At 36.0% G+C, this 60000-nt stretch overlaps 2 protein-coding genes and 2 long non-coding RNA genes across 4 annotated transcripts; all 4 read right to left on the bottom strand.

Annotated features, from left to right (window-relative positions):
• Nucleotides 1–9503: 9503 nt before the first annotated feature.
• Nucleotides 9504–12833, bottom strand: LOC144452916 (uncharacterized). The gene is made up of 3 exons (XR_013482378.1): nt 12690–12833; nt 12090–12198; nt 9504–9717 (listed from the first exon to the last, which is right to left on the bottom strand). It is a non-coding gene; the product is annotated as an uncharacterized LOC144452916 (long non-coding RNA).
• Nucleotides 12834–17820: 4987 nt separating this feature from the next.
• LOC144453199 (uncharacterized) lies at nt 17821–23457 on the bottom strand. Its single transcript, XM_078144475.1, has 4 exons — nt 23343–23457; nt 22862–22972; nt 19100–19819; nt 17821–17882 (listed from the first exon to the last, which is right to left on the bottom strand). The coding sequence occupies exons 2-4, from the start codon at nt 22962–22964 to the stop codon at nt 17821–17823; spliced, it is 885 nt and encodes a 294-aa protein (XP_078000601.1). The 5' UTR covers nt 22965–22972; nt 23343–23457.
• A 2461-nt stretch (nt 23458–25918) lies between these two features.
• Nucleotides 25919–27667, bottom strand: LOC144453081 (uncharacterized). The gene is made up of 3 exons (XR_013482389.1): nt 27482–27667; nt 26491–26590; nt 25919–26147 (listed from the first exon to the last, which is right to left on the bottom strand). It is a non-coding gene; the product is annotated as an uncharacterized LOC144453081 (long non-coding RNA).
• Nucleotides 27668–34399: 6732 nt separating this feature from the next.
• Nucleotides 34400–56017, bottom strand: LOC144452911 (ras-related and estrogen-regulated growth inhibitor-like). Its single transcript, XM_078144120.1, has 4 exons — nt 55520–56017; nt 49642–49698; nt 45978–46054; nt 34400–36240 (listed from the first exon to the last, which is right to left on the bottom strand). Exons 1-4 carry the CDS (start codon nt 55578–55580, stop codon nt 35758–35760), a joined length of 678 nt encoding a protein of 225 aa, XP_078000246.1. The 5' UTR covers nt 55581–56017; the 3' UTR covers nt 34400–35757.
• Nucleotides 56018–60000: the final 3983 nt, after the last annotated feature.

The following is a 60000-nucleotide window of genomic DNA, read 5'->3' on the forward strand; positions in this document are numbered from 1 at the left end:
CAACACACACAATAAGAATATTTTGCAAATAAAAAAAATGCACACTACACTTAAACCTTTTTCAGAAGAGATTTTGTGAGTCGACACGACAGAGGTATTTAGGTTGGAAGAAGTTTACAAACCGAAACTTAATTTTGTGTGACTTTATTTATCGATACTTCGAAACTATGTTATAATATCATTGTATATCCTATCAGTAGTAATTGGTTCCAAAAAAACCAGCTTGAATGATTGACTAATTCTGTACCCTAGTGGTCGTTTTCAAGAACTGTTATGTTCTTACTGAAGTGAAAATACATAAAACCGCGATTAAGATATAATAATAACATCGATGCATGTTGATGTTAATGTCTTCTGGCGTTTTTAGCACAGTTGATGGCATAAAAGGGTTTGCTTGACCTTTCACCATACTTATACTAAATCATACCATGCAAGTGTTTATCATATAATGCCAGATGACAGCTTGTCCAGATGTTTAATAGCCTCGATTTAACAGATCTTAGCAGCTGGATAAATATTCCCTATGAAGTGAATGTAAACCAGGAAGAGTCAAAAACTACAGTAGACTGTACCATGAAAAAAAGTGTAATTTATATAATACAGCCCGTTGCAGATTACTGTGTATACGTACTGGCTGTTTGATACTGCCAAGCAGAAACCGATAAGAAACTCATTCGACACTTCGATATAGCAAGACAACAATTCCATGCTATATTTAGTCAACCTTTTAAAACATACTGCAACAAAACTCAGACACATGGGCGCCATTGGTTTGATTACTACATTTGATGTCTGCATGGGGACACATTAGTTCATTCCGTTTTTGATAAAGTGTCGCAAGAAACTATTCATTCAATCTTGCTATCTTAAAAAAGTATCTTTTGCAGTTTCTTATTTGTTTCTGCATGAATGTATCAAACAGAGCCAGTGAATACTAACCTGCAAGATGCTGTATATTGATAATAAGTGTACGTATAGATATGTTATTATGACTGAAATGTAAATGCTGATAATAAAGCAGGTAACAAAGACCATAGCATTTACTGTAATTACTGTAACTGACCGTACCATACCCGAGTGAGTAGACTAATGTTTCTAAATATTAATAATTATTGAATTTATATGGTCGTCTATGAATAGACATAAATATCGTTAATAAAATAACATGCTCCATAATTTATAGATTTATAATGCTATCTATCAACTTAATGTTCTCTGCTACTATTAGTACTAAATAGTAAATGTCATGGTATGTATGAGGCATGAATAATTCCTGTCATATTTTCATATTATTTCTCAACATTTTTCCATTCTGCCAAGAAAAACTCCGATGTACCCAAGGGACTTTGTAAAATGCGAGTTGCAGATAGACGATTAGTGACTAACCCTTTTGGTCACGAGTATTCACATTGAACGTATAATACGAATAATATAATGATACCTCCCCTAGCACAATTTATGAAAAATTGGGAAAGGTAACAATGGCGATTTGAAACCTTTTAACCATATTTCCAGTACCACAGAACTAATGACGTAGACACGATTTGTGGTGAGGTAGAACGACAGGATATAAACACCCATGGTATTCTAACTTAACGTCATAACTCAAACCTGATATGTAGAGTTTGGACTCCTAGTGTTTGAATCTTTGTACCGTAGCATTTGTGATTGTAATTTGAATCCACTAGAAAGGGTACACATTTACCCATTACCCAGCCAAGTAACCCTTCCCCTTCAAGTTCCCTGGGAGAGGTACCAAATCCAGTCAAATGGGCTAGAAATGGCTGCTTTCCTGTCAAAATTATAGACGGTCTAGAAAAAAGTGTACATGATATGCACAAACGTTAAAAAGGACTTGAATTTACTGTAAGGTACCCCTTTTTGAGCAGGACTTCCATATAAAGATTAATAGATAGTAAATGAGTACTAAAATGGTTTGAATGTTTGACTATTTTCTCACCCCAATGTTTTTTACAATGGGTAAATACAGACTAATCAAACGACTGACTATTGAATGTAATATTATCATTACATATCCCTGATTGTCAAGTACTTCCCGGTGAGCCACTGATTTCTGCCTAAAGGCCCGAGGCCTGATTGGAATCATCGTCGCACAGTCTAGCTGCTAAAATAATATAAAACACACTTTCCTTTCAATTTTCTAGATATTGATTGTCCATCAGTAAAAGGGAGATAAGTGAAACTGTATTTATTTAGTTCCCGCTGTTTATGTTCTCGAATGACACAATTAAGTTATTGTCATAGCAACAGCCTTTCGGCAGTTATAACAACGTGGTTTCGTTGCTCGTGGTGAGTCAACAACCGAAAGCTTACAGACATTTTCAATCATCCGTTTATCTTCATCAATCCAGTAATAAGGGAGTGCTCAGTTTAAACTCCGGGGGGGGGGTGCAGCGAGGTGGCGGAGGAGATACATCAGATACTCTTTGATGAAAACTTATCCGCCCTCTCGAAGCTAAAAAAATGTACACTCTCTAACTTATAATGTAATTTTTTTCATGCATATGACAGTTATGAGATGAATGATCTGAGCTGCCACAGTAGCCCTCGTTCGTAGTACAAGTGAAACCAGAATACCTTAAAGGGGTTCAAGTTGAGCTTGTAAGGTTTGGGGCAAAGTTTGCTGTATATTCAAAAGGCACTAGTAGTATTCTACGTACTGAAACATACATAGACATCATTTGTAACTGACTGAATTCAAACCTTGTATTAAAAAGATAACATAGATGAACCGATGATGTCATTTTTAACACATATGAAAAAGTATTGTGGAAATTCCTACTGTCAACTGTTCTATCAGTGCCAGAAGATAATGTTATAGAAGGTATACATCGACGATAACAGTTTACTATGAAAGGTTAATTGAGATTTTTTGTGAGTATTTTCACCTGAGGATTAAAAGTTATAAACTCATCTTGTGACAATATAGTGAATGTTCAGCTTATGCCACTTAAAGCAGTGTGACGTAATGTCAATGTTCTGCCAAAAAATTCTTAGCACCACTGCTACATTTTCATCTCCTGAGTTAGCATCAAATATCTTATCTCTAAATCACTCACATTGTAACAAGGTATACTTCAATGTAAAGAAAATACTTCAAAATCAGAATAAACTATATATAATGTAACAATCTGATGGTAAATGGTATCATACACAAAGACAATGTAGCCATTTTGAAAGTGAGATGAAGGAAAATCTTTAGCAAGCCCGATACTGAAATTTGTCGAAAATGGTATCATACACAAAAGACAATGTAGCCATTTTGAAGATGAAATGAAGGAAAATCTTTAGCAAGCCCGATACTCAAATTTGTCGAACAAGGCTTTTTTTTACCTTTTTTACTTTTTTTATTTTTTTAAATTTTTTTTTACAATGTAAGTGTTTTCTACAGATTATAAGGGGAGCCAGACTACGAAATGTAGCAATATTTGTAAAACCTTTCTTAACCCACACGGAGAAATGTAGTAAGTTTCGTTAAGAATTCTGTCGAGCCAGACGACGTTTTGTCACTATGTACAATGTAACTGTTTTCTACAGATTAAATGTAGAGCCACGCGATGAAATATAGCAATGCTAGTCAGCTTTTTACCGCGCCAGACAACGTTCCGTGTCGTCGTACCAGATTTAACAAACTTCGATAGATTATATGTCGCGCCAGATTTTGAAATGTAGCAATTCTAGTAAATTTTTGGTTGAGCCAGACAATAAAATGTGGCCATGATAGAAAAATCTTTTCAAGCTCAAAGATGGAATTGTAAAAATCAAGCCAGACGTGCTGTTTAACGTTTACAAGCTTCCGTTGTGATATATTTATATATGCTAAATGCATGGTGTGTCAAAATATTTCCAAAAGCGATTACCTACCTCTAAACGTGTCCATTAAGCACACAAACACGAGTATGAATAACATGGTTACTTTGACGTGAATGCAACGAGACGAGCCAACGATTTGACACTCTCGACTATCTTTCCTTGTTTTGTGAAACATTTAGTGCGTCACGAGACTGTGACCTTAATCGCAAGTGGGTAAATCAGATTATCTCTGATGTGTAAATCTACACGTGTATAATGTTGCAGTCGGATATAATTATTCAAAAGGTGACGTCATACTCCTGCAATGAAGTGATGGATGATTATTAGATTTAATACCCAGTTTCTACCAAAGTGTATCTTTCACAAGAATATATATAGGGTGATATAAAAAGACAGTGTAGCTTATTGATTTGTGTTTGAAAATGTTGACTATGAAGTCTGAAAATTTAATAATTCCTGAAACCATCCGGTGCTTAAAGTGCAAAATGACCCGTTTGAAGTGCTAGATTATTGGGTTTCATATTACTCGTACTGGTTTCAGTTTTTTGGTCTAATTTAGAATTTTCGATGTTGGCAAATTTGCAGAAAGATGTACAACCCGTTTCATGTTAGTGTTCACTGGCTCTGTTTGATACAATAACGCAGAAACCAACAAGAAACTCACAAGCTATGCTACAAGTTAGCAAGATTGAATGAATACAGTTTTTGCGACATTTGGTCTAAATGAAAAAACTACCCCCCCCCCACACACACACCCACACATACCGTGCAGCCATCAAATGCAGACATGAAGACAGTGGTTCCCTTCTGTCTGTGTGTAGTTACAGTGTATTTAAATGGTTTATTTCATAATAGACAAAGTGTAGCAAGATATTGCGATCTTGCTATGTGCAGTTTTGATTGATTTCTGGATGGTTATTTTATACAAAATTCGCATTTTGTTGACACACTAATAAATGATCGAATTGTTTTTTCAAACTGTTTACAAACATGTGACAAGGTTGTAATTGGAACGTTTTAAAAAAAAAAACTGTTGTAAGATATAATGACTTACTTGTAATATTGTACACCCTGAACAATATTGAATCACCTATAGGTAAATATATTTGTGTAGCTGTAGTATAGCTGTACAAATTGAGTTTAAGGTCAATACCATAAAATAAGTACACTAAACAGAATCATGGTTTTAACCTGTTAATTTACTACTGGATAAAGCACACCTCTAATTGACAATCATATACATTATATCATGCATGAGCCAAGTTGAACAAAAAATATGGAATATATACACTGGTCGTTCTACGTCACGACAACACGCGTTTACGTCACTGGTTCTGCAGTGTTCGAAATATGACACAAAACGATCAAAATCGCTATTACTTTCCCCGATTTTTCTTTTATATTACTGGCACTGGTATAATTATGTTATTCTCCAATACTTTTCCCAGAAAATACGTTTGAACTAAATAAGTAAGGGTTGTCCCTACTCGTCTAGCGACTCGTAGTGACAAAGGCCCCTTAGGTCACTCGTATTTTCCTTGGCTGAATGAAGACAAATATTGGATCTATATGTTTAATTTTGGTATTTTGACGACTGTCGGTGGACATATTCTTGGTTCTACCTCGCCATTCCATAATAGCGTTTATATACCCACAAGTCAATCTTGAAAGAGGAAATGGCCACATAGACCAAGGGAGGGATGAATTAAGCCTCCTAAATGTGTCAATTTATTGACCATACTGTGATGGGCACGTGATCCCTTAGTACTACTCCATGGTTCGGTAGAATTCCTATCAAATTTCGACTTCCAGGTAAGCATGGTAAGTCTTGTTTAATTTTTTAATTAACACAGGTTCATGACAGTATACACAGCGCCATCAACGATGTTTTACGGGCATATACGGTGTAACGAACACACATGATATATATGTTGAGTTGATTCAGTACATCATGCCACCAATACACAATATGGGAATAAAAATACAGAAAACAATTTGACGAGAGAGTTACAATTGGAAGGTAAATATCACAGCAGCTGAACTAAACATCAGTAAGGCTTATCTGGCACTACCTTCAACATAATCTCCTTAAACTGTCGCTGTTACTTGTTCTTATAAAGAAACCCCAAAATTGTTGTTATTAAGATTTTTTGTTAAAATTAAAAAAAACAGGGGTCACCGTACACATTTTTGAAATAGTGGTCAAATGTTATCAAAAATTAAGTCTTTTTAAGGCCCTACATGTCTACCAAATAAAATAACTAAGGAGGACATAAAAGAGAAGATTTCCTTGAAAACAATATGGTGGACCCTTATTTTTTTTCTCGAAATACCAAAATCAAGCTTATATGTTGCAAAGTTTGGAGAAATATTAAGAACTTTACAGTGAAATTCGTCCCGAGGCACATTCTACCCAAATTTGGCTAGATTCTGAACTGACGTAATTGACGTACACGACATCTAATTAGGGAACTTGCAATCCAGACTGAGCATGCTCAGACGCAAAGGACTATGGGATTATCTGTGGTTTTCCTAATACCTAATCTGGAGCTACCGATAAAATTAACCTCCCACAAAGGTCAGGGTGATTTGTGATGACAAACAATGTAACATTATTGTTTACAATATTAAATGAGTAGCATTTATTATCACCTTTCCCATGATGCAACATTCAACATGGCGGGTTTGCAAGTTCCCTATTATATTATACCAGTATATTGATGAGAGATGTGATTGGTCTAGACATCGAACTAGCGCGTCTAAAACGAGCGATAATGCACTGCTAGTGGCACGCGTCCAAATTTTGTTCGTCTACGAGCGTTGAGTCGTACTATACTAGTAGTCCGCCGTGATACTGATACTGATACGAGTGATAGTGAACTCTTCGAATTGTCAGAGGAGGATTTTCTCTCAATGAGACAATATTTTATGAGAAATTATTGAAGGAAATTTCGAAAGCAACCAAGTCATCGCGTATTTGTTCAAATCATCGCCTACTACATGTACTAAGGTCAAGGCATGCACGAAATCGGTCCCAGCCTCGGCGCGGCGAGCTGGAGTGGAAACATTGGTACATGGTGAGCTGTCCTGTCCTGTCATAAAAATGAAGCAAGTGAAAGAGCTTACACTGGCCGACTTACCATTAATCTAAATAGAAATTTGTCTGGGATCCTGTCCTAGAGTATCAGTCATCAATCCAAGAGGGAATCCGAGAGGGAAATCCTCAAACCCGAAAATCTACTGACGTAACTTCCAGTAATATAAATACATTGTAAATATCAACCTGCCGCCATGTCTATCGACTAGTATCGTCTCACTTCACCGAGTCGCGAATTCGGCCGGGAACGATCGAAGCACGCACGCTGTATTCAATAAACCACATCAAGTTTATACCTTGAGTCAAAACAGGTTGTTTATTCATCACTGTGCACTTTTAATGAGCCGATCAATGTACAGATTATCCATAGAAACGATTCGCAGATAAAATAAATCCAGTCGCTGCACGACGTTCACGTTGAGGCCAAGATCAGCTGTCTTGAAAGCAGCGTTATTGTTATGCAAATTAGCCATAGGGGCGCATATGAAACGAGAAAACGTTAGTTCTTATCTTGTTTCCGATATTTTCAATATACTGGTATAATATAATAGCGATAAACCACCCCCTGGGGAAGGTATACCACTCGGTTTTGACCAGTAAACTCAATATATGCACTCGCTATCGCTCGTGCATATATTTCGTTCACTGGTCAAAACCTCTTGGTATACCATCCCCAGGGGGTGGTTTATTGCTTAATTAAACATTTCAATAAATTTACATCTGATATAGACTTGATTTCCAACGAAATTAAAGTTACACAGTTGATTTACACGTCCGTTTTTTTGCTAAGGTGCAATCGCGCTCGCTCTTCATACAAATCAATAGAAAATAGATAGTTGAGGTAATTTAATTCAGTTTTAGTAACAAGAATTGAACCGGTTCTAGCAAAGGGTTGTGTACTTCTGTCAACGAAGAAGGAGGAGAAGACGAAAATAATAGATTATTTCAGCTAATCTGATAGCTATTTCGTATATCAGTTTCTTTTACATTCATAACTTTTGAGTGCATCTAAAACATTCAAAGAAATGCAAGCGTCGACTTCCCGAGAGAAAATCTCGACAAATATGACATTTCCAAATTAAGTGAGATGAAAAAAATAATATCCATCTAAGGTAATTTTGAGCTAAAAATGACCCAATTTCTTTTTTAATATACAAAATCGTTATGTAGTCTACTTTAAAATTGTTATAACAATGAAATGGCGAGAATTTTATTGATGATCAGACCACATGGGGTTTCATTTCAAGGCGTCTTCTTTGCTTTAAAAGGTTCCGTTCGAGTAGACTGACATACATTGTAACGCTTCAATAAAAAAAAGCGCTTCCGCTTTCCTCTTCGAGTTTGATTTCTCTAATGCTAAGATTACGTTTTCGTACTTTTCATTTCCTTCAAGTTGTCTAATTTAAGACAAGTGTAAGCCAAGATTGTCTAGGAGATTATGGGGATTACTTCCACGACCCGAATACATAAATTTTCCGTTTAGAAGACGACAATTCTCAATGGTTGCAGCTAACAAGTATTTGGTGTTGAAAAGCTGACGTAAAGAAAATGACTAGTGCTTTGATCACGTGTCCCTCAACTGTAGCTCTTTAGCCTCTGTTTAATTCCCCCTGAGGACGCCATCACATTAGGCTGCCTATATATCTGATCTTACTCTACTATTGCTCTCGCTTACACTCGGCTTGTTGTAAAACTCGCTATCAATAATTGCGACGTCAAAATATCCCTATAAGCTGATTGGTTACTGTGGGGAGTGTCATATTCGTTACACCAGATTGTTTGATTATTCAAATGAAGTCATAATGTATAATGTACACGTGTAACTGTAGTCTGTAAGGTACGCCGTGATGGGGCGCCCTCAACCATCGGCCAACCCCTACCGGTGAGGGCGAAACGTCACGACGTATCTTACAGTCTAGTGTAACTGCGACCACCAACAAGTACCCACCCGAAAAAAGGGAGATATTAAATGTACATGAGTTCAGTTTACATTGTAATGCAGATTTTATGTAAATATAAACATAAGGGTATTCTGATTGGCTAACAAGCTAAATGCACCGAGAGGTATAGATGAAGATCAGCGAAGTTGACAGGCTACTATGACATATGGTTAGAGTGACTGGATTGTGTAGTCCGCGTGTTACTTGTTTTATGCTCATCGCATCTTGGTTTCTTATTGGCTAAATTCATTGACTTGAACCACTGTTCTGTGTCTGTTCAACACAGCTATACGAATCACATCACATTGCACCACATCGCATCAAAACATATCTTATCTCATAACACCACACCACACCACACCACATCACATCACATCAGAGCACGGCACAGCACAGCACAGCCTAGCACATAACGTCAACTCAAAGCTCACCACACCACACCACACCACATTTCATTTCATTGCATTGCATCACACCACATCACATCACGCCACACCACACCACATCACATCACATCACATCACATCACATCACGTCACGTCACGTCACATCACATCACACCACACCACACCACACCACACCACATCACATCACATGTTATATAAGAGCCAGGTCACAACATTAGTTGGAGCATTACACATTAAGTCTATTTATTTCATCGTCTACAATAAGTTCAACTTGAAACACAATCGAAGTTCTGTGAATACAAGTACATTTTAAAACTAGCATTTTCTAGTAAGCAACATCGCAATAGCTAAGGTTAATGATAGCGAATGTTGATAAGGTATTTTCCAGAATTTGATCATCTTCAGGCGATTCGCTGACATTTGTTCCCATTATTTGTAGCTGTAACACAACAAAAACAAAAATAGTTGAATTAATCAACATAGCAGAATATATACAGCTCGTTTCAAGGTACTGTTCATCTGCTCTGTTTGATACAACCGCACAGAAACCAATAAAAAACTACACATGCTACACCTCAAGATAGTAAGATTGAATGAATAGTTTCCTGCAACATTTTGTCTAAATGAAATATACTAATGAGCCCCCATGCAGACATCAAACACAGATGTCAAAACATTGGCGCCAGCACGTCTGCATCTAGTTGCAGTATGTTAAAGGCACATTCCTCTCGATTCTATCGATTGGCAATAAAGAATATTATTATTAATATAAAAGACAGAGAAATTGTAATCTTGCTATCTAAAATATAGTTTCTTATTTTTTCTGCATTGTTGTATCAAACAGAATCAGTGAACGGTAACTTGAAACGGACTGTTATACATTAATCGTTGCAATTCTAGTCTCCTTTGAAAGACTTGTGACTGTACATCTTCCTAAGCCCAAGCAGCGGACATAAGACCCCGGATGCATTTTAGCATGATCCTCACAATTAGGCTGACGTCTGGCAAGCAAGACAAGCCTGCCCATACATGCCACTGTTACTATCACATAGGTCTAATCACATGATCAAAACTAAACCTTCAATCAAGGTAAAGAATTCTATAACAAACCTGTTAAAGAATTGTTCGAGAAATAAGGAAGTCAGTGGTTTTTCTACTCATTATGTGACAACTTAACAAATATAATGAAATAAGACCTTGGTGAAAGAAATATGACAAAGCACAAAAACTTATTTATTATTTATATATATATATATATATATATATATATATATATATATATATATATATATATATATATATATATATATATATATTAGTTGGTTTTAATGTAGAGTCAGAATGGTCTAAAAAGAAAAACAGAAACATGTTGATTGCAAACCCTGGATCAAAATCAAAAGGTGAGAATAATTGTATAATATACTTTTAAAGGCATATTAACTGCAACGGGCCTATATTTTTGGTAATTTCTGTCATTAAAGATTACGTTAAAACTAAACTGTAAATGGTCCAATCCCTCTAATTAGAAGATTTACTTGTCTTCTAGTTGTAAATGTTACTTCAAAGTGACATACAGAAGTGTACAAAAGAATATGAAAAATAGAACTTTTTAAAAAGAGGCCTGACATTTTTGGTTTATTTCCAACCCTGACGATAATGTAGAAATTAAATACCCCATGAATATTGGGTTTTAATGTTAATGTAAGATACAATAAATTGCCATATTTTTCAGGATAAATATAATAATTTGATAGTTGGTTTTATATTTAATAGCATACAGTATCCAAATCTTACTCCTGTTTGCTCAACCCTGAAGTAAAACTAAGTACAACTTGTGAAAATATGTGGAAGCAGAACTTAGTATTTTACAATTAAACTAAGGGATATATTCACCAATTATATTTATGCATGGAAGTCATCACAACATATATAAATTAAATGGATAAATGAACCAAATATGACATTCTGGGACCAACAATTAAACTAAGGGATATATTCACCAATTATATTTATGCATGGAAGTCATCACAACATATATAAATTAAATGGATAAATGAACCAAATATGACATTCTGGGACCAACAATTAAACTAAGGGATATATTCACCAATTATATTTATGCATGGAAGTCATCACAACATATATAAATTAAATGGATAAATGAACCAAATATGAGATTTTGGGACCAACAATTAAACTTTGCTGTGATGTGCCACTTCTGGCTGTGGTCTCCTTTGAAAAGCTGAAATTCTATTTAATTTTCCCTCATATATTACACAATACGGAGTAATTTTATACGAACTTGGTACCCCGCTTCCATCATGCAGGTTAAATATTTGTAAATTTATATGATTAAGCGGCATAAAATATGTGATGAATTCAAGTAGATTATTTTACATAGTCTCTCTGGTTTGGTAGTAAAAGACACTGCGGCCTAATTGAAATTCTATACTCACTCTAGTTAGGTAGTATGTATCTGGTTATAAAGTACATTTTTAGGTCAAACTAAACATGGAAGTTTATGACATATAGGTATGTATTTACTATAGCTGAGAATGTAAACCAAGTTTTTGACAGGAACTAGGATGGATTGAAACATTTTTTCTATGAAAATCAGCGACCACTATCTGTTCCACGACTGGGAAGATGTGTATTGAATTATCCAGTTGAATCGTTAAACCCATCAAATATCGGATTTCGTAGAGATTATTAAATAGAATCTAGAAGATTATGTTCGTAATCAATTAAGGATGAATCCACTGAAATATAATTGATACACCAGATGTACATGTTTATAAGGTTTGTACTTACAGACACATCTGGCATTAGAAGGATTGCCATTATAGTCAACACAGCAATACGTTGCCTCTGCTAGGTCACAGGCCTGGTTAGGATACCTTATGGTGCGATCAGCACACGGCTGCAAAATAAATCAACACATATATTACTATCGGTAGCTTTGTTGAGAGAATTCTTGAATTTCACATTTGTGCGGATTATTCAGCTTACTCGTTGCAATAATTTGGTATATATCTTAGAATTGTGGGCTGTGTGTACTGACCAAATCAAGGCAAACATTTGTCATTCATTGCATTCACAAGTTTCGAGACAATCTCTGTAACGCTGTCTGTCTGTCTGTCTGTCTGTCTGTCTGTCTGTCTGTCTGTCTGTCTGTCTGTCTGTCTGTCTCTCTCTCTCTCTCTCTCTCTCTCTCTCTCTCTCTCTCTCTCTCTCTCTCTCTCTCTCTCTCTCTCTCTCAATTGCAGAATCAATTGGACAACCTCCTGACCCAGCGTTTGATGGGTCCTTGGTCCTGGTCCCATTGAAGATTTTAAACATTACTCCGGCACAGAGACTTTAAAAATAAGAAGAAAGACCAAAGACAATTTAATTAGTGAATACGTAACTTACACCTGCCATGGCAACGGCTACCATCACAGCTAAAACCAAAATGATAGTTGTCTTCATGATGCAGTTAACGACGTCTTCTCCTCAAATATCTCGAAGTCTTATCTTTCCGGTATGCCTGTCAAAATTTGGAGCCAAATTGTTGAAAAATGATGGATGAGTGTGCTTCATATATAGACAGGCACAGATGTTCATATACGTTGGCGATTGTCTTAATCTGTTGAGTGCTACTACTTTACCATTGTTTAATAGTTTGATCAATTCTAATAGTTAATATTGAACTAATGAAGGATAAACACTTCATCAATTTTCTCGGAGTAAACAATAAAATACCAGCCTGTAATGAATCAATAATTTTATACGTTTTAACTTTATTGATGTTGTCGGAATAAATTTCCCTCTCTTTGTGGTAATGTTTTGTCGCCATATGTCTAGAAGTTATACTGGTATGCTGAAATCTAGTATTGCTATGTATTAACATAGACCCACCCAAGCAATTGTCCTATGTGTCCAATACATCATGTTGATAGTACTAAGCTCTAGAAAGCGCTATATTACTGCGCATGACCCAAAATGGTCGTTTTTGGACCGGTCCTTTATTTTACCATCTCCCAAAGGTAGAACTATTACATACGTGCGTGCGTCTGTGCATCCGTATTAATTTCTGAGACATGCAATTTCTTGTAAGACCGCAACTGTTGACCTTTACCTTTGTGGCAGATAAAATCAAACCTTTTCCTGTATTATCACAGACACTTTACAGTATTTATTTATTATTATTCCTTTTAAATCATGTCAATTTTCAGTAACATGTCCGAGTCATCATTCAGTCACAGAATTATTTGAGAGGAATGTGTCTTCTTCAGACCTGACAAGTATGTTTCTCACCGCCTAACCTCCACTATATCTTGTGAATGTGACCCCAAAACAAACAAACAAACAAACAAACAAACAAATAAACAAAAACCAAAAACAACAAAATGGACTTCACTCATAATAAGATGGTGACACCACAAGCGATAATGATTATTTTCCCAGTGTATCATGATAGTGAAACTGTTGTCATGAATGTCTATATCACTTGAAATTAAACTAAATACGAATGGAGGGGGGATTTACTTATTTCAACAATTAAATAACTATGCATGTATGTATGTATGTATGTATGTATGTATGTATGTATGTATGTATGTATGTATGTATGTATGTGTGTATGTATGTATGTATGTATGTATGTGTGTGTATGTATGTATATATGTATGTATAAATGTATGCGTGTGTATGTATGTATGTATGTATGTATGTATAAATGTGTGTGTGTATGTATGTATGTATGTATGTGTGTGTGTGTGTGTATGTATGTATGTATGTATGTATGTATAAATGTATGTGTGTGTATGTATGTATGTATGTATGTATGTATGTGTGTATGTATGTATGTATGTATGTATGTATGTGTGTGTGTATGTGTGTATGTATGTATAAATGTATGTGTGTATGTATGTATGTATGTATGTATGTATGTATGTATGTATGTGTGTGTGTATGTATGTATGTATGTATGTATGTATGTGTGTGTGTATGTATGCGTACATTGTTATGTTATTAACTAATAAAAAGAATTTTGCCTAATTACGTCTTTGTCATGATGAATATGTTTGAAACAGAACAATTTCAAGATGCTGGGAAATGCCGCGGTCACATCTGTGGGTGTGGGATAGTTGTTTACTGACAAATAGCTGCCACCATTGTTGAAGTTTTAATTAGTTTTAGATTAAGGAAAACGAGAGAACCACGAAATACAAATGCGAAAATTGTTTACTAAATTTTGAAGTGTTTTGATAATTTATACCAAATATTGCAACAGCTCTTCCAACAGTTAAAAGTCAACTAATCTACATCCATCAAGGTAAACAACCCTTTTTGCACAGGGTGTATAAAATATTATGACAAACCATTTGCTGGTACAGAAAAGTTGGTTCAATATTTGGTTTGCTTTGTAGTAAAATTAACGTTTGCTGAGGGAAATTTATATAGAAAACACTTTGAGTAAATGGCATGATCACGTACTTACACAAAACATACAAAAATTTCTCATGCAAGACTTAATGAATTTTGTGAATGTTAGATCAGATATAGTTGTTCTATAACATGTTGACTGTCTTTACAAATACACACTTCCCCCCAAATAATAGGTGGCACTTGAATAACACCTCTCCGTCGGTCGGTGACTCGTTCAGTTAGCCAGCCAGCCAGCCAGGCTAATTTTTCATTGTTAACGTTATTTTACCTTCAAGTTGGTATTTTTGCTTGGATTGACCTTCGTAATACACATTTATGTTTTCATCTTGATGGCCGCCTCCTCTTATTTCAGTGATCAACAAGTAACATGCTGTATGTGATTTGAATTATCATAAGATGAGTTGTTATTCTTGTACTCAAAATTGTATTTCATATACTCCATAATGGTATGGGCCACATAGTTCTATTTGATCGTTATCACATATAGTGTTCTAATCAGTAAACAGAAGGAGTCATTAGGTGCGGGATCCCGTGGTGTTTATACTTTGAGCAATCGCAACCCTGTAATTTATAAAGTTGTATTTTGGAAAGTAATTTAAACTTTATTACGGAAAAGAATGGAAAACATACAACAGATGAAATACAAGAGACAGTAAAAAGAAAGAAAGAAGATACACCTCTCAGTCACAAAAATCCAGTAAAATAGGCATAAAAAAAATTCCATTTGTATATAAACATATGTATTTTCCTAACATTCTAAATTTGTACTTGTCTATACTTTGTATAAAAATAGCGCAAATATTGCGTTGCCGCACAACTTCATGTTCAGGGCAATGATAGATATATAATTTTTTGAAGATTTAAAGTTGTAACCAAAACAAAATTTTCATACCTAATTTCCATCATCATAATCCAGCCATCCTATGTTGGAAGTGTACAAGACAAGTATAGCAACATCCTAATCAAACTTTAAAGGGATGTGTCTACAAGGTTTTGTACTTCTTTATTTTTTTAAATCAATTTGGAACCAAGTCATACCAATGTAACATGTTTAACTTTCTTGGTTGTCTTATTGTAATATTTGTCTTTTATATGTAACACAAGCTACATTCAGTTTATATGGGTAGGTGATGAAACAGCTGTCTTACAACATATTACATAATGAAGTCATAAACCAAACTGGCCATGCTACAGGCTTTACCACCAGAGCAAATAGTAAAGTAAACATTATAGTTAATTAACAATGTACTGTTCTCACTGTGTCAGCTATTAATGAGGACAAATCTACACATTCTCGACAAAGTTAAGCTCAATCTACTGGGTAATTTCAGAGTTGAAGATTTTTGAGGAAAAGCAATGATATAGAATAACACTTCTAGAAACATCTCACCAAGTTTCAAACTCATTCACTTGAGATATAAGTTTTTGACCAAAATTCACATTTTTACACCTTAATTCCATATCACTCATGGAATCATGGTATGTGTAACATATCTTCGTCCATACATCCCTAAATGCATTTCCATTAAGTTTCAGCCCAATCTGCTCAGTGGTTTTGGAATTATAGATTTTTAACCAAAAAGACACATTTTTAGCCCTAATTTGCATATCACTGATGGAATCATCCCGTCATGGACAAATCATACTTTACATCCCCTTAAGAATGTTCCCACCAAATTTCGCACCAATCTGCCCAGTAGTTTCTGAGTAAGTTTTTTGACCAAAAATCACATTTTTTGACCCAAATCACACATCTGTGATGCGATCATTTTGGTTTGAACAATTTCCCAACTAGACACCCAAGGTAATGGACCCACCAAATATCGTGGCAATCGGTTCAGCAGTTTTTGAGTTTAAGTTGTTTACACACACACACACACACACACACACACGCACACACACACACACACACACACAGACAGACAGACAGACGCCGGGCGATCCCTATAGCACTACTGAACCTCAGTTCAGTTGTGCTAATAAAAATAAATTAAAACGAAAACATTAAAGCGAAAACATGGATGAAATTAGGAATCTGCATTTTTTAAATCTGCAGTCTTTGATAAAGTGTTTACAGAGAAAAATAAGATAGCTTAGCAGGCGGTTTTCATGCTTTTATCATTAAACTTATAACCAAGAATAAAATCTTTTTTGGTCAAACTTATTTTGATAGGCACATTTGCATACATTTTTGAATGTTTATTCACGTCTTTCAATTCCTGTTGTTACCTTCGCAATATATGTGATCATTTGGCTGTTGCTATGGGCGTGGTCTTGTTGCTTGGCAAATTTACTTACATTTTTGAATTTTTACACCATTGTCTATTAATTCCTGTTATCTTTGTGAAATACACTACCGTTTGGCTGTTACTATGCGCATGCCATGGTTGCTAGGGATATTTGCATACATTTTAAAAAAATGTTTTCTCACTTGCCAACCAGAAGATGTTAACATTAAACAAAATATACTGCCATTTGGTTGTTGCTAAGGGTGTGGTCATAGTTGCTTGAGCCAATTTTGTCAACATGTTTTGAAGAAAATCTACAGAATAACACTTTCAGAAATATCTCACTAAGTTTCAGACTCATTGACCAAGTACTTTTAGAAATATAAGTTTTTGACCACAAATGAACATTTTTACACCTAATTGGCATACCGCTCTTGGAATCATTGTATACTTAATATTTCTTCGTCCATACACCCCTAGATGCATTCCCATTAAATTTCAGCCCAATCTGCTCAGTGGTTTTTTAGATTTTTGACCAAAAAGGCACATTTGCAGCCCTAATTTGCATATCACTGATGGGACCATCATATCATGAACGATTCTTAGTAAAAACACCCTGAAAACCGTTTCACCCAAATTTGAACCCATAGTGTTTGAGTTTAAGGTTTTTGACCAAAAATCGCATATTTTGACCCAACTCACAAACTGGTGTTAAGATCGTTTTGATTTGAACAATTTCACAACTAGACACCCAAGGTAACGGACCATCAAATATCATGGCAATCGGTTCAGCGGTTTTGACTTTAAGTTGTTTACACACACACACACAAACAGGCAGACGCCGAGTGATCCATATAGCACTACTGAACCTCAGTTCAGTTGTGCTAATAAAAAATCTGGATCATGATAGTTTCATGCACATTTCCTACAAGGTATCCACATCCACCTACAATAACATGTAGATATCATTTCATATAGGGTACATAGATTATGAAAAATATGGACAACCTTTTACGGTATGATCATGACGTCTGATAAACTAAACTCTGGCCGAATGGGTATTACATATGAATGTGTTTATTTATTTGTATGAATTCTCATGTGTAATTTCATATTAGAAATTTCATTAAAATGTTTACTTCATAATACAAATACCACATTCCTTACATACAAACGACCTTTCATTTGTGTGGATTCTCATGTGATCTTTTAAAGCACCACTTTGAGTAAAACTTTGACCACACTCCTTACATACAAATGGTCTTTCATTTGTATGGATTCTCATGTGTAATTTCAAAATACCACTTTGAGTAAAACTTTGTCAACACTCCTTACGTACACATGGCCTTTCGTTTGTGTGGATTCTCATGTGTACTTTCAAAGCACCCCTTTGAGTAAAACTTTTACCACACTCCTTACATACAAACGGTCTTTCTTTTGTATGGATTCTCATGTGTACTTTCAAATCACCACTGTGAGTAAAACGCTTACCACACTCCTTACATACAAATGGTCTTTCATTTGTATGGCGTCTCATGTGTACTTTCAAATTACTACTATTAACAAAACATTTATCACACTCCTTACATACAAATGGTCTTTCATTTCGATGGATTCTCATGTGTACTGTCAAAGCACCACTTTGAGAAAAAGTTTTACCACACTCCTTACATACAAACGGTCTTTCATTTGTATGGCGTCTCATGTGTACTTTCAAATTACTACTATTAACAAAACATTTATCACACTCCTTACATACAAATGGTCTTTCATTTCGATGGATTCTCATGTGTACTGTCAAAGCACCACTGTGAGTAAAACGCTTACCACACTCCTTACATACAAATGGTCTTTCATTTGTATGGCGTCTCATGTGTACTTTCAAAGCACCACTTTGAGAAAAACTTTTACCACACTCCTTACATACAAACGGTCTTTCTTTTGTATGGATTCTCATGTGTACTTTCAAATCACCACTGTGAGTAAAACGCTTACCACACTCCTTACATACAAACGGTCTTTCATTTGTATGGCATCTCATGTGTACTTTCAAATTACTACTATTAACAAAACATTTATCACACTCCTTACATACAAATGGTCTTTCATTTCGATGGATTCTCATGTGTACTGTCAAAGCACCACTTTGAGAAAAAGTTTTACCACACTCCTTACATACAAACGGTCTTTCATTTGTATGGCGTCTCATGTGTACTTTCAAATTACTACTATTAACAAAACATTTATCACACTCCTTACATACAAATGGTCTTTCATTTCGATGGATTCTCATGTGTACTGTCAAAGCACCACTGTGAGTAAAACGCTTACCACACTCCTTACATACAAATGGTCTTTCATTTGTATGGCGTCTCATGTGTACTTTCAAATTACAACTTTTAACAAAACATTTATCACACTCCTTACATACAAATGGTCTTTCATTTCGATGGATTCTCATGTGTACTGTCAAAGCACCACTTTGAGAAAAAGTTTTACCACACTCCGTACATAAAAATGGTCTTTCATTTGTATGGATTCTCATGTGTTCTTTCAAATCACCACTTCGAGTAAAACTTTTACCACACTCCTTACATACAAATGACCTTTCATTGGTGTGTATTCCTTTGTCATCACTTATAACACTATAGTTTATACAATGCTCCTTAGAGTCTGGTAGAGTCCTTTCATTGCTAATATTATCACTACTTTCACATGCAATTGTAGTTTGTAGAGAATTTTGGTTCTCATTAATCACTAACACATCACAGTCACTTCTTGTACTATACTCTATACAATGCTCCTCAGTGTCTTCTTCAACCATGACTTCATCCAATGTAACAAGACCATGTTGACAAAGGCAATCTATTACCACGAATTTATCTGTTGACACAAAGGAATAAAGATGTTAGTGAAGTGACTCACTGATCACATATGTAAATCAACATTTTAATATTATCATGAATTGCTGAAAAGACAGTGATCATCTGAAGACTATATTAGGGGTCCTCATTTGACTCTGAGTTGACTCTACTCTAACTGAACCTAAAAAAAAAAGTAAATATGAACAGTAAATGTCCACTCTGAATAGGGTTAGATTTAATAGGTCAGGTACAATACGAGTTTAGAGTCGACTTATCTTTTATGTCTGACACACAATTCCATTTGATTATGTAAGTGTATAGTTTCCTAGATAAGTAGGGTTCCAGGGTTAAAGTACAGGGTTGCTGCTAAATGATTGGAATACATGAAGGCTATGCTAATATTAAATTGGATGACTTTGGTATGTGATCTGTGTCAGGTACAAAAATCCAGTGTGACTGGACTCCCAAATCCAGCTTATTAGTTTTAGTACTTTGTGATGCCTCAGAGTGAAACTCCTGTTTGTAGTCTGAACATAGTATATGTCACTAACCAATTTCATCCAAATATGTGATATATATGAATGCAACAGTGTGACAAACAACCATGATACAGACAAACTCATAACAGATGTGAACAATACCCTGGTAGACACACACATGACATCACATGGATAGCAGAAACTAAATGATGTGGTATTGTGCTGTGTAAGTCTTTCTCAGGGATATTGACTAAACAACATCATAGTGCACTGTATTTCTCTTATGTGTCAAGAAGTTTCCTTGTGATTAGTGGAAATGACAGACTGACAAAATATATAAGAATTATGCATGCTTAGGCGAAAAAAAAGAAGAGAAAGAATTGTTTCTGGTCAGGACAGTTTGTCTAAAATGGTATGATGACATGATTTTTTTTTTAAATTCTCGACAAACATGTCACGCAGTCTACTATTCATGGCAGTTAAGTTACTGGTCTTTTTATTTAGTAATTTAGCATTAGTGTGTATGGGGCAAGTGTCATTTCCTTGTTCATGATTTGCTCTGCAGTTACCTTCACTGTATTAGGGAGGGTTATTTTTGTGTTTCCCCATGGATCTGCAGACTGTATGGGCTGGCTAAACATGAAAAAACTGACTGACACAAGGGTATTTAAATAGTGTGCATGGTTTGCCGAAACAGTTATCTTTTTTTTGGCTACTTAACAACCATTTTTTTTAAATTTACCCTTAATGTTGTGAACCATTTGTGTATTGAAGTAAAGATCTCTACATAAACCTTCACTGAAAAATAGTAGCAATAGCTCTGTAGCACAACTGTCCAGTTAGTGATAATTGTTTTTTAACAACATTAATTCACATTCCAATTCATCCTTGTTCCTACCTAAGCACTATGCACCATCACTTTAGTGTTGATATGCATGAACAGTTTTTTAGTTGCTGGATGACTACGTGTCATTTCATTGAATATTTATCAACTTGCCTAAACTCATCCTGTTGGTAGTTTTGCCATATTCACCATCAGTTGCTATGTGTGTGGTCTTGTTGCTAGGACAGTAGGTATACATATATTTTTACTTTTGAATGTTTATTCACTTGTGCATTAATCTATGTTATTTTCACAATATGCACAATTATTTTACTGTTGCTATGTGTGTGGTCCTGTTGCTAGGACAGTAGGTATACATATATTTTTACTTTTGAATGTTTATTCACTTGTGCATTAATCTATGTTATTTTCACAATATGCACAATTATTTTACTGTTGCTATGTGTGTGGTCTTGTTGCTAGGACAGTAGGTATACATATATTTTTACTTTTGAATGTTTATTCACTTGTGCATTAATCTATGTTATTTTCACAATATGCACAATTATTTTACTGTTGCTATGTGTGTGGTCTTGTTGCTAGGACAGTAGGTATACATATATTTTTACTTTTGAATGTTTATTCACTTGTGCATTAATCTATGTTATTTTCACAATATGCACAATTATTTTACTGTTGCTATGTGTGTGGTCTTGTTGCTAGGACAGTAGGTATACATATATTTTTACTTTTGAATGTTTATTCACTTGTGCATTAATCTATGTTATTTTCACAATATGCACAATTATTTTACTGTTGCTATGTGTGTGGTCTTGTTGCTAGGACAGTAGGTATACTTATATGTTTACTTTTGAATGTTTATTCACTTGTGCATTAATCTATGTTATTTTCACAATATGCACAATTATTTTACTGTTGCTATGTGTGTGGTCTTGTTGCTAGGACAGTAGGTATACATATATTTTTACTTTTGAATGTTTTATTCCCATGTGCATTAATCTATGTTATCTTCGCAATATGCACAATTATTTTACTGTTGCTATGTGCATGGCCTTGTTGCTAAGCATACAATACACATCCACATTTACAGTTGCTTGAGGAGTGATCTCGTTACTAGGCATATAGCATACATATTTTTGAATGTGTAGTCACTTGCAAACGCAACTATATTGCTATCTTTGCAAAATGTGTAGACATATAGTCATTGCTAAGGGTGTAGTCATGGTTGCTAGGGCCATTTGTGACTATATCTTTAACAATATCAGCAGAATAACTCCTCTAGAGACAACCTCACAAAACGTGAGCCCCCACTCACAAAGTAGTTTTCGAGATATAAATTTTTGATAAAATTTCATATTTTTAGAGCTACTGCACAAGTGTTTGGAACTCAACACCATAGCAAAAAGCCCAAAAATTGTGTAAAAGATTTGCTATTGTATGTTCAATAACAAACATATCGCACATTTATTAATAATTTGCAGATGTGGTCTATAATAATTCATGTTGATTTCTCAAGTAGGATACCATGAGGAAATTGTGTTAGAATTATAAATCCAAAATAGATATCCAATTCTCCTCCATATTACCACTTTAGCCAGTTCATCTGTGCTAAAAAGCAGTTTCATTATATTTCATTCAAATCCAAGACTACTGGATTAAAAATCTGCAAATAACAAACTTGTTATCAAGTCAATATTCTACAATGGAATGAGTGATGTTATGTTTTAAAACAACATACCTTTGTCAGAGAGTGTATTATTCTCAAGTCGATAAAGTAAGACTTGATATGCTTCATTCAAGTCTCGTTCATATAGACTAAATACCAACTCTTCATTGTCCATTTCTGACACTGAAAGAAAATGCAAATTTAGTCACCGTTTAGAAAAAAAGACAAAATATTGTATATTTTGACCACTGGGGGTGCTGTTTGAAGAACAGCATGCAGCCATTGAAGATTTTCAGATGATAATATGTATCACAAACAAGATTTTCATGTCCATGTTTTTATATGTGGTAACAGAATTGACTCATGAACAGAAACTTGTGGGACACCGTGCTGACATAGTTACGCTCAGAATGTAGTTATTAACTGTTTACATGATATAGTATATGGACATTGCAAGGTACGGATGCTCCCTATATTATCGGGCATGATCACGAGTGTTCATTTAGTCAATTGTGTCAAACTGTCAAATTACTCTACAGGGTTAGGTACCTACCTTAAGTTGATCTTACTTAATATAGTCTAGTCAGTGATTGATGGAGAGGACCCGGTATCCAGGAGATAGTCGCTCACACATCTAACTGGAATTGTCAGGCTGCACTGAGACGCCATGCAAAGGTCGATGTTTACAAGCTAGGTCAAGTGTTATCGTACATGCGCACTTCAGCACAATACAATATCTTACCCACAATTCTCTCTGATTTGTATGCTTGGAGGTTCCTTATTTTATAACTTCTTCATTAACCCTTTTTTGTCAACATTTTAAGCATAGTATTTACATTTAATTAATATGTTACAAAAGTGCGCTTAGGAATCAAACATAAAGTTATACACTTTGCGTAAAAATGTACTAACAACTAAATGAAACATGTACTTTAAATAAAAAACTTCTCAATGTCAAAGTATCGCTAACTTGGGTGGACAGTGTGTATGGCAAGTTTTAGTATGTAAATTTCTTTTGTTATACCTATTCAAATAAATCTATATCTTTGGCAAAGTCATAACAGGTGCAAATTTTTTCCTTAGTTTCATAGAAAATATTTTGCATGCTCTCCAAGAAAATCTATTGGCAAATTTCTAAAATTGCTATCTCCTACTATAAATCATTGATACCGGAACCAATGAAATATAGATTCAGAAACTCATCAGTGTCAATTCTACGCTTCACAAATGACACAAATATTCTTACAAATCCCTGTACACAGGTGAGATTAGTCTTACTTCAAGGAGATGATGTCCAGCAGTACAAATCAGAGAGAGAGAGAGAGAGAGAGAGAGAGAGAGAGAGAGAGAGAGAGAGAGAGAGAGAGAGAGAGAGAGAGAGAGAGAGAGAGAGAGAGAGAGAGAGAGAGAGAGAGAGAGAGAGAGAGAGAGAGAGAGAGAGAGAGAGAGAGAGAGAGAGAGAGAGAGAGAGTTGTGGGTAAAATATTGTACAGTCTTCAGTTCTATAAATTAATCAAAGCAGAGTAAAATTCCTTGCCTCAGACCTGCACGCCCCTTTCAAACTTTAATAACTAGCTGAAAGTGATATATTTTTTTTCAGAATCCACGAAGAAGTTTCACTTCTAAAATCACAGTGCCACTAAAGAAAACACACCGCAGAAGGTTTGGTTCGGGCATGAATGATTTTAGGAGAAACATGGTTGAAATATTTACCTCATCCGTTGTTCATTGGAAGTCTTTGTCATTGTAGTGATATATTGTAAGTCTTAAGTTTATCTCATGATAGATATGTGAAAAAAAAAACATTAATTAAAAAAATACTTCCATAAGAACAATCTCTGTAGAATGCACTAGCTGTGTACAACTGCAAAGTTTTTTGAAACTGTTTTGTAATAATAACTTAATCATAATACACATGTATCATACACTCTGCACAGTATTGAATCACCAATTGGTAAAATATATAATACACATGGTGCATATACACAGTGTATATATATATATATATATATATATATATATATATATATATATATATATATATATATATATATATATATATATATACACACATGGTGCAATATATCCTATCATATTCTTCTTTTAAATCCGCATCTAAAAATCAGTACCCATGCATATGAATGACAATGTTAACGTATGTATGTATGTATGTATGTATGTATGTATGTATGTATGTATGTATGTATGTATGTATGTATGTATGTATGTATGTATGTATGTATGTATGTATGTATTGTTTGGGTTTGATATCTTCAAAGCCAAACTCAAAACTTATCTATTCCATAGAGCATTCATGTGAACTGGGAGCGCCATTGGGCATCTTTTGATGGATATTTGGCGCTTTATAAATTTGTGTTTATTATAACATAAATTATTAATGTCGATTCATACCTTCTACAACATTATAATTGTCTTCTGAATTGTCAGAACAGTTGATTGCATACTAGGAACTTCAACGATATTTTTTCATACGTAAAAATATTACATCATCGGCTAATGTATAAGTTATATTTTAACACCTGGTTTGAGTTCAGTCAGTTGCAAGTGATGGTTACGTATGTTTCAGTATGTAGAATACTACGAGTGACTTTTGGATATGCAGCAAACGTTTACCACTAAATCGTACAAATTCAGCTTGTGCACCTTTAGCTAGGAGGAAGGTCATGTTTGTTTAGAGAGAGGAAATTAGGGGAGGGCAACTTTATAGCACGATGGAATGGGAGGGGGGAGAGGTAACATTTTATGCAACAGATCAGGCTTAATTTCCCCTGCCCCTTCCTTGTAATTAGGATAATTTCTGAAGGCTCTTTAACGTTTATGTGTGTGTTTTGAATCCTTTCACAACGTGTTTCGTCTTGAAACTTCATGTCACACCGTGTGATATCACATGCCCCTATCATAATGATTGCGCTATCATATTACGTTTGCTCAAGTTTGGTCATATGACGTCACATCATAACAGTGACTACTACTGCTATATTGTGTTGTGATATAACGTCAAATCACGCTATAGCACTAGACCTCAAGTCACGTGACATCACGTCACATCATATCACATCAAATCATATAACATCGTATCGCAGGAGTCTTTCAAGCATAAGCATTTATTTCAACAGGACACCAAAATAGTAAAACATACAGTACATGACAGAATAGACTCTGTTATATTAATAATAATCCCATAAATAATCCCATAATTAAGCTTAATGATATTAAACCAACAGCTGACTGTTGCACTCGACAGCAAAAATGACCATCAAACCGTACCATAGTAAAGTTAAATACAATGTGATCTATTAACGGCTGATTTGCATACATTTGTATTCTTCCGAGGTATCTGTGAAGATAAGAAAATGAGAAAATGTAAAAAGATTAGACGAGAGAGAGAGAGCGAGAGAGAGAGAGAGAGAGAGAGAGAGAGAGAGAGAGAGAGAGAGAGAGAGAGAGAGAGAGAGAGAGAGAGAGACTGACTGAGACAGACAGTGGCAGAGAGACACAGAAACATCAACAGAGAGACAGAAAAAGGAGAGGGGGGGCTACATACATACAAACACGCACATACATACATAGTTATACATACATACATACATACATACATACATACATACATACATACATCCACACATACATCACAACATAGTGGTTGGCTGTCGATGTATAGTAGGTAGGGTTATACTTACGAATACATTTAGCATTGTCAGGATTACCGTTATAATCAACACAACATGTGCTTTCAGGGTCACACATCTCACCAATACTCTTTGTATTGCCACTGTGACACTGCAATACAATGCAAAATAAACCAAAATGAACTGATTTGTTATGGAACTTGCAACATGTAAGATTCGATTTTTCATAAATGTTGTATAAAATAACACCAATAACTGTCCAAATACGTATTTTGATTAAAATACTAATACGTGTCAAAGAATCACTAACTTATTAGGTAGTCAGTCTGTATCAAGAGCAGACCTTTCGTAAGAAAACTATGGACAATTTATGCACCTGTTACATCTGCACGAAGGATATTGAATATGTATAACAAAAGAAATTTGCATGTTAAGACAATGCAGTGGTCGGAACTTCGTATAGGTCGATTTTGACTCGATAAAAATAAAGTAGTGTTCATTCCAATGTATGTTGAGAAACACCAAACGATAAAATGTCGAGATTTTGGTAAATCTTTTGTTGAACCAGAAGACGACGTTTTGTTACAAGTAAATTTTCATTGTAATAAACCTACAGTGAATGAAGAAGACTTTTGGTGGTCTGAGATATGGTGAAGCGATATTTCAAGTGACGAAACCCGTCTTAAAGTGGCCATATGGATGAGAATTTGGTATTTATTTTTGTTTAATGTGAAAGAACAGTGACCAAGTCCGTGTTCATAACTCAATACATTGCAAAAAGATGCAAAAAGTGTAAAAAGTTTGTTATTGTACGTACAATAACAAACATTTTACACATTGTTTAATATTTTGCAGTTTATTGAGTTGCGAACATGAACTTGGTATATGTTATTTCACATTATTTTTTCAAGTAGAAAAACATAGTGAAACTGTTTCATCAAATAAAAATCCAAAATAAATACCAAATTCTCATCCATATGGCCACTTTAAATAAGAAACTGATAAGTATCTTATATCTAATATGGTATCATCAAATACTCACATCTACATCTTCACGACGAGATCGATCTGGCATGGCAACAGCAAGTGTTACAATCAACAGAATAACGAGTGTCTTCATATCTGATAATTTCGATGTAGAGTTCTTCGAGGGAAATACGTAGTGCGAAGTCTATCGTTGTTTAGTGGTATGTCGTCTAGATCTCCAATTCAAAAAGTGTATGGTAATTCGCATTCTACAGCCTTTTATAGGTTTGCACAAAAAATTGGTTCAAATATATCACGCCACTGTCATTTTTTACAACATAAGGATGCTTGCTGTCAATATGTGTTTTGTCAGTTTTTGTAAGCATGAAAATCTCCATATGGTGCCAACTGTGCATCAATGTAAATAACCTTCACACGACCTCAACAAGTATTTATTAAAACGACCATTTATCATAGAATGGATTATTTACAGGATTTGATTTGACAAACGGTTTCCTTTGTATTACATGAACACCACATGGTGTGGAGTTATTCACAGATGATAAGGAGCTAACATACATTGTCGTTATCACCATGAAGTACTTTTTTGCCGACCAAATGTTACACAAACTGAAAAACGAATTAGAAACCTAAACAATTCACGCGTTATTTTTTTTATTTTTTATATACATTAATAGAACACTTCTTATGTGCTATAGTGTAGAAACAAATTGTCGTTTAGCCTGACGAAAATCTTCCCAATGTTGCTGCATTTTATCGTCTGGCTTGACAAAATCTTATTAACATTGCTACATTTTATCGTCTGACTTGACAAATATATTACTAACATTGTTCCATTTTATCGTCTGCTTAAAGAAAAATCTTCCATTGAAGCTAAAATTTCAAGATAAATACTAAGTAAATTATAAAAGTGTCTACAGTTTAACTCAACCCATACAAGTCAAGGTGACAAAAAAAACCGAAGTTAGCAAAATCTAAACTAAATACAAATCCGAATGTTTCATATTACCAGTGAATGTCAAATGGTATTTAGTTTGATAAAGTTTATAAATTTAAAGTACCAAAAGATCGACACTAACATTATATAAGCTCATTCCTTTTTCTGGCTTTAACAGTGGAAGCCATGTAATCCGACACAGAATGTCATCTGATTAACGAAAATCTTTCTAAATATTGCTACATTTTATCGTCTAGATGAACATTTTTCAATTATCTTCCAAGTTGTTACATTGTATCATCATCGAACAAAAATATTCATAACATTGTTACATTTTATAGCTGATGCGACAGAAAATTATATTATATGCGAATGTCACGTGCGTCAGATTCTTGTCGTCGAGTCAAACGATAAAAAGTAGCAATGTTAGCAGACGTTAAAATGTAGCAATGTTTGAAGATTGTTGTCCAGCCAAACGATAAAATGTAGCAATATTATTAATATTATTGTCGAAGCAGACGATATAGTGTAGTATATAGAAGTAATATAATTGTACAAGCAGACGATAAAATGTGGCAACTAGTAATATTTTTGTACAAGCAGACGATAAAATGTAGCAATGATGAAAATCATTTGCATTTATGTTTAACATTTTAGATTCCCAGATTTCCAAGACTTGTCTAGTTATGTCAGCTGCTATTGATCATAATTCTATATGTAATTAACTGTTCTTATATCACGAGCTATATCAAATCGACCCGGACAATTATTTTGGCAGACAGTTTACAATTATGAAAAATCTTGTCACCAGCTGTGCAGGTTTCTTTTGTGAGGTTTCTTTTCAGCAGCCTACAACATCCAATATGTTTAACCTTTACAACAATACCCAATGATGATTGATTTATTGTGTTGATTGTAAAACTATTTACTCATAATACTTTACAGGCTTTAGTTAATAGGTATTTTGTGATGGATAAGTACACAACCATCTGGTACATAATTTGCAAACCCAGGAATAATAATCTACACACATGTGACCTTTTGAAGTATTAGTACAGACCATGACTCTTAAAGCTGGGGATGATGGTTTGTTATAAATATCTTACAATATTTTGAGTTCATGGTCAAGGTAATTGAAACTTGACCGCGAGGTATACTTTTCACTTACACGTATATTGTAACATGCAATCTTTGCCATATGCATATACTGTCACGTGAAACTGTCTATCTGTCTGTCTGTCTGTCTGTCTGTCTGTCTGTCTGTCTGTCTGTCTGTCTGTCTGTCTGTCTGTCTGTCTGTCTGTCTGTCTGTCTGTCTGTCTGTCTGTCTGTCTGTCTGTCTGTCTGTCTGTCTGTCCGTCCGTCCGTCCGTCCGTCCGTCCGTCCGTCCGTCCGTCCGTCTGTCTGTCTGTCTGTCTGTCTGTCCTTGTCTTCCCTCCTTTGCCTTAAACATCTCCCCCTCTGTATATAGAACGATAAGCACTCCAGCTTAACTATCACTAACTACAAGTATGCATCAAACTTCAGGTCTATCCCTGAAATATTCACATATAACAGCTTTCGATCCATTTTAGTAAGATGATCACTTGTATGACACCTATAGTTTTACTTGCCAACACCGGTTACTTATTCACACAAAAAGGAAAAGATTTGGATAAGGGGGAAAAAAATTGGGTAAGTTGGGAAAAGATTTGGATAAGGAGGGAAGAGATTTGGATAAGGAGGGAAAAACTTGGGTAAGTGGGAAAAACTTGGGTAAGTGGGAAAAACTTTGGGTAAGTAGGGAAAAGATTTGGGTAAGGGGGAAAAATCTTTAGATAAGTAGCTAGGTACAAGATTTGGGTAAGGAGGGAAAAACTATAGGTAAGGAAGGTAAAGATTTGGGTAAGGAGAGAAAAAATTTGGTAAGTGGGAACAACTTTGGGTAAGTATAGTGCAACCCACTTTGCGTATACATTCGTGCATATACACAAAGTCCAACTGATAGAAAATGAGGACGTATCAATTATGAATATAACGGCAATATCTTGATAATACTAAAAGTGATGTTCGCAACAGGTTTCTATGTGACATCTGTTTACCTCAGACAACTAAAAAGTAGTGGTGTGAGTGTAAACAATAAGATCCAAATACTAGAGTGATTAATAAGCTTGTATGTTGTAGTTTATCTATATCCCGGTCGATACTAGGATTAACACTTACTGGCAATATAAAGGAACACTTGACACATTGCAACAGACAACCGACCTTCAACCGAAGTTCAAGTTGAATAACCTTTCCACATAGTTGATTCAAAGTATTCGGAAACCACATCCAATACGTACTACAGTGACAAAGCTACAATCACGTTTTCATAAGGCTGTGGCAACCGGACGTATTTACTATAACATTGTCTGCTTCTCACCAATGTCGACACTCCTTCTATACCGAACGATATAGCTAACAACTACACAACTGCACAGTACACTCAAAGTCACTGTCGTACCGAAAACACACGAGCACCCAGAAACAGCTCAATAAACCGAGGTGTATGGTTCGCAAGTTTACTTCCCAGATCGAGATGGTAACTTTCTCTCAACCCAGTTCCTTCTGGAACCAGCCTCCCAGTCTCAAACTAGTTCTTTATCTCCTTCTTGCTGTAATTATCCACACTCTAAAAGTTGAGTGTTTACATTACGTAGTTGTCTATTATTCGTCAGTGACGTCATACTGTCTACTACTATTTGATTGGATACAAGTAAACGATGACGTCATCGGACTGCTGTTTATGCTAATTAACCTAAAATGAGATCGTCAACAAAATTCTAACATATCGTAAACACCAAAGCCATATACTCTCATTAATCTATTCTGTGACCAGGCAAATGAAATAATTTCAACTGATCGCAACATGTTAACGTCTAGTTTCGTTTCGTCAGTCAACTGATTAGAACCGCGTCTATTTGTCTACTAGCGATTTGACTTTAATATATTTTAGAGAGGGGGACGAATACCGAAATGATAAATATTGTAATATTGGTCTGTGACAACATTCCCCACACACTTACCAATTAATGTCAGAAAGCAGCACCGTCATATACTACAGCATATAGAATGATACCACTTTTTTGAGATTATTTTTTTTTCAGGATGAAGTATTTTCAAAGCACACATAAAAGAATATTTTATTAACTATTTGATGGAAGCAAATGATAACCAACTTATAAGGTAACGCGCCTTATATTTTCTTCATGCTTTTGAAATCAAAAATGACTTGTAATTCTTCGTATTCTGAAATCGTCCTGACTTAGGACACCTTAACTTGAATTTATCCTGAAATCCATGACCATGCAAAAACTACCCAATCTGATTCAGAGGGTTTGAGCTAGATGTTAAACTAGGATGTGTTCGATTTGGGCTAATATAATTATTATGACATTCAAGTAGACCAAATTACAAACACGTGGAAACATTTCTCGTGGACTACAATCTAGACACACTCAACATACAACTAAACATAGACCCGACACGTAAGGGACGCGTCTCTGCCGGCATTTCTTTGAAGCAAAGCCGGGGTAAGATTCCCTTTAACGCCTCGCTAGAAATTGGATTATCAAACCTGATAGACTCTCTGGCTACGATTAAAGCAAAATGCGTGGCGCGATTATGTATTTAGGAATATGTACATGAAGTGACATACGTGCGACTGGCCACAAGCTTACACTCAAAAAACAAAAATGTAAGGTCTATGAACTAACGTACATAAACTTTTGTTTTAGAACAAATATTTAGAATTTAATGTTTGTCGTTTAAAGTGTATTTTGTTTGTTTCCTACACACATAGAAGTATATAAATGTATTCAATTAATTGAATTTAATAGATGCGACTCATCAATTCTCTATGTGTGACATATGGCATGTTTTATTCAGTAAACGTTTTACCAAAGGTGACATCTGTGCAAGTAAACATTCAATCTTTATACAGTGTATTTCATTTGTTATCTGTCATATGGTTTATGGATACAGGTCGTGTATTTCTAGGCGCCGGGGGTGGGGGTGGGGGTGGGGGTGGTAGGCCTTTTATATATGCTATTCCCCAATATTTTTCTGCGTTTCACCAAGGAAAATACGCTTGACCTAAGGGGTCTTTGTCACTACGACTCGAATGAAGAAAATATTGGAAAAACCAGGGAAAGTAATGGTGTAGTCTTGAACGTTTTGACCCATATTTTGAACACAGCAGAACCAATGACGTAGACACGCGTTGTCATGACATACACGCGCGTTGTCGTGACGTAGACGACCAGAGTTACTGTATATATTCAATATATTTTTTTTCTAAATGGTTCGAGCCTGCTATAAGGGTGTTATCGAATGAAGAAAGTTGATATCAAGAAAGAAAGAAAGTGAAAGTTAAATTGGCACAAGCTAGGTATATAAGCTTTTTATTAAAGTGAAAATATATATACATATATAACTTTGATTAAACTCTAATGTATATATATGTTATATATATTCAAGATAATGCGCCTCATCATGTTTTCGAGTCTCGTTGTGATCACATCACGTTTTCGAGTCTCGTTGTGATCACATCACGTTTTCGAGTCCCGTCGTGATCACATCACGTTTAACGTTTGCGAGTCTCGTTGTGATCACATCACGTTTTCGAGTCTCGTCGTGATCACGTCACACTAATCCTAATGCAACTTCACTGGCTTCCAGGAATTCATCCTGCCAAACTGTGTACTTTATTTTATGATGGAAATAAAGATGAACGATGGCCACAAAATAGCCAGGGAAGAGAACTTTACCTCATTTAATGCGTAATTTGCATGTAGGCTTTTATCAGTGATATTGGGGCGAGTTGAAATTGGAGCGAGTTGAAATTGGAGCGAGTTGAAATTGGGACGAGTTGAAATGGGACGAGTTGAAATGGGACGAGTTGAAGTTAGGGCGAAGTCAATCGCAATCCCGTTGCAACACCGCTCCTCTTTTCCAACAACTCAGTATTTTAAAGATCTATAAGCAATCGATTTAAACAAGTGTTTACTTATTTTCGGCTTAAAACTGCATTTGAATTATCACCTTTTTTCTAACTAATTTTTGTATTGTTTCTCTTCTCACTTTACTTTTATTTATCAAATAAATTCTTACCATTATCCAATCTGTCAGTCTGACACAAACGTACCGCATCATCACATTGAGTTCTTCTTTGGGGCCCACAAGCTCACCACTAAATAGAATGTAGTCAGCATTTACAATGTTGTCATCTGTAGATCAGTAATGTTCCAGGTGTAACAGTATATTCAAATTGCCATTTGAATGAGAGGACCAGGAGAAGCAGTATTCCATTGTTATTATTCAGATGTGACAGAAACAGATATTCAACGGATAATTAATCAGGTAGCTAACTCAACACAGGATGTTATTCACGGAAATATTAAATTTGAGATTACCAGTAGATGTCTCGCCCAGGGTGGCATTCAAGTAGTTCAGTGTAGTCCTTGGTATTTCAAGATTTTTCTTACGGTGAAGTTTAGGTTCGGCATATGTAAAATTGTAGTCAAAAACTGGAAATCTTGGGAGATGATTTAGGGGCAGTCAGCAAGGCACACAGCTGTTAATACAAGTGTGCTCAAGGCAGAAACAAGTCAGTCTGAACTTCTCTGGTAAGTTGATAGCAGTAATCAATACAAGTGTACTAAAGGTAGAAATAAGTCTGACTGGACTTTTCCTTTAAGTTGATAGCGGTAACCAATACAAGTGTACTAAAGGCAGAAATAAGTCTGACTAGACTTTTGGATAGTAGTAATCAATACACGTGTACTAAAGGCAGAAACAAGTCTATCTGCACTTTTTCTTTAAACAATTTTTCAGCATGTGCCACATCAAGTCTTCACACACATGACAAAACTGCTCCCATTCATTCTAAAAATGATTCCAGTTTCCATTTCAACATTTGCCAGTTTAAGACAACATACATTACACAAATGAATGGCATGGTTAATATATAATATCTTTTTATTCATAACTCTATAAAGTATGAATTTCTTCCTGTACTTTTGTTAACATTTTTTCTATGTAAAATACATACCAATTTGGAGTAAAATTTACTTTCGTCTTATAAATATAAAAATGGCTATATAGGCACAGAGTAGGAATGTTTGACAAAATAAATGTGCACTTTAGGACTTCATACTCTCTTCTTTATTCCCACAAACTCTGAGAAATGAGGAAGTTTTAACTATGTTTCAAAATTCATAACAATCATCACTTTTATAATAGGGAACTTGCAATCCAGACTGAGCATGCTCAGACGCAAAGGGCTATGGGATTATCTGTGATTATTGTAATACCTAATCTGGAGCTACCGATAAAATAAACCTCCCACAATGGTCAGGGTAACTATGAATTGATTATCTGGGGTTACAAAAATGTAACAATATTGTTTACAATACTAATTGATTAGTATTTATTATCCCATTTCCCATGATGCAACATTCAACATGGCGGGTTTGCAAGTTCCCTATTGAGCTTGACAAGAGCTTGACAGTAGGAAAATACGAAATAAGCAATCGCTTCACCCATGAAGAGTGGTCGTTTATCATCGCTTCCCATCGGGCTGACCTCCGAAAACGTTCGAGTATTTCCGGCACAACTTCAGTCTTGTGCCAAAGGTGACGTCATAAGTGGAAGTCAGTCAATGAAAGTGTCTATGAGGAACTTAAATTGAACTATTGATTAAACTTTGACCTTGAGTACATCTTGGTATTTTGTGATAAGATAAAAATTGAAAACTTACTATAGGTAGAAGGCATTGTACAACTCTTTGACGAATATTCATATGCAAATATTACATTACGTCATGACTTTTCAGGAAACGTACCTAGAGTTAAAGGAAAGGACTTTCATTTGATCGGATTTTCGATCATTTCGTTGATTCTAATTACAATCTATTTGTTTGTTAGGTCTCTACTCACGACTCTAGGGGGCGCTATCTCGTTCAAATAGATGGATTTGTAAACACAATGTGAATACTATATTCGACAGGACAATATTAGGTTTGTTGAAATAATCCTTACTAAATTCTGGACTAAATTTTTCTGTAGAATATACACATCCTAAGCAGTCAAAATCGCCATTTTTTACAACCATGTTACTGTCACTTTATTGATATGCAAATCACTGTAAAGACTTAAGTTTTGCATTGATCTGACTGGTAAATGTCGTCAAAAGTTCTGACATCCATTAGACGGCCATTTTTGAAAATCCTGGTTGCCTGGTCATTATCTATAGTTACAATGAACGTCTAGACTTGTAAAAGGTTGTTATTCTTGAACTTCATCTTTGCGTTGTGATTGATGTATTTGCGTTGGAGATGTTATTTCTTCCCTCTGGAAGAATTTCACTGTTTTTCAAAACATTTGTAGTGACATTTTTCTCCCTTTATGGGTCACCTTGGGACTTGCAGGTTGTTTTGTCCTAAACGTGCTCACGGCTGAGAGTACCTTATTACTGATTGCCTTGGTAACGCCACTGCGTCTGCGCATTGCAGTTTTAGTCCTCTTTCTTGCAAGTATTTCGTGAATCAATGAGGTGAAACTTTGCGTGACGCCATGGCAGCCCCCTCTAGCGGTGACCTCAAAGAAATGACAGCCATATTCCTCGGCAAGTAATTGCCCGTCCTCTGCACTGACTTGTCTGTGGTGCTGTAAGTCCTTTTTGTTTCCTATTATTGCAATGGGTACGGAACATGGAGACTTTAATTTCTGGATATATTGAATTTGAGTTTCCACAACTTCAAAGCTTCTAATGTCACAAATATTGTAAACGATCACAAAGGCATCGCCCCATTTTAAATGAGATTCTTTGCAGAGTACTCCATTTCCAGGCGTCTCCTGTTGAAAAATTAAAGAAACATTTTTAAAAAAACGAACGACAGTAATATTTCATGCCTGAGGGCGCTCTTTATATTCGCCATTCTGATGACCACTGTTTGATTGAACCCGAGGCCTGTATATTCTGGTTTATTATATAAGCTCTGTTTAATTTCCCATACGAAAGTTCATGTGCAATTGTTTCTATCAAAAATCTCGTTTGCAAATTTCTCAGTATGTATGGTAAATGTTCACATTTCTAATTTCTTTCATAAAGGAAAAAGGACTGTTGAATATTTTTTTTAGCCTATTGACTGTCCTTGGCATGAATAAATGAAGGCGTAATCACCATATTTGAAGTGTTATTAATAATTATTATCAATGAATATGGTACATAATTTTGTATTCTTTCCCCAGATACAATTATTGAAAAACACAGACAAAAGAAACTTGTACAATTGTATGCTGATTTGCTACGGTGATCAAACTGGTCGACTTTTAGACTGTACTAGAAATACAAGCGTATAAGATACAAGGCGTGTACTTGTTCGTTGTCATGTTTTTCATAACAGGTCAATGTTCTACATTGTGTACACTCTAACTTTATGCACGTAATGACAAAGCTAGTACATGGTACGTGACTATCTCGAGATCTCATGTCTCTGCCCCCCCCCCCCCCCCCATAACAACGACAAATCCAGATAGCCAAGTTTCTGGGTTTAAGACAAAGTTATGTATGTCACAGTTGACATCTGTATGTCCTTGACCATGGTGCTAGTTTTGTATCGTTAAAGAGAGTATTTATATATTTAACCTTGTCGCACTCTTTATGCTTTTCCCCCCTTAGCATGTTAATTTGAACTTACTGGGATGCTAACAATGCATTGGATGTAATAATTCTTATATGGAAAGAGTTAAAGTCATATGAACATTTGATGTTATGGTACATATCTGTCTGTCTGTCTGTCTGTCTGTCTGTCTGTCTGTCTGCCTGCCGCCTGCCTGCCTGCCTGCCTGCCTGCCTGCCTGCCTGTCTGTCTGTCTGTCTGTCTGTCTGTCTGTCTGTCTGTCTGTCTGTCTGTCTGTCTGTCTGTCTGTCTGTTTGTTTTCCTGATTTAATATGTCATGTATGTATGTATATACTGTATCTATGTCTCTGTGTGGTTCATTTTCTCGGGAGCAAAATGCAATTATCCAACTATATATATCAAGGCTGGGATTACTGATTACTATGTATTCCTGCTACAGACTCAAGGTATGTTTTCTACAATCGTTTGCATTGCATAGTGGGTCCATATATCATAGTTGTAGGTGCACCTGTGTACAGTCCTTGGCAATGAGTGCTAGACTATAAATCCTTGGACACATTGATTTACAGCCATTTCTATCCTATTCCTATCAGTTTAAACTCTCATTGACCTTCTCAAATGTCAACAACAATTTGCTGTTAATAAATCAACTGCCATGCACCTGTGGATGAGGTCATAGTTGACTCAACAATCTGCTACGAAATTATAATTGATGTAGCAAGTAAATTTGGCTACACGGATTTGTGTAGCCAACAGACTTTCCATTTGCCTTTTACAGCCCGTCATATGTTAGTGTTAGTCTAGAGATCTGAATACCAACATGGTTTCTAACTAAACCACTGAGTATAGGTGTAAATGGTAACGATACTGTATAGGAATTAGACTGTGAGTGGATGTGTATATGGTTATGATACTGTATAGGAACTAGACTGTGAGTATAGGTGTAAATGGTAACGATACGGTATAGGGACTAGACTATGTTAGTGTTCACCGGTTCAGTTTGCTACAACTACGCAGAAACAAGAAGAACAATAAGAAACAAATAAGAAACTGCATGCTAAACTTGAAGATAGTAAGTTTGAATGAATACAGTTTCTTATGACATTTTGTCTAAATAAAATGAACTAACATGCTGCACCATACAGACATCAAAATATTGGCGCATGCGTGTCTGTCTCTAGTGATAGTTTGTTTAATTGATTTATTTCATAGAAAAAATGTTTAATTCATTTTTGAAATTGTAATATTTTTTAGAGTGTAGAATGTGTAGGGTTTTTTTTTGTTTCTGCATGGTTGTGCCTGTAAATAGTAAAACATGACTAGGTTAGAAAGTAAACACGTCACGACAAGTCTCTCATCTTTTTTTTTGCATGGACCCCACTCGAAGCAAGTCTTTGGCTTTGTGGGTTATTCAAGTAATTTGTACCAGTTTTTATTTGTATATCTGTACTGTCGATCTTGTTGTTTTACTGAACTAAACTAAAACTAAACTAAGCATCTTCCACAGTGTTATGAATTACATATACATTTACAACGATATAAACAAGCTACATACATTGCATTGATAGTACATATGCATATAAACTGAAACAATGTATCTATCTCATGTAACAGATCTGATTCTGATAGCAATGCTGTACATATGAGTTCACACTGTGTTACAGTGTATCATGAAATGTAGCAATTTTATACTAGGATGATTTGTTTATCGAGGCAGTCAACGCCACTCTGTCTCTGGTTGTATTTACATGGTCTAGATGTTAACCCCAATAAAGAAACTGTGCCAAATAAAGTCAAGTGGCTAACTATCAACAAATACACAATCTGCGAAGACTATCACTTGTAGAAAACAAACACTGTTACATTTCTTGGCAAAAACATCAACAGACCTACGTCATCACTCGAGTTCTTGTTTACATTCAGTTCATAAATACTAAATTGCATATTTATATAATAATAAACTGACGAACTTTGTGATAAAATTTCCCACGAATATGATACATTGTTATGTATACACATAAATGTGAACGTCATCATATTTGTGGTAAATATGATTATAACCACATGAAAAGACGCTATCTTGATCTTATCTATACCTATTGCATTATATTTGAATAGTGCCAATATTGTCACACCTTCAGCGATTATGCGGGTATCGAACTTGAACTTATCAAGCTGTGAAGGATATGTCTTAGTGACCAACCTCGCCTGTGAACTTGACATAGGTATGGTCCAAGGTTATGGAGGATGGCTCACAAAGTAGTGTGTAGGAAAACAGTTGACCCATATAGCAAGCCCCAAGTCAAGTGGTCTAGAGGCTAGCCGTTGGGTTTGAATCTAAAGATCTCGAAATTTCATCATCTAGGCTTCTAATTGAGCTTGACAACTCAGTGAAAGTTTAATATGTGCACATTCTAGATATCTGCCTCGACAGAGTTGGTGATAACATTTGACCGAGTGAGTATATGTATAACTCACACTAATAAAGGACTATTCTACCCTGTAACAAATCTAACGATACCATTTTTACATTTCATTGACACAACAGATTTAGATGGAGTGTGTATTCAGTTATACATTGTTTTAATACTTGTATACTTAGCTGCCAACGAACAGCCACCTGTGGAATGTCTCTCATACACTCAATATACTAGGTGGTCGACCTTTCTCATAAACATGACCTTTGCCCTTGAATCCAAAATTGGAAAGCCAACGCCAAGGATATACAAATGTAACAGTTATATTTTTCGTGTAACATTTATGTAATTTTATGTTATATACAGATACATAATTCCAGCGGGCATATACGAAGGGGTGTTACGAAGTCCCTACTCGGAGACTTGTGATCGTTCAGTGCAATGCGGAATATTTCACGGAAAAGCGTAATCCTTGAAATTCTGGCGCTTGAAATTCAGTAGGTTAATATGAAAATTCACACTTACGCACAAGCCTGCTCCAGCTTTTCAAATGTAGCAAAGACAGTATTTTTCAGTGAGGTGTAACTTATCTTAACAGACTTTTAATGTTTGTTCCAGAGTTGTGTGTCTAGACATAATCGACAAAAGCAGTCGACATTTTAGCATTTCATTGAATTTATAGTTTCTATCTACACAATTCCTGTTTAGATTTATTTCGAATCGATAATACTGAAGTGAAAAACATGCACGCCGACTGTTTTTGTTTACCGTTGAAAACATAAAATCACATGCTGGCGTCAGTTAGTTTGTGACAAGTACACTGGGTTGACATTACACGGGACTTATAACAGATAACAAGATATGTCTGAAGTGGCTTGTATATCATTGGTATATATATGTATGACTCCTGTTAGATGCAGTACTGGAGCGGTTTCGCTATGTCGCTCTCGGTCCTACCTTAGAACCGCTAGTTTTGTTTGTGTTTGCAAACCCCGTAAGAGAAAATAAATAAAACGAAAAATGGTGAGTCACAACAACATAAAATATGAAAAAGAATAAAAACTATTGTAAATAAAAACAAAGCTACAATTATTGCAGCTAGACTCCTGTACTGCTACGTAGTTAACACATTAGCCTGGAAGCCACACGGGACATATTCTCTATCGCATAAGAACTCGCCTAGAGACTCGACAATCTGGCTTGAAATCGCGTTCTCAGAACATACGCTCCCGAGTCTGCCTAGACTTTGTCCATGGTTTGTTTGTACACATCTAACCTCTATCACCGAATGTTGATGAGTTATTATCATATTTTAATGTTCTGCATATGGGTATGTTGTATGATGTCCCTAATTTAAAATACTAACTGTGTTTAGGTTACTGATTGTGTGACTTTACAGATTGCATTGCAACAAACGTCACATCGATATTTAATATTATAAATCACAACCAATACTATTCATATCTAGTGTATACATATTATCTGTGATTCGTCAAATACTCTGCGTGGGGTCTTTAATCCTAAATACAACATTTATTGTCAACAAAACAACTTTGATACAAAGGCTAAAACGTATCATAGAACATGGACCCTGCACTGAAAACACAACTCTGCAATGTCACACCCCGTTTATCAGATTAAGTGTTAGTTTCGCGTATACTTCCATGTACAGTTATGTCCATTACTTGCTTTCCACGTGTTTAAAGATAGTCAGTAACTTTATAGATTCCGGTGATTACTTTTGATATTGATATTACTGAAACATAGATTAGTATTATGTCGTATATTATAACATGTATGTATGTATGTATGTATGTATGTATGTATGTATGTATGTATGTATGTATGTATGTATGTATGTATGTATGTGTGTATGCATGCATGTATGTAAGTATGTGTGTGTGCGCGGGTAGCACGATCGTACGTACATGTTCAGGAAATCAAAATGGCAGTTATATTAGCTGAAATAACAGAGCCGTTCTGTTGACTTGATATAATATATATTTATAACATAAGTCATTTGTGGACGGAAACTTTTGGTAAACGTAAATTTATATTTGGATGTCCGAAAATAAGTGGCACCTGATGATTTGAAGTGTATTCGTTGTTGTAAAAGTCCGAGATAGGACGTACTGCGTATTGACACAAGTCTGGATGGACTTTATTTTGTATTAAGTAGTTCTGAACCTGTTTACTACGAACATCATTTTTAAACGCTCTAGATTTGAATTGCACTTGATCTGACGTATATATTTTTGTGGGGCGATCATTTTCATTAGCTCATTCTCATTCTATCTGCGATGGTATCGAAACATCTTGTGTTTACAAATTTGGGTAACATTTTGTGTTGACAAATTAGCAAACATCGTGCTTGTTGCCCCAGCGATAGTTAAATATTTCACCCATTATATGAAATCTACTCGTGAGACCAGTTTTAGGCAAACATTCAGCTTTTTTGATATTGATAGGTGATGACTGATTTAGTCTAGGTTTTTGTAAGCGAGGTTGACAGTGGAAGAATGTGTCAAAATATTGCATGTACGCCGTCACCGTAGAGAGTGTTTAAGTGCACGGCAGTGAGGTATACATCACTTGAAGAATCAACTGAACGACTTTGAAAAGTACAGGTGACATCTTTGTCACTTTTTAATTTCTACTTTTCTATTAAATGTCGTCAAAATGATTCAGTAACTGGATGTGTGTGCAGCCGACACTTTTACGTTTGAATGTTGTCAACCGACACTTTTACTTGAATTTACTTCGACGTTTAAATGTTGTCAAAACCTATTCAGTAAGTGGTCTAGTGTGCTACCGTAACTAACACTTTCTACGTCTCCTTCTACATCAAATATCGTCAAAACCTATTAAGCAATTAGTCTAGTGTGCTACCGGCAATCTAAGGCATATACACCCTATGTCTCCAAACAATACTGACAAACTCCCTAAATATGTCCATTGTGGTCCAAAATACGATCAAAATATATTCTTAATATTTGGCGTTTATCTCGTTGCCCGAGAAACGAAAATTGAATTGGTTGACAGCTGATAATTCACGTCAGCGTTTTGCTAGCAAGTATGCGAACATACATAAATGAGATGATAAGAGAACGTTTACCACCACCATCACCACCACCACCACCACCACCACCACCACCACCACCACCACCACCACCACCACCACCACCACCACCACCACCCTCCTCCTACTCCTCCTCTTCTTCCTCCTCCTCCTCCTCCTCCTCCTCCTCCTCCTCCTCCTCCTCCTCCTCATCATCATCATCATCATCATCATCATCATCATCATCATCATCATCATCATCATCATCATCATCATCATCAACACCACCACCACCACCACCACCCTCCTCCTCCTCCTCCTCCTCCTCCTCATCATCATCATCATCACTACCACCACCAGCACCACCACCAGCACCACCAGCACCACCACCACCACCACCACCACCAGCACCAGCACCGCCAGCATCACCCTCCTTCTCCTACCCCTCCTCCTCCTCATCATCATCATCACCACCACCACTACGACCACCCCCACCACCACCACCACCACCACCAAGAACAACACCGCCACTATTATCGTCATCATTACCACAATCCTACCACCACAACTACCATCGTCATCAAGAAGTCAACAACAGATACAAAACAATCGGAACAACAACAACAACAACAACAACAACAACAACAACAACAACAAGACGTACTACCAATCACAAGACTGACTTTCTCTAGACATTTACTAAGTAAGGAATTTTGTTCGGGGTGTGTATTACTTGATATCCGAAAAGTAAAGACGATACAGCTGTGTAAATGATTGTAATTAGGTCAGAATATACGTATTGACTTATTTAGCCATCCACTTATTCAGGGTCATCTATCCAGGAGTCGTCTACTCATCCATCATGCATCCATTCTTCCATCAACGCTAGCATGCTTACATATATAGGTGCATACATGTAGGTACCTACCTACCTACCTACCTACCTAACTACCTATCTATCTACCTACCTACCTACCTACCTACCTACCTACCTACCTACCTACCTATCTGCCTACCTACCTACCTACCTACTTACCTACCTACCTACCTACCTACCTACCTACCTACCTACCTACCTACCTACCTACCTACCTACCTAACTAACTACCTACCAACCTACCTATCTACCTACCCACCTAACTACATATCTACCTACCTACCTACCTACCTACCTACATACATTACATACCTACCTACCTACCTATCTACCTACCTACCTACCTATATGTACCTACACACAACGCTTTCAAAAACGCTTGTGTCAGTTGTAACTAGTATTAGATACAATAGTTAAGAGTTGACCCAGCAGGTCTAATCTCCAAAGATACAATGCTAGCTTACAACTGATTAAAATCAGATAAAATACTCTATCGGTGTGATTGAAACAATTTGACATTGTCAGTCACATATAGATCTGTCAAAGGTTTTATCGCATATCACGAGTAGTAATTCGATTAATTCCACATTTTAGTGTCAACTTTGACACTTCTGCTGGACTTAAAAACAACTTTAGAAATCGACACTTGACCTTCTAGTCCAATTCAACATTAACACTGAGTGATAAGATTAGAATGGTAAATGGCTGTGTACTTCAGTGACTTACAAAACAATACATACACGAATCCTTTAAAGGAGCAGAGTCCAATCGAGGCATTTTTTTTTATCTAAATAAAATTTGTAAAAACCTTAAAGTGGCCATATGGATGAGAATTTGTTATTTATTTTGGATTTTATTTGATAAAACAGCTTCACCATGTTTTTCTACTTGAAAAAATAATGCAAAAGAACATATACCAAGTCCATGTTCATAACTCAATGCATTACAAAAAGATGCCCAAAGTGTAAAAAGTTTGTTATTGTACGTACAATAACAAACATTTTACACATTGTTTAGTGTTTTGCCGTTTATTGAGATGTGAACATGGACTTGGTATATGTTATTTCACATTATTTTTTCAAGTAGAAAAGCATAGTGAGGCTGTTTTATCAAATAAAAATCCAAAATAAATAACAAATTCTCATCCATATGGCCACTTTAATTTGATAGTAGTATATTTTATTTTATTAAATATTTTTTCAGTAAATAGAATAACATAAAAACAAATGATATAAAACAAATATGACAAAGATATTGTTCAGATCCCCTTAATGAAAGTATTCCATGACGTTTGTAATCAAATATGTTAGTACTTTAATAATATTGCGATTTGACAACAATGGAATTTCGAAACCCAGACATAACCCTTGCGGCGACTATCAAATACAATTTTGTCAATAATTTATGTTTTTTATTTGTTATTCATTAAATTACATCATTTGTGAGACATCTGGTTACGAACTTCTACCCAGATGTCATGCAATCAAATAAACGTTTTTATTTATTCATTCCGTGCTCCAACCACATGTGTTATGTCTTAGATCAGTATAGAAACTAAGGGTTTGGGGGTTATGTGTATAACAAACGTACGTTGTTCTCATACTGCAATAACAATGGAATGATTCAGGCCTGGAATTTGTTCAGTTGGGAAACACATTTTTAGACCAATCAAATGTCATATGTACCGACTGTTAAAGGTATTTCACAATATGCCATTGTTTGTTGTGATAGTTTTAAAAAAACAACGAACGAGACATGATATTCAAATTAATATAGTACTGTCCAGCATCGAATCTCAAGAGCTCATTTGTATGAACAACTTTTGGGTTCACGATTTCGCATCGAGCTAGACGCTGGTAAAGAGATGGTTCGACACCACATTAGCACCTATGATCTAGACTAGATTAAAATGAGTTTCAAATTGGTCGATTTTAACAACGGACTGAAGAAGGATAGCATCTTCGTCTATAATGTTTAGTCGAAGATACGGTAGCGTCGACTTGTGTTGTAGACGTTTAACGGAACTTGGACCTTTAACATATATCTTGTTGTTGTTTTGTGCAGAGTTCCGTGTCGCCCTAATTTACCTCTTTCCCTCTAATTTTTCATCCTATTCGTGGCGTATTTTAATTTTAATCTTTCTCACAGAGAATGTGAAAATCAAATTCAATATATTTGTTATTTATATAGATCATAGACCCTTCACTATGTAGATAGAGGGCACGAAGATATTTGATCGGTCTGTTTACCAATGTTACACGCAGTTGAGTTGGACTGGAAATTCTCTCGCAGCACATACAGGTGTATACTTTCTCTCACGAACTATGTTCAAAAAGATAATAGAACTGCTATTTGAATTAAAGGCACAGATAATCTGAGACTATCACACACTTTCTACTTGTACGGTATCCATAGTATCGAGAACACTTCGGGGTTGTGTGCTTGAAAGATGAAAGATGATGCATGAATGGATGGTGATGATTATACAATTCATTTGTCATGAATACTCAAATGGGGATGGTAAATTCAAAATATAAGATGATGAGTTATATCCCAGGTGAAATTGAAACTATATGTAAATTAGATGCAAATTTTACCTTGTGACAACAGCTATCCAATACTTCTATTGATAAAGAGACGTCGTTGTGTAGCACAGAGTGTTTGTAAAATAAATCTGAAAAGAAATGAAAAAGGAAGAAGGATAAGTAAATTTATAAATTATTTTATGATGTGATATGGTTCTCTCTCTCTCCTCTCTCTCTCTCTCTCTCTCTCTCTCTCTCTCTCTCCTCTCTCTCTCGCTGCCTACATATCTCTGTCTGTCTGTATGTATGTCTGTCTGTCTGTCTGTCTGTCTGGCTGTCTCTGTATGTATGTATGTATGTATGTATGTATGTATGTATGTATGTATGTATGTATGTATGTATGTATGTATGTATGTATGTATGTATGTATGTATGTATGTATGTCTGTCTGTCTGTCTGTCTGTCTGTCCGACTGTCTGTCTGTCTGTCTGTCTGTCTGTCATACTCAGCGTTCATATTCTTTGCTACATTATTGATACGAAGTGTGAGGGGCAAAAACTTGAACATCGATTCACAGACTAGTTAAGGTAGCGTGACATCACTTTGACTTCAGCAAGTTCAATCATGACTTTGACACGATAACAATCAGTCAACAACCCCTGTATAGCATTCGATGTTGGAATGTCAAAGTACAACTCGAAGAATGTCCATGTATACAACAGAAAACTGTCAACTCTTGGGAAGCAGTCACTATTTGTTATACACATAATAGTACAATCAACTCCGAGTTTAGTGACAACAGTATTCTTCTCTTTATTCTCTTTCAAAAGACACTGATAGTAAAGAAGCTGAAATATTTCCACAGGCCACCAGGTTATTGTTTTCACATGACAGTGAAACTAAAAACACATTCCAGAGCTAAAGGTATTTGGAGTAACTTGTGTACAGGAGTCAAGTGGGAGACATTTTGGAGTCCATATGGTAGGCGCCCCATGCACTATCCAACGATCCATTAAGTTGGACAAGACAAACACAAGTTGAATGAATACCCTAATCCTTTATTTAGAATTCAAATAGTGGGTTAAGATGATTTCGGGGGGTTTAAGAATTGCGTGGATTTTTTGAGGCGAGAGTTTACACAGACGTTGGTATTATTGTTGGCGAAGCGTGTGTGGGAGCGGAGAGGGAGATGGTTGTGTCTTGGTTGTGGTTGTGGCGCGACGTATTGGTATTTATATCATTGCCTAGCAACGCTGGATCTGTTACAAAAATGGTATGATATATCTAATATTGTTGACTTTTGCGACGTATCTTGCCACCCTATCAGTATCATCTGCCACTCAGTGAGAGAAGGCCACTAGGGGCAGATATCTGTCACTTTGCCCTTGAAGAACGAAGCGCCAGGTCACAGTGATGCGAAAAAACCTGCCACAGGATTACAAGTGTACCACATCGGATATTTGAGAAAATACACAATAAAAATGTAGCCTTTGAATCCGACCTTCTCTATTCAAGTTTTAACAGCGACCCAATTCTCATGTAGCTATATTTAGACCGTTATTAATATATTTGTTTCTGTCTTTGTTTAAAAGTACTTTGTGGTTATATCACCTATTCATGCAAATGCCTACCTCCATATTTGTTACACTTTAACTGTAATATTTTAACACTTCACTGTAGGAATCCCTAGTATACAAGGACACAAACTCGTTGGCTGTCTACAGCCTGTAAGTGAGTTAGACATTCATTTCATTTTCTCAATCTTACAAGCCAGAGTACTGGCACAAGGAGGAAGCACGAGTTAGTTGCCGTAAAAAGGACAGTTATTTACGACGATGAACTGTGATAACAACGTCACTTGTGAGACAAGAAAACGCATTTTTTGTTGTTTTAACCCAATTTAAATTTTATAATAGCTCGTATGTATGTATGTATGTATGTATGTATGTATGTATGTATGTATGTATGTATGTATGTATGTATGTACGCACGTACTGTCTACTACTACTAGTACTACATCAGGATACCCAGATCACATGAATAAGATGTTGGCATTTCTTCAACACCCCATCAAATTTCACTTATCCGGTGATAACTTTTATGAAGTCGCAACTGGTATTTGAATCATTTGTTTGTTTGTTAACGACTGTTGTGGTCTAAGAAAACACTCATCGTTAACTGTTACAAATCACTGAGCTGTAACAATTTAAATGGAATGAATTACTATCAGCCAAATTGGGACGTTGTATTCACAACGTGAAATTATTTACCTTGGAATTCGTACAACCGTCCTCTTTTAAAAGTATACTATGCCGGGAATATATATGCTTTCTTGTATTTCTAGCCTGGTCTTTCATATATGTTGAAACGACCCAAATGAGCTAAGGTCTTTTATTTCCGTCTAAAACAAGCCAAACGACCCATAAATGACCCTAAACGAGCCAAAACCAACACAAAATGAGCCAAAACAAGCCAGGAATTAACTCCAATGTCTTCGACGGGTACATTCACACTCAGCATACAGACACCAGAAATTATGCCGTTGCTTATTGTGACTTGGGGACATAGCCGAAATCAACCAAGCAAAGGGTCTGGACTATATTACTCTCTCCAATACCTAAAGAAATTATTTTCGACATGTTCATTGCTCGTAGAACTTGCAAAGAGAAACGCCGAGTATGCATGAGAATTAAAGTAAATGAAACCACTGTAAAGGGGAAGTGAACTGTCCCTTAGGATTGTGGTTTTGACCATTGAAGTATAACGTGGGTTATACTTCCATGTTTTGACCAAGGTGTGAAGTATAGAGACGTACGTGGTCATGTGTGTGTTACTAATTTATTACAATAACACACCAATTGAGAGTGAATTCAAACAAATGAATGTAACAGTCTTTTAATTAAGTTAAAGAAAATTAATTCTGTGTGTGAAGACACTCAACATTTGGTCAGTAACAAAGAATTCAATTCAAGTCGTGTGGGAACACACCCTCGCGAATCCCGAGAAACAATGACAAATTGTGTCGAAGAAAACAAAGCTATCACAACGGAACAAATAACGAATGTTGTTAGAGTAATCGTTAAAGTGATAGATTGGCAATAAAGAAAGACGGTGCAATTGTTGCTGACGTCACTGTGACGTCACAAAATTCTTCGACTGTTTTTCTTCAATTCCAAATGGAAAAGAATGCGCTGGGAGGTTTTTCTGACTGACATTGGTTTTGCTTACTTCCTCGAAGCATTATACGTCTTATGTTTATATGTTTTCTGTCTAATTATCTACCTGGCGTTTGTTGTCAAGACAACCAAACATGCACAGCTGGCTGTCTGTCCTCGAAACTTTAAAAGTTGCTCTCACTTGTTTTGTAGGGTTATGGTGACGTCATAACTGTAAAAGTTTTCAGAGGGAGTAAAAACGCATATAACACCACAGACAAACTAGACAAATCAAATTCACTTGTAATTGTCATAGTAACTGATTTTTCTTTTTAATATCGCTTACTTTTTTCATTGATCTTTCCTCATTTCACTTCATTATTTTCTAAACATAAAAGGTGTTAATACAAACGTCGATGTAACAAAAACGTGTTGATTTAGTTCTTCAGGTGAGAACCGAACGTCATGAATGTGTCACCATGGTAACATAGAGGTCAAAGGTCATGACCTTTATACGTATGAGATCCTTGCAGGTGACCTGAAGTTCTTTGTGTATCACGAGGCATCTAGTTATTACTTACCGGAATTCGACTCGTATTCTCCGATAAAACGTCTGGTGAGATACCGTACTGTCAGAGCTGTAAACAATAAAAAGAATAGAAACGAGGCAAAGTCAATATTTTGCGAACTCATCGAGACAACTCCAAGCAGTGGTCTTGAACGTATTCAGTTTTTATTTGACAAATATACCCCCCACAGTTACTTTACTTAGCAAACACTTTGTATTTGACCTTTGACCTGAAAGATAGTTTGAAAACCTGGCCTCATATTACTAAAGTCACAATGGTTGTAATATTGGGACAATTTTGTTGTATGTAGCGACATGCTCTTGATGGGACATCTTGGAAGATATATTGGATCACCTTTTAGAAAATGACATTAGGTCCATACTTATATATATTTTAATATTGTATAATATGTACAGGTAGCTAAATACAAATTTATATTACCTATAATATATTCCATATACTTTAGAATGTACAAAATAAAAAAATAACCAGTTATATGTAAATATATAAAGAAATAATAATCTTTGTCCGTCCAAATAAATTTGGAAATATGACGAATGGTCGCCACAAGAGCAGCGCCTTAGTGTTGAAGAAGCAGGCGGAAACTGGGGTTTAGCCCAGGAAAAACATGCGTTGTTCCGCAGGGTCAAACTAACCATCACCCCTCCTTACATACAGACTTGGTTACCCAAACTATTTAATGTATTACTCCAGTGACAGATATTGTAGCTTTAAGGTCTGTCGTTAAGGTGAACCGACGCCATATACAAGTATTTTAAAACTGTCTTATGAAAGTAAAACTTTTACGCAATCACAGTTACAGGAGAAATGAAGATGCCTTGGTATTTCACTTATGTGACATGGAGTTTTTTTGTAATGCACATCCACTGATTTGCATCATTGTGTAGATCACTTTCCCTACCGCTCCCATTTACAATGTGTATGTGTATGTGTTAATCGATAGCTCATACATCCGCCAGTCGATATTTGTAATACCATTACATTGTATAGAGAAAGAAAAGACAACTTGCAGGCAAATGGACAAGCAGTGGTTTATGAGTCGAGTTATTGTGATGAGAGTTCTGAAACGACGGGTTTCTACAAACATCCAGGTAATTTCATTTAGATATAAAATGTTCTACATGCATGTGATTACAGCTTGTGTCATTAAATTCGAACAACAGAGGAAAGGGGAAGGGGAACTTTAGTACATATGAGGCTATTAAACTTGGAAGAGAACATATCGTCTGGTGCGCGTGACAAAATATTATTTATATTGCTACATTTCATCGCCTGGCTGAACAAAAATCTTGTAACATTGTAACAGTCATTGTCTCAATGTAAGTCTTACTAAAAATTGATACATTCAATCGTCTGGTCGGTTTCAACAAAAATATCAAGATACTAAATTGCTACAGTGTATGTAATCTGAGTAGCATTGCTACATTAATTTACTTTGTGTGTTATCACTAGTAACATTATCCTTAGGTAGATTGCTACACTTTAAGTTATTTATCGACGATCTGCTAAGATAACGGTAACTCAAGCAAAGCCAATGTAGCAATGCTGGTAAGACTAATGAAGAGGCAGACGATGGAATGTAGCAATATTAGAGAGATTTTTGTCATGTCAGACGTCGTATTGGTCCAAATTGACTGACTTCAATGGTGGTGTGCTTTTCAGTCGAGCTTTAATAGGCTTTCCAGTCCAACTCTTACATCATCCACACAATAGACTCAATCCAAGTGGGTAATAAGTTTTAGATACTGAACGAGATATCCACACGATTCAAACAGTAAGTTTATTAAAGTAGCGTATGATAACTTGTGATTAGAAAATGTTACGTGGATAGAGATAGTATATAACTTATAAGTCTGATATATTTGTAGGAGATCGAAAGCAAGACACTTCACAGACTCCAAGGCGACCAACCAGGTGTAGTAACACGTGTATAACTATTCAAAACAAACTTGAAGTTGATAACTTTTAAAGTCAAGCGTTGTGACAACATAATTTGAATCAGTGGAATAGAAATATGACCTTGGTGATATCCACGGAGTGATTTAAGAGTTATGTACTCTCACTTAGCAACATACAAACTCTGTGACGTCACAGTCTGAGTGAGAAAAGATGACAAAACAAGGACGCAGGCAACATGTTTTAAAACTTGAATCAAACGGATTAATCAGATTTACAATTATCATTAAGCCATAGGTATACCTGTGTGTGTGTGTGTGTGTGTGTGTGTGTGTGTGTGTGTGTCTGTGTGTCTGTGTGTGTATGTGTGTGTGTGTCTGCTTGCCTGCCTGCCTGCCTACCTGCCTGCCTGCCTACCTGTCTGTCTGTCTGTCTGTCTGTCTGTCTGTCTGTCTGTCTGTCTGTCTGTATGTATGTATGTATGTATGTATGTATGTATGTATGTATGTATGTACATGTATGTATGTATGTATGTATGTATGTATGTATGTATGTATGTATGTATGTATGTATGTCTGTCTGTAAGTATGTAAGTAAGTAAGTAAGTAAGTATGTATGTATGTATGTATGTATGTATGTATGTATGTATGTATGTATGTATGTATGTATGTATGTATGTATGCAATAATATCGACAAAGGGTTGCCATATTTTATGTCAATGTCTATGTACTGGCGTGGCTTTCTCCGTTGATAACCCAGCAACTTCTGATATAGTCTGACTTAGTGATTATGCTGAAATGTAGTAACATCGGCATTTCAGTGTTTACATACATTTGGAGTACTTAGATCAAACAACATCCGTCACTACAATACAGACACCAGACATTTGCCGTAAAAGTTTGATTTACCAACTCGCGATGCACTCTATTTTAGTTCTGAAATTCGGCCTTGGTACTTAATACGATATACACATAAAACATCCCACGTGATGAAAAACGTGCGTATGTTGTTCAAATGTTGCGTGTCAAGCCACGCTCATCGAAGTGGTCCCTTTGAAAGTGGTTTCATTGGGTTCACTATCTACTAAATGGCCCAATGGACTCGACTTAAAGAGAATTTCATTGGGTTAGATACTATTTTGGGGTCAAAAGGTCAACGTATGCTGAAGTGTACACAGCAGGTAAAAAAAGTTACACGACTTTAAAATTGCACCCTCTTGTTTTGTGTGTTTACCGCCAATTTGTAAAAGAGTCATATCTTTTTGCAGACTACTTTAAAACGATCAAGTCTCGACACAAAGTTATGCTGTATTAAATTCTGGGCATCTTTGCCTCACTAGCCGTACGTAATATTAAGTTTTCTGTGAGAGAATGGTATCTTATGAATGTAAGAATACCTTTAAATTTGAACAAGCCCTGACAACGTATAACTTGCAATAAAACGCAACATACAGCATGGACTTATTTCTGCAGACACAAACACTCAAATTCCGAAATAAATTTGTCTTTTGTTGAAACATTTATTGTCTGTGGTTAACATTATTATTTTGAAAAAACAAACAATTTACATGGCATCATCCGCAATCGCACACAGACTAAAATGATTTATTATGTCGGATAAACATGATGGTACAATTAACATGACAAATGTCGCCATCGTCCTCGCCAGCAAATAGATTTATGTTCAAGTTCATTATGTCCAAATCAACATAACAAATACCACCAGAGTATTCGTCAGAATCACTCCAAAGCCACGTATAATGTAGTTTGATGGTATATTTTCCAATTCTTTTGAGAATATATTTCCATGTGGTTTTAAGTGAAGCACAAAGGTCAAAGGTCATCCATGATGCCAAAAAAACTTGCACATACTTCCGCTAAAATTAGACACTGTCCCCAACTCTGCCCTCGGTGATGGAGGGTGGGGTTTTGATTGACAACATTAATTGTGCAATTTAGTTTTTGTAGGGATATTATCGGTTAGAGCAAATTAGTTGGAAATTTCTACCCACGCAAGTAGATAACAATACTATGGTACGCTACTCTGCAGCTGCAGACTTTGAAATACAAATAATTCTACTAACATTTTGATTGCATCGTCGTAAAAAACACATGCCACTTTACGGCACTTGTGAAAAAAATGCTCTGGCTTTCGAGGATGTTTGTTTGTGAATTTTATTGGAACTTCTATTTGATTCCTGACCGCAATCCGTCAAAATTACCGATGTAATATGAATGCTATAAACGAGTGCAGTACACACAGAAAGTGCTTTACTTCAGTGTTACTAGTTGTAATATGAATGCTATAAACGAGTGTAGCACATAGAGGAAGTGTTTTACTTCATCAGTGTCACTCGTTGTAATATGAATGTTATAGACGAGTGTAGCACAAAGAGAAAGAGCTTTATTTCAGTGCTACTAGTTGTACTTAGATACAAAATACATATAAAATGTACAAACACGGTACCATTAATAGTTTTATCGTTCACTTCTACTGGGAAAATGCCACAGCAGGATACCACGTACAATTTTATCTTTCTTTAACGCACTACTTTTATTGGAAGTTTACGGTTATATTTGATGTCGGTCCCTACAAAAACCCACCAGTTCCCTCTTTGTTTGTTTTCGGTGTATATGTTACAGCGGCCTCCGGTTGAGTGTATCTTTCCGAGTAATCGCTTGCTGTAACACGAGTTTTGTGATAAGAATGTGACCTTTCATCCCAAATCACCCTCGTCTTCGTTCACTTGGCACCGCACTTGGTGATGTCATCGTCAAGTAGGGTATCAACTCCTCAAGATTTTCCGGAAATACCCACCTTGTATCTGGTACATATCTGACCGGGATATCTGACTTGTAACGGAACGGTCACGCCTCGTGTATGTCACGTAATAATCCATGTTACATATGATAATCTTATCTAATTCGTAGATATCGTTTAATGATTCGAATTGTTGAGATAATTTAACATAGCTACGATCCGGGGGATCAAAGTATTTTAGATCTGATGCTCAAAGTAATATTAAGCCATGTAGAAACACGGATATTTCATAATTGAAATCCTGATGACAATGAGTAATTCTTATGGGCAATTAATCAAACCGGACCATTCCGGATATTTGGCATCATGCTCAGCGTTTCTAAATTCGGGTTGGGAAAGATGTGGTTTTCTGACGATGTTAAATATGACGAAATGATAGATTCCCACCCCTCTCTGTTTCATGTTGGCATATTTGATTCAAAAAGATCAAATTCGCACTGGGCGGTTAGACTTTTCGGTGTGGTGATAAAGTTTGTTGACGCAGTCATTTTGACGACACTGTCCACAGAAGTAGAACATGTGAAATAAAAAAACGACCAGACCACAGATAAAACTGAATATAAATCCCAATTGATAACTGATCATAGCTCAGCATTGTATAATATCAAATACGGATCGAACATTAACTTGCTACCCGGTACCCGGACTTGCTGGACCGGGGGGCTTGGGACCTCAGCTGCTTCGAGTTCATCGTGACACTGATCAAAAGGTTAATTTTCAAAACAACCAGTCTGGGTTATATCAAACTGTAGTCTTCGGTGTAATATGTCATTTTTAGTAACGTTGGGCTTTTGACCCACGGTAGATTAATCAGAGCTGACTTCGAGTGTGTGTTCTATTGTTTGTCACACGGCGTCGCTGATATTGCGTGTACTATGAAACCACCTGTTACTGAACCGTCAGACTGTAGTGTAGCTACCCATACATTAATGTGGAGGGTTTACTTGCTATACCCGCAAAGTTTCGACTGCATTAGTCTAAAAATAATACTTATTTCCCACTTTTATATACAGTTTCTACACTTTTTGCTTGTTGGTCAACAATTTGATAAATCAGAATTAAAGTTAAATTAATTTGAAATGTTTAATTGTTTAGTACGTGACATAAGTTAGACAATAGTGTCGGACTTTAGATTAAAAATATTGATATTACCTGATTTCCCAACGCACGGAAACCCAAGCACCACTATCTTAGCCTCCCCTAACGTCGTCATCTCGGTTCGTCTCAAGGAGTTCAAGATTGGTGTATGTCTATGCGGGGCAATCACCGCCCGATGAATATGTACACGATCCGTCTAACGTACTTGACCAGGTGAGTCGGTGAGTCAATGGGGCAAGCGGTCGGATAACGAGCGATACACAAACTTCAGCAAAGTTCGACTTCGATGGCGTTCAAATAATCCGGGTCTAAGCTCCTGCAATGTCACTCTCCCCAAAATGCGAAGCTGGTACAATTGTTGCCTAATGGCGTACGTACTTGGTTGAGATTACATGTGCACACTGTCCGGTCTCTTAAAATTACGATACTGTCTGTTCGCAAATAGAGACACCGTTTGTACTCTTTATGCGGGAGCGACTATTCGAGTACAGGGAGGAACAGGGTCTGCTTGTAGTTTTCACACTTTCAAACAAAATGACGCATTGTTATGTATTAGTGCCAACATTTGTAACTGATCTTGTGTAATGTTTATGTCTGTATCGAACGATCCGTACAATTAAAAGGGTAAACGAGGGTAATGAACAGGAAAGGGGGTGATCGTACAGGAAATGACCCCCATTCTTACGTTGTTCTCTAGGGCCTTAAAAAGAGTCCGCTAATGGTCTGTTCAAACGAATATGCTATTTTACGATACATACCTGAAGTGGTCGTCATCCGACCTTCTGAACATGTATAGGGATGTTCACAAACTTCTAACAACAGTGTTAAAAACAGGAACGGGGTATTTTGAAGTCAACGGTCCTGCGATGACATCAATAAACTCTCAAATCCATGACAAATTATTTAGCTAGGGGTATTTGAAATCACGTTCTCTGTCTGTCTGTCTGTCTGTCTGTCTGTCTGTCTCTGTCTGTCTGTCTCTGTCTGCCTGTCTCTGTCTCTGTCCTCCCTCTCCCTCTCCCCCTCCGTCCATCCGTCCGTCCCCCCTCTCTCTCTCTCTCTCTCTCTCTCTCTCTCTCTCTCTCTCTCTCTCTCTCTCTCTCTCTCTCTCTCTCTCTCTCTCTCTCTCTCTCTCTCTCTCTCTCTCTCTCTCTCTCTCTCTCTCTCTCTCTCTCTCTCTCTCTCTCTCTCTCTCTCTCTCCCGGCGTTTGCGGTCATCGGAAGTGTTTGTAATCTTTCTTCCGTTGATGTAATTTGACTCGTCGGCTGATGTAATCGATTGATAAAATTGATTGATTGATCACGTCTATGCTGACGACTAAAACATCCGTGCTTGTAATTCCTATATGCATGATATGTATTAGTATATGTACGCCTGATAATATAGTATACAAGTGTCTTGTTTACATGTACAATATCTATCAGTAGGCATTCCTGGTTGTCGGTGTTACTACTCACTGGTTGTCAGGAATTTTTTTCTCCTGAGCCAAGAATAGTAAGGAGCGTATCACGTATACATTTTTTCTCACCGTAAAGTTATTAGAAGCAGACTGAAAAATTATAAATACCGCTGTCGTCAAAATAGCACTGTCGTCAAAAATCTTACCAACATTGCTACATTTTATCGTCTGACTCTAAAAATCTTACCAACACTGCTACATTTTATCGTCTGACTCTAAAAATCTTACCAACAGTGCTACATTTTATCGTCCACACTGTTAAAGGTGTTAAAATGTAACAATTGTACTTACGTTTCTGTCGAGCCAGACGATAAATTATTGTCGACTCAGGCAATAAAATGTAGCAATGTTAGTAAGAATTATGTCGACCCAGATGATAAAATGTAGCAATGTTAGAGTCAGACGACCTAGCTTCTAATTCAGGTTTTGGACTGTTTATATTAAATTAGTTACATTTACACATTTTAGTTAAAAAATACAGTTATAAAAACTAGTATTTCCATGCTCTCTAGATCATTTAAAATATATTAGTGTAGATTTGACTAAAAACACTTGATAAAAAATGTGAAAGTCATCACAGTGATTAACATAAATTATTAAATTGTCATTTTATTCAGAGACACGTCCGACAAATCTAACAAGTGTCTGATTTTTTATTTATTTTTTTAAATTTGTTTTTAATTTTATTCATTCATCATCCACCAGGCTTAGCCCAATAACAGGACGACCTTAATAAAATACAATAAATGATTGAACAAAACGTGTACCATATACATCACAATAACAATTACACATTACCTTTACACAATGAGGAAAATACAATAAACATAAAGAAATACAAAATTAAGTAAAATTACCCGTCTGTATATATTAACTCTTTCAATTCATTTTTAAAATCAGCAAACGAAGTAAAAAGGTCAATGCCATAAGGATACAGACTATTTAAAAGCCTCATAGAGCGTGATAAAAATGCATGTTTGGACAGATCCATACGGTGGTTAGGGAGCCTAAAAAGTTCCCTAAATCTAAAACACCTTGGAGGAACATAAAAATTAAACTTATCAAGAATATCTGGGCAAATAAATTTAGAATTCACACATTTATAGACAAAACACAGGTCAAGAAATTTACGTCTAAGAGATAATGGAGGCAAATTGTCCTGTACCGCACGAGAACTACAGTTGTCGTATATGGCTAGTAGTTTATTAAATAATGTTATCGTAGTCGTAAAACGGCAAGTAACATCATAAAATTGTGAACAATGTCGTAAAACGGTCAACAATATTGTTAACGATAAAAAATATCTTAAAATGATCAACGATGCCGTAAAAGGGCTAACAATATCGTAAAACGGTCAACGATGTCACGGCACGTAAATTAATAACTATCGTACCCTAGTAATTCAATCCCATAAGATTAATCACACCTAATCTAATCTCAAATTGACTATTTATGGCATACATCTTCGCAAACACATCTAAACAAAGATTGACCTTGTTTCAGGATATAAACCTTGAAACGACCCCTAAATACCCACTTGAGTTACCTTTATTGGGGGCACTAACTGCAGCGAACGGGAACTGCCTTCAACCACATTTTGTAACTGTAGAAAACACACCCAAAGAACAAATTAAGGTGACAACAACTCAGAGAGTACGTTCAACCATGAATTGTCAAACACATGATACAGTGTTGTTTATTAGACATCAAGTAGTGATTTATGGTATGGTGGAGATTCTCAGCCAATCAACGATGAGGTTTCAGGATAAACATCTACCGTTCCTGCACGAAAAAAAATATTTATGTCACAGTCTGGAATATCCCCGATCTGGATAAAAACATTCAATTTGCTTTTCTTATCAATCCTGATAGGGATAAACAGATAAAATTATTTCAGAGATAATACTTTTCAAACGTGTTTACGGAAAAATAGCCCTTGGCAGCCTATGTTTGACCTCTACATTGTTTGTAGGTCTTTGAAATAGAGCAGAAAAGCTAGAGTGTCACGTAGATTGTTTGGAAAAGGGTTCTGGAAAGGAATGATGTCCACACACAACCAAGTACTATAAGAACAGATACTCGTACTTTATTGACATGTAACAAAATTCCTACAGATCACACAGAAATATAGGTTTATAATGGTTTCCCTACATTACATCACAGAGTGTGTTACTTATCTGGGATTCCATACATAATGTCGTGAATTTGATATTGACTTTCATATGTATTACCTGTTTCCACATCGTCGTAAACTACAGCCTCTTTACGGCACCGTCCAAGACGCACCGTCAAGAGTTCCTTGCTTCAGTAGAAATGTGTGCTCTGGCTTCCGAGAATGTGTTTCCACAGAGCGTTCAATTTTGGCCATATTGAGCGTTCAGTGGTCTCGATATAACATTTATCCGCGATGGGAGAAATTCTTGACTGTGTCAGATGAACCTTCCATTTCCGAGCAAATCAAAGACTAAAACATCATATTATTGAAAGACTATAAATGGGATTATATGTTCAAGTCTTTTGTGAAAATATCCTGTTTTCACGAATCAATATCATTCTACCGAGTGAGTACAATTGTTATTTTGAAAATCTCAATTAGATTATATTTTGATCAACAAATGTTCAAATCGATTATCAATAGAACAGATTGATAAATTGTTAGCCAATGTTTGTTATAGTATATTAATTGGCCTACTGCCCATTTTTATCTTGCACTTAACTTTCCAGCAATCAAAACATGTTCCGAAAGCTGCGCAGCGCATATGCATGGGTGGGGTTGTCGTTAGCCACTCGATCGAATTCTTCTCTAACGACGTTTGGGATCAAACTCGCCCATCATTGACTGGCATGGGTTTGATAACAAATCAACGAGCAATCTGCATATAAAACGGGTGATACACAGTTTGTTTGACCTTTCCGAACAACGCAGTTTTCTCTGGGGACTGTACGTGGTGTCCTCCTGTCTTGAAAATTGGGGGTACTTAGTCGCTGCACATGTGGCCACCACATTTCAATTGTCAAATTTTATTTCGAAACCATTATCATTAGTACGCAAGATGCGTTATGCTTCAATTCCCA

This window comes from Glandiceps talaboti, chromosome 23 (genome assembly GCF_964340395.1).
Source record: "Glandiceps talaboti chromosome 23, keGlaTala1.1, whole genome shotgun sequence".
In the NCBI taxonomy this organism is placed as follows: Eukaryota; Metazoa; Hemichordata; class Enteropneusta; family Spengelidae; genus Glandiceps; species Glandiceps talaboti.

Excerpts from the sequence above, each read along its gene's own strand:
- LOC144452911 (XM_078144120.1), bottom strand. The coding sequence starts at position 55,580 with ATGACGACGTTAGGGGAGGCTAAGATAGTGGTGCTTGGGTTTCCGTGC. Across the intron at positions 49,699-55,519 it reads TCCGTGCGTTGGGAAATCAG|CTCTGACAGTACGGTATCTC; the intron begins GTAATATCAATA and ends TATTGTTTACAG. Across the intron at positions 46,055-49,641 it reads AGAATACGAGTCGAATTCCG|ATTTATTTTACAAACACTCT; the intron begins GTAAGTAATAAC and ends ATTTCTTTTCAG.
- LOC144453199 (XM_078144475.1), bottom strand. The coding sequence starts at position 22,964 with ATGGACAATGAAGAGTTGGTATTTAGTCTATATGAACGAGACTTGAAT. Across the intron at positions 19,820-22,861 it reads TAATACACTCTCTGACAAAG|ATAAATTCGTGGTAATAGAT; the intron begins GTATGTTGTTTT and ends TTGTGTCAACAG. Across the intron at positions 17,883-19,099 it reads GTTTGTATGTAAGGAGTGTG|GTGGATGTGGATACCTTGTA; the intron begins GTAAAACTTTTT and ends ATGTTATTGTAG.